Source organism: Panthera onca, chromosome D1, assembly GCF_046562875.1.
Source record: "Panthera onca isolate mPanOnc1 chromosome D1, mPanOnc1 haplotype 2, whole genome shotgun sequence".
NCBI lineage: Eukaryota > Metazoa > Chordata > Mammalia > Carnivora > Felidae > Panthera > Panthera onca.
Window position 1 is genome coordinate 76,705,911 of NC_138348.1, and position 71,027 is coordinate 76,776,937.

General features: G+C 48.4%; 1 protein-coding gene and 1 long non-coding RNA gene across 2 annotated transcripts; one reads left to right on the forward strand and one right to left on the reverse strand.

Annotated features, from left to right (window-relative positions):
* Positions 1–9,286: 9,286 nt before the first annotated feature.
* Positions 9,287–36,556, forward strand: ENDOD1 (endonuclease domain containing 1). The gene is made up of 2 exons (XM_060605309.3): positions 9,287–10,037; positions 32,266–36,556. Exons 1-2 carry the CDS (start codon positions 9,738–9,740, stop codon positions 33,466–33,468), a joined length of 1,503 nt encoding a protein of 500 aa, XP_060461292.3. The 5' UTR covers positions 9,287–9,737; the 3' UTR covers positions 33,469–36,556.
* On the reverse strand, positions 26,731–32,472 carry LOC132661133 (uncharacterized). The gene is made up of 3 exons (XR_009602075.2): positions 32,383–32,472; positions 31,569–31,719; positions 26,731–27,048 (listed from the first exon to the last, which is right to left on the reverse strand). It is a non-coding gene; the product is annotated as an uncharacterized LOC132661133 (long non-coding RNA).
* Positions 36,557–71,027: the final 34,471 nt, after the last annotated feature.

Consider the following 71,027-nt stretch of genomic DNA (forward strand, 5'->3'; position numbering starts at 1 on the left):
TTCTGCTTCTCTTTATTGTGGATCACGGTGTCCTGGCTGTGTTGGCTCCCACTGTCTCTTTCACTCAGGTCACTGTGCACACGGGGCTTCGCTTTCCAGCTGTGGGAGTTTGTATTTCTTTGAAGTGGGGTCCTTCTCTTTCCATCCATTCCTGTCCACTGCTCATGTCACTCAGAGGCTGCTTGGTTGGAGAGAACCTGGCCAGAGACTTCCTGACCTTTCCTGTGAGACCTTTGACCCCTGGTGGAAAATTCACATTCCCACCGGGCTCAGGCGAGTTATCTAAGTGAGTATTACCGTCAAGATGTTGGTTTATGCCCCACAGTAAGACCAAGGACTCGCCCTGGGGCCAGCCTGCTGTCTCGTTTTGTGGGAATGAGGGTCACAAGGCTGTCGTTTTCTGCATTTTCCAGAGAAGTTGGCAACTTACAATTTTAGGAAGAAAACCTCCAGATTTTGAAATGTTGGCAGCTAATTGAAAAACTTAAAAACCCTATCAAACACTTCTGGAGACCAAACTAAACATTTCTGGAAGCCAGAGTTGGCCCATTGTTCTCTGAGACATGCCCCCTGTTGTAAACAGCCAGTTTGGGTTGCCAAGATGCCACAGTCATGGAGACCAACTTACATGATCTCATTCTACCTTTGGAGCCAGTAAAAAAGGGAAGATACTCGGAGTCCTCTAAGTCATGTGACCAAAGGTTTATAGTCCAGGCGGCTTGTTAGTTCAGTAGACCCCCTACAAGCCTTCCGTAAGCAGGCTAAGTGTGGCTATTTCTGACTCACACCCTCACATGTCCTCCTATGGTTGCAGGGCACCTCCCTGCCTGACCTGGGGCCAGATGGCATAGGAGTTGTGCCAAGACAAAGGCCTCAAATGTCCAGGGACTATAATAGCAGAACTTGCTGGAAGAGCAGGGGGCACACACGGTGTTGGGCAAGGTGAAGGGGACAGGCCTGTGGGAGACCCAGGAACTGAGTCCATAGTCTAAATGTCATTGGAAATGTAGTAGAGCTCTTGGAGGGAGGAGGCAGGGGCATAAAGCATCAAGAGGGGGCATCTTCACGGGGAGACAAGCATTATACTGTCTGGTAAAAATGACGTCATCTAATCACCACTGGTGGCCAAAATCAGGAACTAGCTAACAAGTCAAGGGAGAAAGTTCAATGAATACGGCCAATGTCATGGTTTCTTCTGAGCCTTTCCATTTTCTTCAGTAAAGCCTTTTTAGACAAATCAGAGGGTGGTTTCATACCATGAACCTCTTGGGTTTTAGCGTGAATATGCAATGACTTAATTGCCTTCGTGGCATGTAAAATAGTTGTGCATCTTACAATCAGTGGTATCTTAGGGGCACCTGGGTGGCTCAGCAGGTTAAGTGTCCGACTTTAGCTCAGGTCATGACCAGGGTTCACGAGTTCCAGGCCTGCATTGGGCTCTCAGCTCTCAGGGCAGAGCCCACTTTAAGTCCTCTGCACCTCCTGCCCCTCTCTCACTCTCAAGCACGTGCACTCTCTCTCTCTTTCTTGAAAACAAATGAACATTTAGAAAAAAATCAACGGTGTCTTAGAGGTGATGAAATTCATCCACCGAACCTCTTGGCACCTTGATCTTGGACTTCCGAGCCTGCAGAACTGTGAAAAGTAAATGTTCGGTGTTTCTACCACCTTTTGGTGGTATTTTGTTATAGTGCCCGGACAGATTACTGCAAATACTAAATAGTATTAATAGGGGTTAGGCAACACAACCAACCCAAGCAGTTTATCCGTATCTATAGAAAGCGGATTTAGGTCTTCTGTCTCCATCAAAGCCTCCCCATCATGTTTGTATTATAAGGAAGAATGACTAAGTGCCTGGTGTTCTATGAACAACTAATGGAAAGGAAATCCTCTTGAGAGTTTTTCTAAAATGCATACTTACTAAATTTAGTGGTTTCTAAACTTCAACTCAATTTAATATTATTTGCTTTAAAAAAAGGTGCGCCTCTGGGGCGCCTGGGTGGCTCAGTCGGTTAAGCGTCCGACTTCAGCTCAGGTCACGATCTCGAGGTCCGTGAGTTCGAGCCCCGTGTCGGGCTCTGGGCTGATGGCTCAGAGCCTGGAACCTGCTTCCGATTCTGTGTCTCCCTCTCTCTCCGCCCCTCCCCCATTCATGCTCTGTCTCTCTCTGTCTCAAAAATAAATAAAAAGGTGTGTTCCTATTTTTTCTCTGGTAAGATTTTTTCTCTAAAATTTAAAATAGACAAGCATAGAATGAAAAAATGTTACTTATCCTGTCATGCAGAGATAATTACTGAACTCTCCTCAGTCTTTTATGGTTTGCATATGTTCACACAGTGTGGTCATGCCAGGTGTACGATTGTTTATTCTAGGTTTCTAATTTTTCTTGCTCTAATAAACATGTTAATAGCCCTGCAGTTTCTTTTTTTCCTGCAAAGTTTTTTTTTTTTTTTTTTTTTTTTTTTTTTTTTTAACGCTAGTGTCGTTAACCTACAATTAGTTTCAGGTAGACAATCTAGTGATTTAACACTTCTATACAACACCCGATGCTCATCAGAAGTGCCCTCCTTAATCCCCATCACTTATTTCACCCATCGCCCGCCCACCTCCCCTTCGGTAACCATCACTGTGTTCTCTATAGTTAAGTCTGTTTCTTGCTTGTCCCGCTCTCTCTTTTTTCCTTCCTGTCTTCATTTGTTTTGTTTCTTAAAGTACACATATGAGTGAAATCATATAGTATTTGTCTTTCTCTGACTGATGTATTTCACTTAGCATAATTAATACTCTCTAGCTCCATCCATGTCACTGCAAACGGCAAGATTTCACTCTTTTTTGTAGTGACTTTTTTGTATTGACTGAATAATATTCCATTGTAAGTATCTATCTATCTACTTATCTACCTATCACATCTTCTTTATCTGCTCAGTTGATAGGCTGCTTCCGTAACTTGGCTCTTGTAAATAATGCTGCAATAAACATAGGGGTGCATGTATCCCTTCAAATTAGGGTTTTTGTATTTTTTCAGGTAAATACCCAGTAGTGTGATTACTGGATTATACGTTGGTTTTATTTTTAATTTTTTTCTTTTAATTTTTTGAGGAAACTTCATACTGTTTTCCACGGGGGTTGCACCAGTTTGCATTCCCATCAACAGTGCATACACAAGTGTTCCTTTTTCTTTGCATCTTTGCCAACGCTTGTTGTTTCTTGCGTTTTGATTTTAGCCATTCTGACAGGTAGGAAGTAACATCTCTTTGTGGTTTTGATTTGCATTTCCCTGACAATGAATGATGTTGAGCATCTTTTCATGTATCTATTGGCCATCTGGATGTCTTCTTTGGAGAAATGTCTTTTCATGTCTTCTGCCCATTTAAAAAGCTTTGTTTTTAATGTTTATTTTTGAGAGAGAGACAGACAGACAGACAGACAGACTCTGAGTGGGGGAAAGGCAGAGAGAGAGGGAGACACAGAATCTGAAGCAGGCTCCAGGCTCTGAGCTGTCAGCACACAGAGCCCGAGGTGGGGCTTGAACCCACAAATCGTGAGATCATGACCTGAGCCGACGTCAGATGCTTAACCGACTGAGCCACCCAGGTGCCCCTTTTGCCCAATTTTTAATTGGATTATTTGGTTTCTTTTGGTGTTGAGTTGTAGAAGTTCTTTATATATTTTGGATACTAACCCTTTATTGGTTATGTCATTGTCATTCAGTAGGTTTATTAGTATTTTCTTTTACTATGCAGAAGCTTTTTATTTTGACGTAGTCCCAATAGTTGATTTTTGCTTTTGTTTCTCAGGGGACATGTCTAGAAAGATGGCATTATGGCCAGTGTCAGAGAAGTTACTGCCTGTGCTCCCTTCTAGAATTTTTATAGTTTCCTGTCTCACATGTAGGTCCTCAATCCATTTTAAGTTTATTTTTGTGTATGGTGAAAGAAAGTGGTGCAGTTTCAGTCTTTCCTTTTTTTTTTTTTTTTAAATTTTTAATGTTTTTTATTTATTTTTGAGACAGAGAGAGACAGAGCATGAACGGGGGAGGGGCAGAGAGAGAGGGAGACACAGAATCGGAAGCAGGCTCCAGGCTCTGAGCCGTCAGCCCAGAGCCCGACGCGGGGCTCGAACTCACAGACCGCGAGATCGTGACCTGAGCCGAAGTCGGACGCTTAACTGACTGAGCCACCCAGGGGCCCCAGTTTCAGTCTTTTCTATGTTGCTGTACAGTTTTCCCAACAGCATTTGTGGAAGAGATTTTTTCCAATTGCCTATTCTGCCTCCTTGTTTGAAGATTAGTCAACCATGTAATTGTGGCCTTATCTGAGCTTTTTCTCTGTTCCATTGATCTATGTGTCTATTTTTGTGCCAGTATCATACCTGTTTGATTACCGGAGCTTTGTAATATAACTTCACATCTGGAATCGTGTTATCTCTAGGTTTGTTTTTCAGTCTCAAGATTGCTTTGGCTCTTCAGTGCCTTCTGTGGGTTCCATACAAATTTGAGGATTGTTTGTTCTAATTCTGTGAAAATTGCCATTGGTATTTTGCTAGGAATTGCATCAAATCTGTGATTGCTTTGGGGAGTATGGATATTTGAACAATATTGGTTCTTCCAATCCATGAGCATGGAATGTTTTTTTTCCGTTTCTTTGTGTCATCTTCAATTTCTTCCATCAATGTTTTATAGTTTTCAGAATATAGGTCTTTCACCTCCTTCGTTAATTTTATTTCTAGATACTCTATTCTTTTTGATGCAGCTGTAAATGGGATTATTTTCTTAATTTCTCTTCGTGCTGCTTCATTATTAGCGAGTAGAAACACAATACATTTTTTACATTGATTTTGTATCCTGTGACCTTATTGAATTCATTTATCAATTCTAGTAGTCTTTGGGTGGAGTCTTTAGGGTTTGCTATATAAAGTATCACGTCATCTGCAAATAGTCTGAGTTTTGCTTCTTCCTTGCCCATTTGGATGCCTTTTATTTCTTCTTCTTGACTGATTCCTGTTGGAAAGTTTTATTTTTTACTTCCTTAATACAAAGGCAATATACATTTGTTCTAGATAAGTCGAAATATATAAATTATTCAAACTGAAGAAAATTTAAAATATCAAAGTTTAATACAGAATGTTCCGCATTCTCACATTGACAATGGAATCGATATTAAAAGGGAACATGTAATCGGCAAGAAACAACAAGCCAGAGAAGCTGCTTCTGGTCCCCTCTCTAAATATCCAACACCCACTTCTGTCTGCATGCCTGTCTGGGCCCTTTGGGGCCCAGAAGTTGAGCTAAATTACAGCTGGTACAAAGAGGTCTGGGAGTCACTCATGAGATGAGCCTCCAAGGTTCACTAAAGCATTACCAGAAATGTGATGATACTTTAAAAATTTTATTTATTGAATCTTCCCTTGGGGAGAGTGCTGTAGATGATTGGAAGACAATACTTTGATTAGCTACTTGGGGAGGGGTGTAAAGTCTCCAAAGGGCCCTCTTGAGTAGCCAGATGGTCACTATCCTTCTAAAAGTGGTAGGTTAGCTGCACAGTTTTGGTTTGCTCCCTGGCGGATGGAGGTTTGGGGCAAGAGCAAGATTGCTGAGCCCCACTGTCAGAGATCCTACTTCTCTGCTGTGTCTCAGAGCACCCAGACTTTCTGATAAGTAATCAGATAAAGAATATTGATCCAGAGGGTCACCATATTATTAGCCCATCCAAGGTACCTGTCTCAGCAGCTCTCAGTTATATATTTTTCTGAGATCTTGCTGAGATACAGGGATGGATACCAGATGTCTCCTCCAACCTCAAGCCAGGTGTTGAGAGCGGCTTCTTTCTGTCTTGGCAAACGGGTCAGTCATGTCATTAGCTGCCATTGTCAACATAGAAACATAGACAGTTGTTTAAAACTGAGCGATACTGATTGGCTCTGATGAAGTTAGAGGAGTTATATTTATATTTTATGTCTGTATAGTCTATTAAATACCTATGTAGTACTTTTTATGTGCCAAGGATATTTCCAAGCTTTTTTTTTTTTTTGTATCCTGAATTTCACCACATCTAAGACAATGCTGATTATAAGATGCACCATTATTTTACATACCACTGAGACAATTAAACTATCCCACACTATGAATTGTAAAATGCATCTCAACTCTGGAGATGTTAAATGTGAAAAGTGTGTGTCTTAGACTCAATGAAACACGGCGTATTAATGCATTTAGCATTTAACACTAGGAGGTAGGGGCTATCATTATCCTCATTTATACACGAGAAAATTGAGGCACAGAGAGGTTCAACAATTTGCCCAAGATCTCAAAGCCAGTAAGAGGAGGATCCAGCATTTGAACTCAGACAGTCTAACTCCAGAGTGCAAGCTCATAACCATGACACTCTTCTCCCTATAGCTAGGGAGAGCCAAAAAAAGTTTCAGAAAAATTTATCTTCATTTTTATTTCTTTATTTTTTATGGAGGTTTATCAGAAAAATTATTTGAAATATTTCTCCACATGAGGGATTCCAAGTTATTCCTGCCTGAAGTAATCCTCTAACATCCGGACAAATATCCAGAGGCAGCTGAACGATCCAGAAGCGCCCAGCGGCTCCGTGGGCCAGGTGCATTTTTTTAGTGCAGGCTAACGGGCAGGGCGTGTGTATGTGCACACACGGATGCTGCTTCTATGAGAACAGAAGCTGTCTAGTTATTACTTTTAGACATCATCCAAAGTTCAGCTTTGCTAGAAACAAGACAGCTCTGCCCCAAGTTTAGGTGAACATGACTCAGCCTCCCGTTGGCATGCGTGTCCACAGCCCGGTTGACTCAGATGCCTTCTGCCACTCACCGGAGTAGCGAGCCAGGCATGCTTTCTTAGAGTTAGTCATTATTAGGAAAATAAACCGGGCATTCTAACCCTCATGATTTGTCAATTTTGTACAAGCCCTAGATGATCCACAGACAGGAGTGCCAAAAAGTTGGCTAGAAATGAATTATTCTGGTGTGCGAGCCATTGTTTCAACGTGCCTCTTCATCGAGTATGGTTTTCCACTGTACTCATCGTCTTTCCAGAGCTTCTCCTCCCGATTAGCCTTCTCTGCCCTTAGAGCATGTAATGCTTCCTTTAAAGAACACGTCTCCCACTGTATTATAATTACTTGTCTGTCTTCCCTGCCTATTTTAAGTTCTGTGGTGCAAAGGTCTGCGTCAGTCTTGCATTGGGATGAAGTCCATGTTACAGAAAGTTCCCAGCATTGCCTTCCCTGGTCTGAGGCAGAGCAGGTGTCTGGGATCCATTACCTTCTGTTTTCCATCCTGACTACCCGTGTAGCACTTCAAGGTGGTAGATGTTTTAAAAACATTTGAAAATGAATGAATGAACTAGAGCAATGAGAATCCAAATAAAGTTTCATGAAAGAAGGGTTTTTTTTCCTTTCATTCATTCGTTCACTGATTGTATTAAATCATCACCCTATAACAGACACTAGGTGTGTTTTTCTCTCTAATATTTTATTTTACTTTTGAGAGAGAGTACGTGCATGTGTACACACACAAGCAGGAGAGGGGCAGAGAGAGAGGGAGACAGAGGATCCAAAGCAGGCCCTGTGCTGCCGGCAGAGAGCCCAACAACGCCAGGCTTGAACTCGCCAACCATGAAGTCATGACCTGAGCCAAAGTCAGACACTTAACTGAGCCACCCAGGGGCCCCGCACTATGTGTGTTTCTAAGCCGCGGGGGGGGGGGGGGGGGGGGGGGGGAGATAGCAATTACATACAGGGGAAATACTGGGCTTACCAGGCACAATCAGATGGGGCCCTTAACCTCATGTAGGGCAGCAGCAGGGTGAGTGGGGAGAGCAAGCTTGTTCATATTTGTTTATATTTGTGGAATATTTAGCCAGATCACAGTGGATGGGGTGGGGAGCGTTGGTAAATGAAAGGGGTGAAGGAACTGGAATGCGTGAGGTGTGAGTGGTGAGAATTCCAGGCCAACACTAGTTTATGATGCAAAGGCTCAGGGACAAAAGGCTCCTCACTGTCATTCGAGGAACTGCCAAGAACACCGCATAGCGCTTAGGGGTCACTGCGAGACTAGAGCTGAGGGAGCACAGGGGCCAGATCTCAGTGATCATCGGGTCCAGCAGGGAAAGGAGTCAGGCTGCATCCTCAGGCAAGTGGAGAGCAACTAAACAGCTGTCTGAGTTGAGTGACATCATCAGATTTATTTTAGGAAGTCACTCCAGATGGAGAATGGATCAGAGGGGATGAAGGGATCAAAGTTGGGTGTGCAACTAGGCTAACTTGGTCTAAGGTGGTGATGTGGGGGTGAATTGTCATCAGAGCACGGAGATGGGGGCAGGGGTGTGGAGAAGTGCCTAGTCTGGTTCCTATTTTCAAACTGGGAAAAAAACAACCAGATGGCAGAAGTGTAGGTAGCATGCCATTTTATTCCACATCAGCCATCAATTTTCCTCTTCAAGTTTTTGCTGAAGGCTATCAACTGAAGCCCCACTGATGTGGGAATGGGTGCAGAAGTCTAAGAGGATCTGATGTGAAGTCTCCTACCCTGGGAGAAGAGAGTCAGTGGAAAGAAGGACCAGAGGCGATCCAAACGGGGAGACAGCAGTGACCAGCGGATGCACCGTGCGTCACACGTAGAGCTGCCCCTGACAATGGCCATGCCCTGGAATGAGCAGTCAGCAAAAACCTCAGTTAGATCAAGCCACTTCCACCCTGTAGTATGTTCCCGAATCTTGGGGTCAGGATATGTGTCATTTACAAAAGTAAGCACAATATTATAATTTTATCTTTGGAGGGCAAGCAAGCAAATTGGGAGCAGCCAGTTTCTCAAAGTTCCATATTCCGTTTTTAATTATTCCTTTACTAACACGCTTCTTTGATTAATGAGCAGGCTCCCTGCCGCAGGGACCCCGTTCTTGCTTACCCTTGGGCCCAACCTAGGTTGGCGTGTACGCACTCAGTGCGACGAAACAAGCAATGAATCAAAGAAACCCATCAACCAACGATGTCGGTTGGTGTCCTTTCTAGGCTTTGGTTTTGTTTCTAAGCCTTGCATCAAGTAAACCACAGCAGGGCTGCACTGTCTGCCTAGGTTAGGAACTTGCTATAACAGGATTTCTCAGTTTGAGTCTCGGGGCTTCTGATCCGCTAAAATGACATCAAAGTTTTACAGGTGCGCGCGCGGTTGGGCCTTCCGCTTTGCCTTGGATTTCAGAGGGGAGTCTGCCCGTTCGCCCCCAAGGAGCCACAGTTCCGCGCGCATCCCACGCCGCGTCTCTGCATCGCCGGAGGCTCCCGGAGCGCGCCGGCTCAGGAGGCTTCTCGGCGCCCCGCCCAGGGGACCTTCCCTACCCAGCCCCCTCGAATCGGGCCGACCCGACGCTGCTCTCCCACCCGTGGGGCGCGTCCCCGCGGCCCGCAGAGGCGAGGCGAGGCGAGGCGGTGCGGCGGCAGGCCGGGGGGCGAGCCGGGGACGCCGCCGCACCCCCGGAGCCCCAGCCCCCGAGCCTCCGCGGCCATCTTCGGCGCGGGCGGGCGGGCGGGCGCGTGGGAGGGAGGGAGGCGCGGCCTCGGGACTCGGGCCCGCCCCCGCCGCCCCGCCGCCCAGCCCGGCCCCGCCGAGCGCTCACCCCGCCGCGCCCGGGTCCCGACTTCCCCTCCGGCCCAGCCCGCAGAGCCCGCGCGCCCCCCGGCCGGCCGCCGCTCGGCCCCGCCGCGCTCGCAGAGGCCGCCATGCGGCCCGCGCGCTGGCTCGCGCTGGCCAGCCTCCTCGCCCTGGCCGCGCTGCTGGAAGGCCGGCTGGTGGGCGAGGAGGAAGCCGGCTTCGGCGAATGTGACCGCTTCTTCTACGCCGGGACCCCGCCAGCGGGGCTGGCGGCCGAGGCCCACGTGAAGATCTGTCAGCGCTCCGCGGGCGCGGAGCGCTTCGCCACCCTGTACAGCAGCCGGGACCGCATCCCCGTGTACTCGGCGTTCCGCGCGGCGCGCCCCGCGGCTGGTGGCGCGGAGCCCCGCTGGCTGGTGGAGCCGCAGGTGAGCGAGCTGTGCCCGAGCCCGGGCGCGGGGCTGGCCCCCGAGGGCGCTTTGCAGCCGCGGCGAGGGCGAGCGCGCGGGCGGGGGCGCGGGCGGGGGCGCGGGCGGGGATGGGCGGCCCCGCGTCTTCGCGGCTAGGTCAGGAACCCCGGGTTTCCGAGCCTCCTCGCCGCACCCCACCCCCACCCCTAAGCCACAGCAAGAGCCTGGCGATCCGCGAGCCTCCGGAGAAGCCGCGCCGCCGCCCTCGTCCACCCCGAGGCCCCCAGTGGGAAGTGGTTCTCCCGTACAGTTCGGGGTAGACATCTGCAGTGTCTCATTCATTTCCTGACCAGTGAGGAGCGTGAGACTGACCATTTCGGATCAGCCGAAAGCCTCGGCTGGGAGCTCCCAGGCCTTGGCGCAGGTCGTTGCCACAGTTCTTTGGGCCTGGGTAGGTGGGTGGGCATTTTCATGCCCATTTTGCAGAAGAGGAGATCAAGGCCCAGGGAGTGAAGAGACTTGTGGAAGTCTGCCCAGCCGGGAAGATGGGGCAGGTGTTCACTGCCCTTTCTACTATGGAAAAGCTTCTCTTTTGCAGAGGCCACCTGGGCCTAAAAACCCCTTGTGCACACGACATCGAGTACATTCGGTCTGAAGTTGCGTTGCGTTAGGACCATAAAGGCACATATTTGTAGAAATGCAATGGGAGAGTTACAAATCGTAGGGAAACTGTCCAACTATTGGGAAGGGCAGACAAGTTTTACCTGACTCTTCCTAGCTACGTTATCAGACCACGTGGAAATCATGTCCTGAGTGTTCTGTACTGTCGGGTGAGGGTGACCAAACACTGTAAAAGGTTCCCAGAGGCCCTGCTGAACTGCCTTAATGCATCCTGCCCCACGTCTGCCTAGCCATCCCCCTCCCTGCACACCCAGCCAGGCTCCCCTTTGGTCAGTTCTCACCGTCCTCCCACCTTGTCTCCTGCACCTGCCCCAGCTACCAAGACCACCCCCCCCCCCCCAAGCTGGGAGCAGAGCTACCCACTCAACCCACTCATTCCTGATAGTCACAGCTGGCCAAAACCACATGGGCGAACAGATTGGCTTTCAGGTGCTTCATTCAGAGCCCTGGGTTGTAATCCCTGCAATGTCATTCAGATATTTCTAGCTCTGAGAGCTTGGCCGGGTCTCACGCACTCTTGCACCTCAGTCTTCTTACGTTCCTCTCCATGTCCATTCCATAGCCTATGATGTCAGGACCTATGAGATCAGGCATTGGAAAAAACCTTTCTAAGTTGTACACACCTAAGATATATATTGATCTAAACTTAGTTTGCCCTCAGCTGCACCCCCTCGAGCCCTCTGCATATACCCCAGATGATTATGCGTCACGATTGTGCTCCTGTCAAGAAACAGATGATCTAGTCCTTTCTCCTTAAGGGTCTCGTGGACAGCTTAAGGAGACCATATACATGGCGAGGAGAACACAGGGAGGCACGCTAAACAAAGTTCAGTTCAATTCAGAGCACATTTAGTCATCAGTCACCTGCTGGGTGCCAGGCTCTTAGGGCACCAGGAGAACAGAGGATACCCCTTGAGCTCTAAGGTTTCCTAGTGTGCAGGTGAAGAATCAGCTGATGAGAGCTGGGCTGCGTGGGTTCGAGAATCAGCTCCTCTCAGCTAGCTGTAAACTTGGCCAGGTTATTTTAGAGCTAATGACGGGGTGGTGTTGAGGATTAAATGAGTTACTATATAAAGTTCCCTAAGAGATGCCTGGCATATAAGTACCAGCTGTTTTTAGGACATAAGCGAAACCGATAAAGGTAAACAAAATCCTACTAGATTTCACCTGTTTCCAGGGTGAAAGGGGAAAGCCTTAGGGTCAGGGTGACATTGGTGCTGTGCCTGGAAGGATGAGGCAGAGTTCAGAAGAGAGACAGGAGGAGGAACATCAAGAGTGAGAGTGGCGGCTTCAGGGGTTAGTGCGTGGGGAGGGGTTGGGATTACTAAACTAGTACAAGTACGCAGGTGCCAGTCTGCTCAAGTGTTCAGAATAAAGGGGAATAATGGAAGGGAGAGGTCGGGTGTGAGGGAGTGATTAAGGAAGGTGTAGTGAGACAGAGCCATTTATGCAGTTACAGAAGGAGTCACAAAGGAGCAGGTTTTGTGGGCAGAACTGAGTCATCCAGGCGGTGGAGCCCCCGGGGCAGGAAATGAGGAAGGGGATGGGAGAGGAGGGGGGAAATTGTTCCAAATGGCATCTCGAAGCGTTGAGATGAACAGTGGTTTGGAAACAGTACAGGAGGCCGGAGGTCCCAGCGGGGGAGCTCAGAACAGTGGCAGTGGCTGATGTTTTCCTCTGCAAGATGGGCTTGGGTCCCCTTCCCACCCGGCCTCGGTGAAGTGGGCCAGGAGCCAGAGGGTATGAGGAAGCAGGGAAGGAAGGAGGGAGGGAGGAGGAGCTGCAGGTGGACTCGGGGCACACTGCGGCAGACCTGACTGCTGCCTGCTCCCGGAGGCCTGCCTCCCCGCCCGGGTCCTGGCTGCAGAACCATGCTCAGGGCTCGCTGTGGGCCTCTGGCTGCTTCAGAGCACTTGGTAATGCTGAGTTGCCCTGTGCCCACATCACCTTTTTATGAGGTCAGCTTTACCAAGAGCAGACTGGCAAGGGAGAGGCAGGAGGCCAAAGGAGCTCAGTGCTTGCCTTGGGTAATGAGTCAGTTAGGGCGGCCCTGGCCCCGCGGCTCCCAAAGCCCAATTCAGCACCTTTCATAGCTGTCCTGCAGTTTCCCATGGGAAAAACAAGCTCCTAACTTGAAGATCATAGAAACTTGGGCACTCTTGTGCTTAAAACCTTCAAGGTGTTGGCTGCCCTACACCTACAGGACAAAGTTCATTCTGCAGGATGCAGTTTTACAAGGCCGTCCGTGCCCTGGCTCCTGTCTCCTGTCTCCGGCTCCAGCCTTGTTCTCACTCCTCCCCACCCTCACATTCTATGTTCTAGTATTATCCGGCCGCCTGGCCTGCCTCTCATAAAACTGTACTGTCTGTACTTCTGCTTCTGTACTGTTTGTCACTTCTGCTCATTCCTTTTTTTTTAATTTTTAAATTTATTCATTTTTTTAATTGTTAAATTTATTCATTTTTGAGAGAGAGAGCGTACGTGAACATGAGCAGGGGAGGGGCAGAGAGAGAGAGAGAGAGAGAGAGAGAATCCCACGCAGGGTCTGCCCTGAGCCTGACATGAGGCTCCAACTCATGAACCATGAGATCATGACCTGAGCTGAAATCGAGAGTCAGACGCTTAAGGGGAGCCTGGGTGGTTCAGTTGGTTAAGCGCCGACTACAGCTCAGTTTGTGCGTTCGAGCCCCGCGATGGGCTCTGTGCTGACAGTTCAGAGCCTGGAGCCTGCTTCGGATTCTGTGTCTCCCTCCCTCTCTGCCCCGACCCCACTCACACTCTGTCTCTCTCTCAAAAATAAATAAACATTAAAAAAAAAAAAAAAAAGAGAGACGCTTAAATGACTGAGGCACCCAGGGACCCCATGCTCCTTTCCTGTGCCCAGAATCCTTTCTGTACTACCCCCATCTTGCCCCTCACTTCTTCCTCTCCTCCGTCCTTTAAGACTTCTCGGTGTCATCTCTTCCAGAAAGAATTGTCCACCTGATTGTGGTCCATTGCTCGGGGCTCCAATAATTTCTGTCTTTTTTGTACTTCCCACATTGTTTTAGAATTGCCTACTTATGTGTCTGTCTCAGTAGCCCTTGAGAAGTGAATGCTGCACCCTTATTCATCTTGCTTATGTTCCTAAGTGCCTGGGACACGGACAGTCTTAATAAGTGTTGAATAAAATAATTCACTGTTAGGCTCAATCAGGCAGCAGTCAGGGAGACGCTCTGCTTGAGCTTCTTGGGGGGACATGTACGGCTTCAGAGGCTTGCCCCATAGCTGGCCAGCAGCCGCTAATACAAACATGTCCATAAGGAGAGCTGGAACCCTCTTCTAAGTCCACCCCGTTAGTTCTTGCTCTGGCCTTTGGAACGCAAATGATTTGGATCTCTTGTCTAGACAACAGCTCCTTGGTGTCGGATATAGGATCCCCATATCCGCCCACACTGGAAGAATTTAAATGGGATCTTCTGAGGCACAGAAGGAGAACTTTCAAAGGAAGCCGAGAAAACAGAGAGTTGTTGTAGGTTTTATGTGGAATGTGGTTTAAATTGAGAATGGGGGAAAAGGCAAAAAAGAGATGAGAAAATCCCATTAGCGTGATGATGATGGTTTGGAAGGCTTCCAGTCAAGACCCCAGAGACTTGAGAACTGGTTTCTGGTATGGTACCAGGAGCCTCACACCTTTTAGTCCCTCGATTCCTTGCCATTTAATGGAAGAAATTTTGGATAAGGTATCGGTGATGCCTTTCAAGCACATTGTCAATTCATGCTGGAGACCGACATTTAAGATCCTACCAGTTTTTAAACATGAATACTGAATGGATCTGGCTTTATATTCAGCTTACACTTTTTTAATCGTACAAAAATATTCTGATGTCATTGTCTTCGTTGGAGAAATGAAGGGAGGTTAATTGATGTGCCCAATGTCACACAGTTTGGATTTGAACTCATGACCCTTTGCTCTTAGTTCAATGCTCTTTCGGTATGTCGTGGAGATTCTTTGACCTCACAGTGAATCCACTGCGTTAATGGTCATGGGGCTTTCCTCCTCCTCTTTTATATGGGGATCTTCATTTCTACTCTATTTCTCTTTCCCAATGGTCGTAGGACCAGTGGGAGCACATATTTGGCCACATAAATGTTGCTTAGATGTCGGTGGCTCTGGAGTGAAGGGTATGTTCTGGTGAACTACACAAGCGTTTTCCTAAAGGGTCCGATAAGGTCATATTTCAAATCTTAGTAAATGTGAACAGTCATCACAACTTAGAATCTTGATTCAGTACTGGATCTTTCATTTCTAACAGCAAACAGGACAATTCCGATACCTACTTTCTAGTTAAGAGACTTGAATTCAGACCCCTGCTCTGCCACTTATAAGCGATGGGACCTTAAATTCTTCCAGTCCTGTTTTTCTGATCTGTACGTTAAAGGCAATGATAGTGTTTTTCATAGAGTGGTTGTGACAAATGCACAAGGTAACACACACAGACATGTAGCACGGTACCCAGAGTACGGTAAGGTCTTAGTAAATATTAGTATGTATACTTTATTAAGTTCTTACTCTAATGGGTGTTATTAATTGAAAAACTTCATTTGTGTAAGCCCTGTGCCCAACCTGAGGCTTGAACTCACAACCCTGAGATCGAATCACATGCTCTGCCAACTGAGCCCGCCCCCTTTTTTTATTACTGTTTTTGAGAGAGGGAGAGTGCAAGCAGGGGAGGGGCAAAAGGAGGGGGGAGAGAGAGAGAGAGAGAGAGAGAGAGAAAGAGAGAGGAAGGAAGGGTGGAAGGATGGCTATCCCAAGCAGGCTCCGTGCCCAGTGCGGAGCCCGTCGTGGGGCTCAATCTCACGACTGTGAGATCATGACCTGAGCTGAAATTAAGTGTCAGATGCTTCACTGACAGCCACCCAGGTGCTCCTATTATGTTTTTAAGATTATTTTCTTAAGTAAGCTCTACACCCAGTGTGGGGCTTGAACCCACGCCTCTGAGATCCTCCCTGTCCTGAGTAACCAAGAGGTGTGTTGTCACAAAACAAACAGTGAGCAATCGCATTGCAATCTATTGTGCTGAGCCCGGGTGAGAAGTCTGGGAAGCGCCTACTCAGAGGGATGCTTCCCAAGTCAGTCACTCGCGATGTCTTCCTTACCGGGGCGCAGATAGCAAAAGCCAGAGTCACACAAGCTACCTTGCCTTGCATTTTTTTCCTTTTCTGGGTTTTTGTTCATCTTTGAATTCAGTGTTCCCGTCTGATTTGTGGTCATCCTCAGGGGCAAGTTAAGGTACTTGCCCTACATTGGCGGAACATTTCAGGGATATTTTGTCCTCAAACAGCCCAGTGGACACCGTTCGTCAAGTGTTCACACTTAAATCTGAATAGGTCAGAAAGGAGCTATCATTTATTGATCCCTTACCGTGTACAAGCCGCTAGATGCAGAGCCTGGATTAGAGTTTATGGCTGTCGGATTCCCAAGCTCTTACTACCCTTTCCACTCTATTGTACCGTCTCCCAAATCCAGTGTTTGTATTTTCTCTCCAGATTCCAAATGGACTGACTGGGGCTGTTCCTTTACTGAATTCATCTAGGTCTCCGGATGCTTTGTGGCTTTGCTCCTAATGGACCATTCTGAAAATCCCTGTGTCAGCCTGTCAGTAGCTCAATTATTAGCTCCTGGTGATTCAATGGATCGTTCCTTGACTAAGGATTGTATTCCTTGGGTTTCAAATATCTCTTCCTTTTAACTGTCAGTGAAACTTTTAAAGTACAAGTGAGAATATGAGAAAAGAAATCCTCCCATTTGCCAGTGGTTTTGCTTCCGGTGATCTGGCCGTGCTCTTGGAATCACTGTTAGTTCAAGAACGTTTTCCCCTTCAAGGTGTAGATCGTGTCTCCTGGGTGGCCACGTACCCTTTTGATTCTGTAGAACATGACATCTGATGGCAGCAATGATCTGCTGCCTGCTGATATATCTGGCCACTGAAAGGAAGGAAAAGTAAAAAAGAAACGACTCATGGGGCGAACCAAAAATAGAAGCGCCATTAGTATTCCAGCCATGCTTCTATTGACCCAGTGCCGGACAGAAGTGTGGCTCAATCAAAAGAGGTCAGGCTGAGGACATTCTATACCTTCAGTCAAAAGGAAAAATATGGTACATTTCATTTTGGAGAGTAAACAGATGGCGGACATAGTAGTTGAAAATATAAGTTAAATTACATGTTCCAGTTGACTTGTACCTTAATTTTAGGGATGATCGGTCTTGAGTTTTGATTGATTTTCAGTTGGCAGGAACACCTAATGCTTTAACAAAGCCCTGGGCCCTTTGTCATTTAATTCACTAAATCGACAAATATTTATTCGAGCATCTGCTATGTGTGAGGCACTGTTCTAGGCCCTGGGAATAGAGCAGTGAATCAAACAGACAAAAATACCGTCTCTCATGGAGCTTAATATCTACTGGAGAGCACAGGTGATTATAAAATAAATAAATAAAAGACAGGGCATGTTAAATAGTGAAAGGGCGAAGAAAAATAAAGCAAGGCGGGAGGATTTGACCTATCCGGGAAAAGGTGAAGTTTTTAAAGGGCTTTCAGGGGAGACATCGCTGTGGAGGTGACTTTGTATACACACCTGAAGGAAGTGACAAAGCCAGTCATGCGGGTATCTGGGGAAAGAATGTTCCAGGCAGAGAACAGTAAGTACAAAGGCCCTGAGGCAAGAGTGTTCCTCACGTGTGAGAAAGAGGCCAATGTGTCGAGAGAAGGAGAAATGAGGAGAGTAGCAGGAGATGAGGTCAGAGAGGTGGTGTGGGGGATGGCAGATCACTTCGGGCCTTCTGGGCTATTTGTACGAAACCTGCCTTTGGTTTCTTAGTGAGATGGGATGAGATGGGATACCATGGTGCCCACTTTGAGCGGAGGATTTTGGACGTGCTCTGACTTACATTTGCATAGGGTCATTTTGGCTGCTGCATTGAGAACAGACCGTAAGGGTTCAAAGGCAGAGCAGAGAGACTAGCTAGGTGGTTTCAATAATCTGGCAAGAGATGGTGGTGGCTTGGACCACCGGGGCTGGCATTCTTTCTAGCTCAGAGTATATTTTAAAGGAAGAGCCAAGAGCAAGAGAAAGGGAGGAGTCACAGATAACCCCCAGGACTTTGGCCAGAACAACTGGAAGAATGGAGGTGCCTGTGAATAAGGTGAGGATACTAAGGGAGGAGCTGGTGTGTTAGATGTCCTAAGGGTGAGATGCCTTTGGGTGTTGAGCAGAGCTTCAGGTGGGGGCCTCTAACTCTGAGTACTTTATCACACAGGGCACTTTTCTAGGTGTGTTTTCACATGTAATCTCACTTAATCTGAGGATCCAAAGCAGGTGCTGCGCTAACAGCACAGAGCCCGATGCGGGGCTCAAACTCACGAATCTCGAGCTCACGACCTGAGCTTAACTGAGCTTAACGCTTAACTGACTGAGCCACCCAGGTGCCCCCCCCCCCCAATCAGAATTTTATACAACAGAGCATGTTCCCAGCCCCACTGCCACGTGCCAATGAACATCAGTGCCCGCAGCCTCCAGGAGCACCCTTGTGCCTGCAGCCACGGCAGGTCCCAGGATCTGTAAGTGCCTCATTGGGCTGAGGGCGCTGTTGCCTCCTTTTGCAGTCTTGCTCCGTTCTAATCCATCCTGGGCATTCCTATGGCCGTTATGCAAGCAGACATTCTCTATAAGGTGATTCCTCAGTGGATCACCTAAAAACTCCTTCAAGCCACAAGGATCGTCCCGAGTCTGGGTGAGCGTGGCCAGGATAAGGGCGGGGTCTTGGGTCTTGTCGGGGCGTGGAGCTGTTGGCTGCTGGAGGTGGGCTGGGTGCCACGCATGAGCCTGACAGCCCGGCTCCTGACCAGGTGCCAGTTGCCTGAGGGAAAAGGTGCAAGCAAACTACACCCTCCAGAGCCCCACCTCTGGAACAGAGAGAGAGAACCCGCTCATCCATCCGTCGGTCCTAGCGAGTGCGAGAATCCCTCCGGTGCACCCAACCTGGCTCCGCAGAGAAGGAAAGCCAGGCTGAGCCCAGCACGTTCTGAAACTGCATAGCCCAGTAATGTATTACACCCTGCTTTGGGACCAGAAGAGGGACTTTGCTCCAACTCAGCACACCCCACCTCTTTAAAAGTACAGAAATTCCTTTTTTGCCTTCAGGACTGTTGGTAAACTGGAGTCCTTCCCCTGTGCAAGTTCTCACCTTTGCCCTTACGTCCTAGGTAACCTGGTTTTAACGCAGCTTGGCCAACGAGCCTTCCCGCTGTGTCAGGGCGATGGCAGCATTGGTTTCCGGAAGTCCCCTTGTCATAACAGTCGTAACTGAGGGAAGAAGCCAACCCATATCACATCAGCTTTTTGAGTGGATCGGCCAGGATGCATGATAGAACTGGGCCATGTAAGGAAATGGCCACTGTTGACGTTTCTGAAAGACTGGGCATCCACTGTAGTCTCCAGATGCACGGAAGCCGGGGAAGGGAAAGCCGGGTTTGTGAACCATAGTACGCCTTTCCTTGTTCTGGAGCATCTCCACTGTATCTGGAGCCGTGGCACCCATGACGACAGAGGCCTCCTTCATGGCCAAGCGCACCGTTTGGTGTTGTTGGTGACCTTGCTCTTGCACCTCAGCCCGACAGACCTCGCTCCTGTGACCCCTGCCTTCTGCACTTTGGAGGCCCAAGTCTGCTCACCTTCCTCTAGGGCTCTGCAAAGCAGCTTCCCCATTGGTTAACCCTTTCTACCCACATCTCTGAATTTACTGCCCTCAGAAGCCAGAGAAATACTCTCAGATCATTAATCCCATCGTGCCTCCAACAGCCTCAGCGGAAACTCTCCAAGGCCCCCCGTTTCTCCTCAGATAAAGATAAGGCCTTATCGTGGTCTCCGGAGTCCTGCACGCGTGGCTCCCGTTCCCCGCCCGGCCTTATCTGGTGTCACACACATTGCCAGGCCTTTGCTTCTAGCCACTTTGGCTTACTTCTGTGGGGTGTGGTGCTGCTGTTTTTTCACGCCCATCATAGGGCCTCCGTACCCGCTGTTTTGTTTTTGTTTTTGTTTTTCGTCTTCTGGGATATTCCCAAACAGATCAGCTGCCCAGAATACTCTCTAGCAGTACCAAACATACCTTTCTTTGCTAGCGTGTTACAGTTGCACAGTTATTTGTGGAACTAACTGAGCGCCACCCAGCTAGACTCTAAGGTCTGTGAGGGCAGGGTACAGGGATATTGTTGCTGTCAAATCCTCGCCCTCTAACGCAGGGACCGGCAAACCGTTGCTATAAATGGCCAAATAGTAAATACTTCAGACTTTGTTTGCCGTGTAGTCTCTGATGCACCGATTCAGCTGGGCTGTTAGAGCACAGAGACAGGCACAGACAATACATACATGAACGAGCACGGCTGTGTTCCAAGGGAACTTTATTTATGAAAACTGGTGGTAGGCTGGATTTGGCTCACAGGCTGTAGTTTGCCAGCCCCATGGTCTAGCCCAATGCCAGCACTTGGGCAGTAATTAAGGAGTGTCGCTGAATGCTGAGCGCTTTGCGAATATGGATTGAACAGCAACAGTGAAATTCGAACGCTGGGCGGGTCGTCCTATTCCTATTATAGCCCGGCAGCCCGAGATACATCTCAGCTGTGTGTGGTGATGGCCCCTGTTTGTCATGTTAAGGGTTTTTAGGATTATAAACATAACATATGCTTATGGTAAAAATATTTTTCGAACATTCTAGAAGTATATAAGGAAAAGGGTCTCATTTCACGCAGATAACGAACTAATCTTTACAATTTGCGTGTGTGTGTGCTAACATTCCAGAGATTTCTGTTACACATAGAGACGCATGGAGGCACTCCTACTCTTTATTCTAGTCAACAAGGTTCAGGGCCCTTTTGGACTCTAGCACGCCCCTCAAACAACCATCATACCCATGGAGTGGGAGAGTGGAGGGGCTCTGGATGAGTGAATTTGCACATACACAAAAATAATTTATTGCATTTAGAAATAGAAGGCCTGGGGCCTCCACATGCAAAGTCTATTTCTTTCAAGTCGGTATCCAGGTAACTCACGGACAGCCTGAAATAATCTTACCTTCTTCTCCCTTCCTGTGCTCCTGAGCAGCGGTGATCCTTCTCCTCTTAGAGGAGACTTGCTGGCCTGCCCAAAGTCACAAGGCAAGGAGGTGACAGAGCTGACAGCTCTCCTCATGTCTAACCTGGTGTTCTGTCACTCAGCCGTGCTGCCGTGTCGTCTCACATCGAGAGGAACTCGAAGAAGAGCGATGTTCATAAAACCCAGGAGGAAAGGTCCAACACATGGAAATGATCTTGCCCGAGAGCAGATTTACTAGCCTCAAATCATATTTATTACACAGCGTTGAGAAGTACATGCTGTCTCTTTTGTGCTTTAAACACAAGGATAAGATTTAATAGTTTGAGGAGGGTTTAGGTTGGATGCAAATAAGCCATTTCCTGACAGCGAGAGTTATGACACCGTGGGGAAGGGTCCGAGGGCTGTGAAGTCCCTAGCGATCTTTAAAATGAAGGGTGGATTTTGCCAGTTGGCTTTGGAGAAACGCTATTTTTTATAGCTGTAATCTCTTTTTTTTTTCCTAAAATTTATTTTTTGGGGGGCGGGGGTGAAGGGCAGAGAGAGAGGGAGACAGAGGATCTGAAGCAGGTTCTGTGGTGACAGCAGAGAGTTCAATGTGGGGCTCGAACTCATGAACCTCAAGCCCATAACCTGGGCTGAAGATGGACGCCCAACTGAGCCCCTCTTATAGCCGTAATCTTGCGTGGAGACAGGCTTTGAGCCTTTCCCGGTTTTCTGAGGAGGGTGACTCTGAAATTGGTTGACAGTGGTGATATCTCAGCCTCAGTTCCATGCCTGAGTAGCTCACTGACCAGGCCCATTACTGTTGCTTTTGCTGCTCTCAGTATTAGGTACCATTCTGCTCCCCTGTTCTTGCCACAGGCCAGTGCTTGAGTTTTTCCTCTCTTCTTGTACGTAATAAATGTGGTCACAGCCAGTCAGACAGAGACAAGAGTTTATCACACATTTGTTCTCTGGCAGCGAGTTGGGGTTTAAGAGGTAGGCATGGAATTACAGGGGTTTTTGGTGATTGAAACAAGCCCACGCCGTTTCTTATCTGCTCATTCACTTACTCATTCCTGATCAGCGGGTCTAGAATTTTAGCACTGCAGAGTATGAGTAGTCAGGTACCCAGCTCCTGATTGACTCTTTGATTAGTGTTGTCATTCTCTTCCACGCCAAAACCATTTATTCAATTACCAGTACTAAGCCACGATCTAGGAATCTAAGACGTGGTCATGGAACAAGCCCCAGCCCCTTTCCGCAGATAACTTGTTACTTAAGGTAGGAAGGCAGATCGTGACCCCAGCTTAATTCTCTCCCAGTAGACTGTTAGCCCTGAAAGGGCAAAGACTGAGCGAGCATACAGAGTGGTTCAGAAAATGGGTCTTAGCGGGAGACAAAATTGGGCTGTGTCCCAGCTCTGTCATTTATCAGCTGTGTGACCTTGGAAATGTTACCGAATCTCAGGGAGTTCAAGTTCAGTCCCTGTCTGTGGCACAGGGCTAATTGTCCCAATTCCATGGGGGAGTGACGAAGATTCGGTGTGACAGTGTGTACAAAGGCCACTCTGCATTGTGTCCAAGCCCTCACTACATATACATTAAGCATGTTGAATGAACAAGTCACCTTTGCTTCCCAGACCATGCCTGCCTTGGAGACAACCGGGATGAGGCTGACCATACTCCTAGGTTTGACCCAGTATTATTTCTGAAATGGCTTCCTGGCCTGTGATGGGAAAGTGAGAGGTCAGACTCCTAAGGTGGCCAAATGGGAGAGGAAGATAGGTCGGGCCAAGCAGCAGATGCAATAAAACCAACAAAACTGGGGCTTTGTCAGTGTTGTACCCACCTTCGGTAAAAAGAAGGGTCCAAAGGTCAACTCTAAAGTCCTTTGTAATCCTGGATTTCTCTAATAAAATACGAGCTGGCCAAAAACAAAAACCAAAAATCCATACTCCTGCTCCAATGCTGCCTTTCTTATGACTGGTCTCAGCCTTTTCTGTGGCTCCTATGCTGTCCTCCATGTTACTTAGCCCATTGATGCATTCTTTCTTGAAGAATTTAGTAGAAGTTCCTTCTCTCTGGTCTGTGGGGTGCCCCCTCTGGTCTGTTCCGAGACTTCTGGAACCAGGACAGCCTTGTCTCTTTCCTTTGTTCCTGAGATTTAATCCAGGTGTCTGGGAAGTTCCATGTCTGTAAGGTTCTTGCCCCAATTCCCACAGGGGGCTTGCTGGGTTCTCCTGATGCTTCGGGCTAGTTGGTACATGAATCATAAACTTACCCAAGCTTATTCAGGTGAAGGGTAGGGCTGTTGTAACAGATGACTGGTAGATTCACAGACATAGCAACGGAGGTACACACAGGCCTCAAAGGAACCAGAGCTCAGAAACTTCTAGAAACCAAATGGTCCCACAGACTTTAGGGTCTTTATCCTACTCTTTTAACTAGTTTTCCTGCTTTCCCATGGGTCAGCCTGACTACCAACTCTAAACTGCATGTAGCAGCCTTCATACTCTAATTGTTGTCTGTCTCTGAGTTTCTTGGATTATGTTGGATTAAAAACCTAAGAGAGCCATCTGATTGGTTGCTGGCCAGATTGGCCATCCCTTGGTTGTGACTGGCAAGGGGGTGGGGAGGGGGAGGTCATGTGGTCAGAAATGCTGTTTTTAGAGATAGTATCTGAAATACTCAGTTAATTTAGAAACAGAAGTTGACTGTGGCATGTTGACGAGGGCTGATATACCTGGTGGTTGCGGGAGCCTGGTTTGGGCGGCCATATTAGATTACTCGAGGGACCTTCACTACTCAACAGAACTGGTTCTGTGTACCAACTGTGTGTGTAATTCATGCCACAGAGGCCCTGAGGTGGAATTGATCCTCCCAGGACTGGGTGAGCTGTGATCTTGGGAAAGCACTCACAGAGGCTGTCTCAACCCAGGGTCCTGGCAGGAAACAGATGGAACTCTCAAAGTAGTTTAACCGACAGAATTGAATGAAGAAACGATTTACAGAGAACTAAGGGAGTCAGCAAGACAGGGTAAAGCGCCTGGGGCCTAGCCATTGCAGGGACCTGTTACCATCCCAAGCCCGTGGGGTCAGGCAAGAGCCTGGTGAGAGCCATGACTGCCCAGAAACTCAGCCAGAGCCACAGCTGCCGCAGCCAGGTGCAGGGGGAGCCAAGGAATAAATACTCTGGTCTCTCTCTTCCCACCCTTCCGTTGGCTGCTCCAGGCAGAAGCCAGAGGGCATGAGAGCTCAGATGATGTGAGCCAGCCTCCTGGGGCACAGAGCAGGGCAGAGAGGAGTAGAGAAAGGATCTGGGAGGCCAAAAGACACCCCCAGCATGGGGGCTGTGGGGCTGGGGCTGGGCCTGAACGCCCAGGAGGAGTTCAAGCAGCAGAGAGGAGTGGTGAGGCACCCCCACCACTGAAGTCATGGGTGCCCATACAGGGGGAAGCAGGGAAACACGTTACATCCATATAACTGGTGTTATTGGGAACGGATTGGCCTGTTTTGGCTGAATGAAGGGGAAGATTTGAGAGAAGAGATTGGAGGGGTTGGGGAGGCCTTCTGAATATACCTGTTTGCCATTTAACCAGGCAATATAGGATACTATTGAAGATGTTAGAATAGTGAGATCTGCTCAAAAGAGTATAAGTAGCAAAAAAGGACTTCTTATTCTGTGGATGGATAAGGTAGGAAATCCATGTTTACACAGTTTGATGATCAGAATATTCACTGCTCCAACAGGTGGAGGATTTAAATGGCCCTATAATACTTTATTCTCTCCCTTGGTATTGTCATCACAGCTCTTGCAATTTGTGAATAATACTCTCACAAATCGCAAGGATCATGTGGATCTTTTTTTATTTTAATTTTTTTTAATGTTTTATTTATTTTTGAGAACAAGAGAGACAGAGCACAAGCGGGGGGAGGGGCAGAGAGAGAGGGAGACACAGAAACCCAAGCAGGCTCCAGACTCTGAGCTGTCAGCACAGAGCCTGACATGGGGCTCGAACTCACAGACTGCGAGATCATGACCTGAGCGGAAGTGGGCCACTTAACTGACTGAGCCACCCAGGCGCCCCTTATGTGAATCTTTAAGCCCAGCTAGGCACTACCCAAGGGTGACTTAAACATTTGTTTTTTGGTGTGGGGTTCATGGACCCCCTGCATCAGCATCACCTGGGGTCGTGGTTAAAAATGCACTTCTGAACCCCACTCCAGCCCTGCTGAATATACCTCTGGTGTGAAACACAAGAATCTGCATTTTTAACAGGGACCAAGGTGCTTCTAACACAAACTAAATTCTGAAAACTACTGATTTAAGGAGACAGCACTCATTTCTTGTAGTGGCTATCTGGGCAGGAGTGAATGCCACCAGGGACCCATATGATGAATGAGAATCTGATAAAGATCTAGCCCAGCGGGTTCTCAATTTAGAATCATCTGGAGAACTTTAAAAACATCCTAGAAGCCCAGCCCTCTTGCTACTCCGGAATTCTCATTTAATTGGTCTGGGGCGAGGCCTGGACATATTTTATGTAAAACTTCCAGGTGATTCTGACAGGCAGCCAGACCCAAGAACCTCTAATCTTGTTTGAACTCGGAAGGTGGAAAAAGTTAGAAATGGAAGAAATGTCTCAACTTAACAGACTTTTTGGAATTCCGTACCCCACGGTCAAGTGCTAAGAATAATTGCTCTGGAAAAGAAAGCAGAGAACAGAGTGGAAAACAGGCTGCAGTGAGTAATGAGGAAGGAAACCAAAGAAGACCAGGGATGATGTAACCTGAGAAGGTACTGCAGTTCTGGAAAGGTCTTAAAGGACTCGGGCACTTCTGTAGACTCCCAGCAGGAGTTTGAAAGTTGGAGTTGGGCATGAGAAGGAGCAGCCAGAGGAGTCCCACGGGAGCTTGTCTGTCCCTGAGGCCACCCATGGGCCTCCCCTCAGGCATCCTTTGCTGGCCCAGCCGTGTATTGCCAGTTTAGGGTTGGTGCATTTTTTAATCCCCCCTTTTCTTTCCATTTTTTTAAATTTTCAAGAAAAGGTTGAAATGGAAGTGGGACATCCTTTGATTCTTTCTTTTCCATCATCTTCTGACTCGGGGGGAGAGAACCCTTCACGCAGCTTATCTTTCTACCTCCACACCCTGGACACGGGCTGAACACCTACTGTGTGCACAGCACCAGGAGAGCTGGAAGGCCTGCTCCTCCCCAGGCAGGAAGGTGTGTGAGCGGCCCTGGGGGCCCAGAGGAAGGGTGATTCACAGGGAGGAAGGCGGAGGGCACCCCAAGGCCTGCCTGAGTGCAAAAGGGCTGGTCAGGAAATGAAAAGCCCTGTGTTTCTCTTTCAAAAGAAAAAAAAAAAAAAGAAAAAAGAAAAAAATCCTAGTAGGTCTTCTAAAGCTGTTTCTGTTCCCAAGGGGATAGAGAATATTTTGGATGCCAAATAGGGAGGATTTTTTTTTTTTTTCTTCTTAAATGGGTGGGCCGGAACTGTTTATTCCCTTCCTGAGAGCTGAAAGGTCTTACGGTTTGTCCTTCCTCAAACGCCCCTCATTTGCTATGGAGGCTTCACCAGCCTCCTGCTACTTTTCTGAAAGGCAGCTCTTTCCTCGAGCTGCATATTTTCCATGGCAAGTACATTGTCTCAGACTTCACCCAAGGCCTCAGATCTAGTTCATTCTGATGTGCGTGACTGTGCAGAGGCCCTGTTTGCGCATCCAGCTCCAGGTCTGATAAGATCATCCGATGTCACCGCTGTCAGCTGCACTCATGTTCCTTGTAAGGAGGGGGCCCTCTTACCCACTTCGTGGTGGGCAGCGGGATGATAGCATCTTTTTAATGTCCCTGTGTGTGTGTATGTGTGTGTGTATCATAGTTCAGCGCAGAAGCAAAATCGGAATACCAGCTGTTCTGCTCATTCAATCACTTAGTCTTGTTGAAAATAAAACAGCTCCCAAAAGAACAGCCTGTTTGTCCCCACAGAGTAGGTAGGCGCTCACGGGGGGTCTCTCCTGATCACAGGATCTTATCTGAATCAGCCCAGCCGAGAGCTTATCTAGCCTCAGGCTAAGATTCTCCAGGGGGAGGAAACACCACCCCTTTCCGAATCATCACAAAGTTCCAGAACCGTTTTGATGATCCTTCTAGATGACCACCTTTTCCATGCGGCGGATCGTGGAGCAGAACCAGAGGACGAGCTGACCTCTCTGGAGCCTCTCTTTCTCATCTGCAAATTGCAAGAGATGATGTGCATCAGAAGATTGTTGCAGAGGTCAAATGAGGCCACTCTTGCAACAACTGTCAGTCACTCCCCGATGACAAAGGGCCGCTGTGCTGGCTGTAGGAGCACAGAGGTGATCGGGCACTGTCTCGGACCCTTCAGTATAGTGGGATGGACAGATGAAGAAACACAGTTTCAGTGCCTGCCAGCTGTCCCCCCAATTTGTCTCTGCTTGCCTAAATTGACCATCCACTTGTGTCCCGTCCCCCTCAGCCACACCTGGCTGCCACTCCCCAGCCTCCCCGGTCCACATCCCCTGAGCCCGTCTTGCTCGTCACCTGCGCTCGCACCCACTCAAGTCTCTCCATCAGCAGTGCCAGTGGCTGCCACCTGCCGCCCTCCGTCCCTGCCCACCTGGACTCTGAGGTGCTTCAATTCTGTTTGCAGTGCCAAGGCCGCCCCACTTCAGTCCCACCAGTTCTTTCTCTGCACCTGTCCCTGACCTGTGGGTCACGGCTGTGCACAAAAGCAGTACAAAAACTGTAACTCTGGCCTAAGCACAGCTGGTCTTTCCCCATCCTGGTTGGCTTCCATGGAGCCTTCCCTTCTTTCCAGCGTCTTTCCTGCCCTCTCTCATGAATTCCCTGGCACGGTGACCACCAGAGGCTGGCAGACCTTCCCTGCCCTCCTGACGCTCTGCCTCCATGTCCTCACTTACGGCAGAGAACTGACCCATACCAATTCCCCATGTCCCCTCCCCTTCCCGCCATGTTCTCAGGAGAGGTCCCTTTACCCCCGGCTGACTCTTCTCCATGTGCTCCCAGTACCATTCCCTTTGCTGTCCCATCCCCCTGTGGCATTGGTGTCCTCACCACCAGAATACTAATAAGCAACACCCACCAAGAACCTAAAATACGCAGAGTCTCCATTATGCTTTATGCAGATGAAGTACAAGAGATGGTCCTGGGGGCACCTGGGCTACTCAGTTGATTGAGCATCCGACTCAGGTCATGATATAATGGTTCGTGGGATGGAGCCCCGCATCAGGCTCTGTGCTGATGGCGTGGAGTCTGCTTGAGATTCTCTCTCTCCCTCTCCCTCGGTCCCTCCCCTAGTTTCTCTCTCCCTCTCTCTCAAAATAAATAAACTTGAAGAGAGATGATGCCAGTGTTCGTGCGCCTTACAGTCTGTAAAAATATATGAAACAAATGCCCAAGAGCCTGTTCTCCTGCATATGCAGACACCGCCCCCTCCCCAATCCCAGTATCTTCTTCTGTTGGATCCATTGTGTGTGCTCTTTAAAACTAATCTTGGTGACTAGTGATGAGCTTCTCCCACATTCCCATCCTCCTCACCTGGGCATTCCAGCCCTCTTGCAAAGCCTCCGTGCCGCTGTGCTTCTGGGACATTCCGGGACCCTGTGCACACTCTCAGGGCTGCAGCCACTCTCTTGCCCCATGGCACAGCCCCCTGACTGGTCTTGGAGGTCTTGACCGGGACCCTCACTGACTTCCTGTCTTCTGGCCCTGTGGGACCCTGTGTCTCGTCAAAACCCTTGTGCAGGCTTGCTGCTGGGAAGGGGGTTAAGGGAACTCCCCTGTACCTGCCAGGCCTCTGAACTGTTGCAGAGAAGGTGCTTGTGAACTTGGTATGATTGCAACCTTAGAGGAGTTGAGAAGAGAGAGCAAGAGGAAGGGGGAAGGATGGGGGCAGAGTATGGCTGCCGAGCCTCCATGTTTGTGTTCTCCTCTGCGGACCGTTGTCACTGTCGACAAATAGCTCTTCTTCCCCACTCAGTGACAGACTCCCCTGTGGCAAATCTGTACCAGGTGACTCATGTCCCTGATGTTTGCATGGACCTCGCAGGCCAGAAACCCTCAGGGACTGGGCTCTGCTCAGTGACACTGTGCCCCTGAGATAGATGCCTTTGAGCCCCCAAGTGCTCCCTTGCACAGAGACCTGAGCAGCCCCACCCTCCCAATGCCCCTTTCCCTCGGTGGTGTGTGGGGGCCGGAAGACCATCTTTGCTTATCTCTGTGACCTGCTCCTCAGCAAAGGGCCTGCTCGTCCCCTGCCTTTACCTGAAGCTTCTCAAACAAGTGGTCTGCAGTCCGCTCTTGCTCTGTCCAGTCACCTCCCCCACCTGTCTTCCTTTCCCAGTCCTCTGTGGACATCGCCCTTTGAAGTCTCACTAAGGATTCTGGAATCATCGAAGGCCTTGATTTTCGTCCCCATCCTTCCATTTCCCCTCTGGCAGGTGCCACACTGTTGATCTTCTGTAGCCAAAGCTTTCTCCTTCCTTGACTCTTGATGTGACACTAGATGACTGATTCTCCTGCGGATCCATCTGTGTTTCCCAGTTGTCTCTTGTCCTCTGCCTGTCCTCTAGCATGGCCGCCCTGTGGCTCTCCTGTTCCCTTCCTTACCCAGAGGCATGGACTGCTGCTGGCGCGGAGCTGGGGTTTTGGAGTCTGAGAAGCTGAGTGTAAGCCTTGGCCCTGCCACTTACATATTGGATGACCTTTACCTGCTGCTTAACTTTTCGTGTTCCTGTGAGTAAAACGAAGATGATAACACCTAGCTGGGAGGGTTATGTGAGGAGTCAACGCAGCAGCTCAGTGCTTTCCAAAGTGTAGTCATTGGCAAACCTGCTTTACAATTTTGGCCACATCCGAGGTAATGGGGATCCTATCAGGATTAAAAAAGATGCTTCGTACTGGGCCCCTGGGTGGCTCAGTGGGTTGAGCGTCCCACTTCGGCTCAGGTCATGATCTCACAGTTCGTGAGTTCGAGTCCCACGTCAGGCTCTGTGCTGACAGCTCGGAGCCTGGAGCCTGCTTTGCATTCTCTCTCTCTCTCTCTCTCTCTCTCTCTCCATTCTTTCCCTGCTCACACACTGTCTCTCTCTCAAAAATAAATAAGGATTTTTAAAAAAATTTAAAAGATGCTTTGTATGGAGCTTTCCATGGTGCCTGGTATGCAGTGAGCATTCACTAGGTGGTAGTGATAATTATCCTGTGATGAGTTATCTGTATATCAGACCATTTATAATCTGCTTCCTGCCACCGTTTCCAATCATCCTTTCATTTTTCCTTAGTCAGAATCTGATTTTCGCCGGCTGCTGGTCTCTGCCCCGACGCCTTGGTGTAGAAGTCTTGTTAAGCCTTGCTGACCTTTCTGTTTCTCTGAATTTATCCAAGTCTTGCACATCCTCCTAATACCACCTCAGCTTCTGCCTTCTTCAGGAAGAAGTCATCGTTGACTGCATTCATTGTGCCCTTCTTTCCTTTCAAATTGGTTTGCTCTTTTTCTTCATAGCATGTATTCGGCATTTAACATAAACCGCACTGCACTGTTTTTCTCTTGGTTTCCTATTTCACTTTGCACCTATGTCTTGTTTTCCTAAGTAGATGGTGAATTTCTTAATGTGAAGGTCTGTTTCGAGGCAAATAAGGCAGTGATCAAGGACACCAGCCATGAGGCTGGACTTTCTGCATTCACATGGTAATGCCACCACTCACGGTATGGCCTTGAGTAAGCTTCTTAATTTTGATGTGCCTCAGTTTCTTCATCTGTCAAAAGGTGATCATGGTACCTAGTTTTTTTGTAAGTTTAAATGAGTGAATACTTAGCATAGCCACTCACTGATGTAATACATGTAAAGTTCTTTGAATTGTGCCATGTAGGGCTCATTAAGTGTTGATGGCCGTGGTGGTGGTTTTTGTTACCAGTCCTAATGCTTCCTTCTATAGTACTGGTCCCACATAATATACGCTTAATAAATATTACTGAATGGATGAATATTTCCCCTCCGGTGCTCCTCTGCAATTTTCTATCAGTCTATTTTTCTTACATGCATGTAAGGAGAAAATTGAAACTCTCCTGTCATTTAATTCCAACACACACACACACACACACACACACACACACACACACACACACACAAATCCCATGGGTTTTAAGAGCTTTTACTGTCTGGCATAAAGGCCAACTCATTGAGAGAAACAATTGTTTTTTTCCTTTCACTAAATTTGAAAAAGGAATTTATTATAAGATTATTTATGGGGCAGGATGCTGGTGGAGGGGGAGAGTTCATTTTTCTAAAACCTCTTAACATGTGATCAGGAAAAAAATTTTCCACTAAACACAGGAACTATATCAAATGACGTGGGTGGCCCAGGGGGACCAGGTCAGCTGGGAGGTGGATTACAGAGAGAGCTTTGTACCTGCTCCTCCATCCACAGGTTCCACTGGGAAACCAAAGAGTAAGATGAAGTGGTGCATGCAAAAGGACAAGTGTCACCCAGAAATGTAATCTGAAATCACCTCTTACATCATAGGCGTATTTTTGTCTTCAGCGAGCAGTGTTGTCAGAAATTTACAATCATGGCAATAACCAGATCATTAAACTATGTCTGCAGAGAGTGTGGAAAAATACATCTGCCCTTTGCATGACAGCGCGTCAAAGAATATATTAGACTTTCTCAATCAAATACTCTTACTATTTCTAGTACGGTTTTCCATACCTGAGTTAGGTATTTTAATTCCATACACACTGACATTCCTTCAGAAAGTGGAGCCTCCCAAGACATACTTGATTGTTCTGCAGAGTTAAGCAAGCATAGAGTTGCTGGGAAGCCGTTTTGCTGCCTTTACTCGATAGAGTTTCAGATGATGCTGTAACAGATGACATTAAAACACTCGTCACCTTGGGATCAGAAGAGTTTTGTCATAGGTTAAAACAATGGTTTTAAGACAAGACATAGGAATCATAATGGGGATTTCTGTCAGTGGAGGTCAGCTAGCAGACTATCATAAGACCCTGGGATTTAATGTTTTATAAACGGTATGGTAAAGTGATTTCATAATGTAATACCCAATGTGTGTGTGGGGGGGGGGGGGGGGGTGGCGCGCGAGCGCAAGCGCAGGCATGTGCGGGTGCGTGGGTGTGTGTGTGAGAAGGTGTTATCACAGAGCAGTTCTACCTAGGTGGAGTATATGCAGGACAGAAAACAGGAAACAGTCTAGTTAGAAGCCACTTTCAAACACCAGTGTCATGGGATATTAGGATGAAGTGTGTGCGCACCAGAGGACCAAGCGCTCCCGAACCCCAGCGCGAGGAGGGTTCGTGCCGTAGGGACTCCAGAGCCTTGGCGGAAGGGTTCGAGCGCACCGTCGCCGCTGTGAACAGCACGCGTCTCAGTCCTTGGTCTCTTCTTTCAGATTGACGATCCCGCCAGCAACCTGGAGGAGGGGACTGATGAGACTGATGCCATCGCCTCCGTGAACAACCTGGGGAGCAAGCAGGCCCTGAGTGCAGATTACGTGGATTCTGATTACCAAAGAGGACAGCTGTTCCCGTTCTCCCTTGGCAGTGATTTCCACGTGGCCACGTTTGCTCTCACAAATGCAGCTCCGATGACCCCGTCCTTCCGGGAGCGGTGGTACATGAATCTCAACAGCCTAATGGACCGCGCCCTGGGCCCTCAGTGTGGCGGTGGGGAAGACCTGTATATCCTCACGGGCGCTGTGCCCTCAGACCGCAGAGTTCATGGCAAAGTGACCGTCCCTGCGTTTGTTTGGCTGGCAGCCTGTTGTGCCGTCCCTGGCAGCGGCTGGGCCATGGGCTTTGTCAAGCACACCCGGGACGGTGACGTCATAGAGGACGTGATGGTGAAAGAATTGGAGAAACTGCTTCCGTTTAACCCTCAGCTGTTCCGGGACAACTGCGGCGAAACCGAGCAAGACACGGAGAGAATGAAAAAAATCCTGGAAGTGGTTAACCAGGTCCAGGACGAAGAGCGAGCGGTGCGATCGGAAGAGGGCGCTAGTGCCCGCTCTAGCGCAAAGAGCGAGAGATCTGCTCTGCTGCCCCCAGAGGCCTCTGAGGAGAGGAGTAGCTTTTGGGGCAAGTTGATGGGCCTGCTCGTGACCCCCGTCATCAAGCTTTTCCAGTTACTTTATTATCTTGCAGTGGGGATCCTGAAGAACATTATGTACCTCCTGTGGTTTGTTACCAAGCAAGTGATTAATGGCATAGAAAGTTGCCTTTACCGCCTGGGTTCGGCCACCATCTCCTACTTCTTGGCCATTGGGGAAGAGCTGGCCAGCATTCCCTGGAAGGTACTCAAAGTCATGGTCAAAATCATCAGGGCCGTTCTGCGGATCCTTTGTTGCCTGCTCAAGGCCGTTTGCCGCGTTCTGGGCATTCCCGTCCGAGTCCTTGTGGATGTGGCCACTTTCCCTGTGCACACCATAGGCGCGGTTCCAATTGTGTGCAGGGACATTGCAGTGGGCCTCGGTGGCACTATCTCTTTGCTCTTTGACGCCGCTTTTGGTACTATGGGTGGCCTGTTTCAGGTTTTTTTTAGTATCTGCAAGAGGATTGGCTATAAGGTTACTTTTGACAATTCTGGGGAGTTCTAGAACTCAAAAAAAAAACAGTCATGTCCAGTTACGATGAATTTGATTTTTTTTTTTTTAAAGTAGAGAAAGCTGGAATATTTTGTCTTTGCAATGGGTTTCTGTTCACTGTCAATTACCACTCTATTTTGAGCGTTGGTAGGGGTATTTGCATGTTTTTGCAAAGGAAGATGGTATAATTTAGACTTGACCTAAGGGAAAGGTTGAGGCTGGGATTATGTGTAGGACATCTGTGTGGTGTGGGCAGACTTCCAAAGCATTAGAATCTTTATTCACTCTGCTATGGGTGGACCACTTGAGATTCTCTGGTGTTCATTTGTGATAACTAAGAATTACAGAGGAGGGAAGAATTAGAAGGCAACTTGAATCCAAAGAGTTTTGAAGCAAAGGAGAAAGGAATCTTGTTTCTGTTCTTTGAGACTTGAGGGCAAACCGCTAGAGATGATGTGGAGTGATTTCGTTTTCATTTGCTTCTCTTTCTCTCCAACTCGGCTGACCTCGGGAATGTGCAGACATGGTCCCCTGCTGAAATCACTTTTTTAGGGATAAAAAGAATTTGCTCTATCCCTTAGCTTTCCATGGCTTCCAAGGACCCGTAAGGTTGTGTTTGTTTTTTTTTTTTTTTCTTCCAAAGATGAATTTTGCTGCATTTTTCTTTTAGGTAACGATAAGCGTGTTATGTTAAATGTGGCATAACAGAGTTTGAATGTAAGGGCAAAATTTTTTCGCCCTTTGAACAGTGTAGTACAGTCCTCTCAGGTGTAAAGAAGAGAATGCAAGGGTCGGAGCCCTGCTCTGAGTAGGTGCCGCAGGTCTGAGAACATCCTTAGCCAAGCTTGGATTAACTTGGTGTAGATTAAATTTCTGGCTGACAAGAATGGGCCCAAAGACTGACATGTTAAGCTAATATGAAAATCTGCATTCCTTAATATTCTAGATCAGGCTTTGTTATATATCAGGCAAGTACCCCATTACCATAAAGCGCTCAGACCTCTGTCCTTAAATGATTGTTTTGGTTTAAGTGTATATAAAAGAGCCACAAAAGAAAAACTATTCTAGCTATAATTCCATATCCGTATATATCTAAGTTTATATACATATAAACTTGAATAAGAATCACTATGTCTTAGGAAATAATTTTTTAGTGTGTTTGAGGCTAGAAAAGTCTCCCATTAATGCAAGTTTGGTTTGAGAGCTAATCCCTATTTTTTTTTTTTTTTAATCAAGCACTTGTCATTTTAAATCATGCCCTGAAAGAGAAAGCAGTATCTTCCAAACTTTGCTCTGCCTTCCACAGCTGAGCTGGAATCATCTGGATTTTTCTGAACGTTCTAAAGAGTTGCCGTGAGGTAGAAAGAGGCCAAGTGTAAAATGCTGATCTTGGCAGTGCAGAGTACCATTCATCTGAAAGTTAGTTGCAAACACCTGGGATCCAGAAAGGCAACAAGGAGAGAATAATGGGCTAGCTATCTGCAGCTGGTCAGTAGACAAGAATTGTGAGTGTAGTGACTTACATTTTGCCGAAAAATAATTGAATTGCACCCAGTAGAAGCGTAGCTCTCCTGACCAGTTGGCGGTACAATGTTGGGGATTACGAACACCGGACTAGTCCATGATAGGGGGATATGCGCTAGATTTATCCAAGAATCTTGAGCAGTAGTTTACCAACATTTCTGTTCGTGAATGTGAACATCTGTAGTTGGGCTTCCCTTCATTTCAGCGGCGTGGAGGTGCACGCCTTGGTAGTAAGGGGTGAGGGTTTGCCTTGGTACTAAGGGGTCAAGAATCCTGCTGGCAGAAGGGAAGGGAATCTACGAAGTAGCAAGAGAGATGGTCTGGCCAAACCCCGAACTGATGAAGAAACCCAGGCACAGGGAGGGGCCAGGTTTGCCTTAGTTTCTTTGCTAGCTGATGAGAGACCAGGAGCCAAGGTCTTTTGTACCTGTCCTGCCACACCTGGGGTGTCAGATAATGTGTGCGTGTGTGTTACTACTCAGCTGCCTCCTTGGACCATTGGCAGGGCTTTCTCCGTCATCCATCAAACAGAGCCTAGGCCCTGGCTCATCAACGGGATTCAGCCTATGTGATGAAATGATTAGCCGTCCATGCACAGCCTCATGCTTACTGCCTCCCGCAGAATCTGTATTCCCTCACAGTATATATTTGCATACCGACAAGGCCCAAAGGGGGCATCTGTGGCAGCTTGAGCCTCTTGGCACCATGCAAGAAACAGGGCATCCAAACTGCTTCTTAAGAGCCATTTGGAAATGGCTTCTTTCTCATCTGTAGTTGTTTAGTGTCTTATTTATTTATTCTTGTGTGGCCTTTTGTGAAATCTGGGAATGAATAATAAAGCAAAATATATCCTTAAGGTTAGGTGGCCGAGACCCTCCACTCTGGACCGCGAGGGTTGGCTGTGCCTCTCGTTTACCGGAGCTGGCTCTAGCAGGTGGTTGGACTGCTGACCTTGCCAACCAAGCTACTTTGGGCTTTGAGATGAGAATTTGAGGTGTGAATCCGGATCGATGAACCCTGTCTCTGGCTTGAAGACTTTTCTGTGGCTCTGTTATGTTCTCAGGCCCACGAGAGGTCAGCCAACTCTTCCTCATTATGGAGCTAATTTTCTAGTCTGTGGATCAGCCACGCCTTTGGACACTCCTGTTTTCCATTGTGCCTTTTGAGTGTTGGCTTCTCACTCACCATCAGCACTTCCACCTCAATGCAGACTAGCGAGTTGGGAGAAGGAACTAGAATGAAGCACTCGCCATTCAGTCAGCCATTCATCTGTCAAACATGCATTTTTGAACATCGAGGTTGCAGAGTTGCAGAGATCAGCGATACACGGATCCCATCTTGGAGGAGTTCAGGAATCTAGTGGAGGAGAATACACGGTACAATGGATAACCTGTAACATATCATGGCTGGTGCTGCAGGGAACGTGCCCCCTGGAGCACAGGAAGAAAGCCCACAAAACCATGGAAATTAGGGAAGCCTTTCTGGAGGGTGTGACAAAAAGCCAATTGGACATTTTCAAGCTATGTACAATGCTGTGCACCTTGCAATGCTCAATAAAGTAATTACTGACAACTCATTAGCTGTTCTGCCGATTTGTGTCATTCTATCTATCTTATTAACCATAAAATAACTAAAGGAGGAGAATCGTAATGGTTGAGATGAGCTTTGGGGATTATCTGTGATTTTTATTTTTTCCTGTTTTCTTCTTTATCCACATCAACCCAAGCAGTTTCTGCTCTCATCTAGATTTGTTGAAATTTTTTTTTCAGTTCTACAAGAGGGTTAGATCAGTGAAAGAGGGCTTACAACTACTGTTCAGTGTTCTTTTCTCCAAAAAGCTGTCTGGCATACCAGGTATTTGCGATCTGTCCTTCAGAAATAAGCACCAAGGGCTTACGCCTTCACTGATTCTGGATCACATAGAAAATTACAAAAACACTTGTTTGTTCATTAGGAATCCCCACAGCATGAAAAATAACAAGCAGTCTCTGAGCAGAACCAGTATTCTCTGTGGCCTTAGGTGGGGCACCCCATCTGGGATGGAGGTGATTCTTGGCTGTCTTCCCATTTGGGCAGGATCTGATATGTGAGTCTGTGTCTCATTCAGCATTTCACCCAAGCTCACCACGTAATGTGTTTTCAAAATGTTACACCAGGAACAAAACAGTGTGGACTGCTTGACTCGCATGGGTTCTCAGAATTTCTCCTCATCTCTTTCTGTAGGTATTTCCCCCAGATTGTGGCTTGATTTCTAATAATTATGCTCCAAGCCAATTGTTGTTAAGCTTGAATTTCTTTTTTTTTTTTTTTTTTTTTGTTAAGCTTGAATTTCAACAAAGAAAGCCCTCATGACCACTTGTCTTTGTTGGCTGTGCTCAGTGTACAGGAGTCTACTGTGAGACACTCTTGGGAGGTAGTGGGTCAAGGTCACTCCTAGGGACAGCATGGCCTAACGGTGGCACCCAGGCTCTGGAGTCAAAATGACTTCAGCTTGAATCCTGGCTTCAACATTTAACAACTATGTGATATTGGACAAGTTACCGCCTAAATCCACGGCTTCCTCATCTGTGAGATGGGGCTAATTAGTAGTTCAAAACTCAGAGGGTTGTTAGGAGAACTCATTGAGTTAATGAAGATACAGCCTTCATTACATGGCTGCCATGTGGTAAGTGCTCAGGAAATGTTAATTCTTGTTGATACAGCTACTGTTGATAATATCCTTGCATCTTGGATGAAATTGCCTGGAAGTTGCCTTAGAGCCCAGGATAGTTCTAGATCAGAGCTGGAAAGGCTGGGGTTAAAGTGCAGTCTGGGAGTTGAGGCCACGAACAAAGGTGAAGGAATCCAAAGCCTCATCAGTGGTGTCAACGTGTCTGAGGAAATAGGTGAGGGTTGGACCTAAAGTTTAGACGAAGGAGGCTCTGAGGCGTGGAACTGGCATATTCCAGCACTGGAATAGAGTTTTCCCTCCAGGCCCCTTCCTTGCTGAGTCCGCAGGCTGATAACAGATTCAGCTCCCCAGGAACCCTGAAATTAGAAGAGCAGTAACTAGACAGAGTGTGTATATTTTAGCGACCGGGAGGAATGATGGCTCTTACTATAAATAGTCATTCTGCTTTATTCCTCAGCCTCTTGTGAGTTAAAAAGACGTCATGAATTAGTGCCCAAAGGCTAATCTTTTTTTTTTTTATGTTTATTTATTTTCGAGAGAGAGGGAGAGTGAGTGCGCACACACACACAAGCGGGGGAGGGGAAGAGGGGGGGGACAGAGGATCTCAAGTGGGCTCAGAGCTCAATGCTGGGCTCAAACTCACAAACCCTGAGATCATGATCTGACCAGATGCTCAACTGACTGAGCCACCCGGAGGCCCCACTAATTGATCTTTAATACCTATATCCAAAGAAGATGCTGACAATGTGTTTGGACTTGGGAGGCTTGAGTCTGATAGAAAACTGCATGCTCTCTCTGAAGATTGCATGCTAACTTTCAAAATAAGAGATTATTTTTATAAAGAAGAATCCATACTACGTAGATGAACTGAAAGATAATTTTGATGATTAATTGGGAAGTTACAAGAGGTCTACTTATTCTGTGTGTTCTGAGTTGGCCCACTTAATGGATCACTCTTGGTTCAAATGTTAAAAAAGTGTCACGTTGGGGGCACCTGGGTGGCTCAGTTGGTTAAGCGTCTGACTTCTGCTCAGGTCGCGATCTCACAGTTTGTGAGTTCGAGCCCCACATCGGGTTCTGTGCTGACAGCTCAGAGCCTGGAGCCTGCTTTGGATTCTGTGTCTCCCTCTCTCTCTGTCCTCCCCCACCCCCCACCTCGTGCTTTCTGTCTCTCAAAAATAAATAAAACATTAAAAAAAAAAAGAGTCATGTTGGCAGATGTTCAGAGCTTGTGGACTTGGCTCCTGAACTACCCTTTTCATTGGTGATTCCCATCCCTCCTCTTGACCACCTAACTGGACACCTTTGCATCCCTCCCTGCCTCCTGCTCCAAATGATGCATGTATTAAGTGCTTTCTAGGTTTCTGAGCTTTGACTCTTCAGGATCACTCTCGCTTCTTTTTATCTTGATATAGTTATACCTCCTGAAAGATGACTTTTCCAACCCAGAGCCCCTTCCCTATGGAGACCTGCTCAGACAGCCCCAGCCAGGACGAGTCCTGTTTTGTGACCACGTTAAAAACACCAGAAGGCTCCTGGGTCGTGGGGGGGGGGGGGGGGGGAGAAGTTTACAAGAGTACGAAGGGGACTTTGGCTCACGCATCCATCCAGAGTTAAACTTACATGACTTTAAAAGTACAGAAAAAGTGTAATTCATCTTAATGAAAAGAGCTTTGAGAATAAATACAGTAACTTGGTGGTGGGACAAGGTGATGCCTTGAAACAGCACTCATAAGGACTCTCATACATGTCTGTAAGCCCTTCCTAACTACATGCATAATTTTGTATATTATTTGCCCATCTGGAAAAGTTTACTGGCTTTGTTTTCATCTGAGAATGGTAGATTCACCTATTAGAACCCTAGAGTGTACAGAAGTACTTTCACCTACAGGAATTCATCCGATCTTCCCCAACACCATGTATTGGCAGGTACACCCACGGTTATCTAGACTTTGATGGTAGGAGTCTAGGGCTGCTGTCCTTTTAGGGAGTATTTGATTCTTCTTTGGGTAGGGAAAGGGCACACTCGCTAAGATGGACCAACACACCATAAAAAAACCGATTTATTTATTTATTTTACTTTATGGCTGTACAGAGAAGTCCCATGCAGTACTGTATTGAACAATGCTGCTTTTATCTGGAACAGCACTATCTAGAACCATCCCACAGACTCAGTGTTATAGGAAAGGCCACGTCCTAACAGGAGCTCTCAGGATCTCTAGCATCTTTAGAAGGCAGAAAGGAGCTGAGATCAAGTCTGTCATGAGTTGTGCGCTAACACGCTTCTCTAAAGAGCTATGGCGTTGGTCCTTTGGTGGTGTTTTGTTTTGTTTGTTTGTTTGTTAGCCTGCGCCCTGGATTCCACAGGCCTGGGTTCAAGTCTTTGTTCTCCTATGACATTTTTGGCAAAGTCCCCAAATAAAAGTATCAACCTCATAGGGTTTCTGTAAAGATCAAATGAGATAATAAGCTTTGTAAACTATAAAGTATCGTATAAATATGAAGATTTATAGGAGGCTCCAAAGTTGGTCCTATTTCGTCAAAAATTGGTGCATGGTTCATTTTTTATTTATTTGTTTTTTAAGATTTTTCAAATTTGTGCACGTATGTTATGTATGTATTTAGTGAGAGGGCACGTGAGTGAGCAAGGGGCAGAGAGAGAGGGAGAGAGAATCTCATGCAGGCTGCACACGGTCAGGGATCGAGCTCACCCAATGTGGGCCTTGAACTCAGGAACCATGAGGTCATGGCCTGAGCCAAAGTCGGGTACCTAACCAGCTGAGCCACCCAGGTAACCCTGGTTCATGGGTTTTTTTTTTTTTTTTTTTTTTTTTTTTTTTTTTAATGTGAGTAGATACAAATGAAAATTAAAGCAGTTCTCCAGAAAGTATAAATGGTTTAGCCAAAGACTGGGTTTGGCTCTGGATTTAAGGTCCTCAGAATTCTGCCTCTCATCTACCCTTAAGTCTATTTTCTCAAAACTCGATAAATCCCGTCTTCAATAGACTGGTCTGCACACTCCTCAGGCACATCCCTCATGTACAAGTCGGCCGAGTCCCTGGGATATTAGGTGTCGAAAAGAAGACACCGTATGAGTCATATAACAATAGAGCTGAGCAAGAAACACATCAGAATGAAAAGCCACGGGGGATCCTCTGAGAACCGACGGTAGCCGCCCAGACAAGCCTGCAAACTGAAGGCCAGCCCTGGCCTGCTGCGGAGTCCTCTGTTTCAAAGAACACCAGACAGCCAACTTCCGGGACTATGTGTCTCGAGGATCTCTTAAGTGTGTATTTCCCTAAGATGCTTGTTGACTGGGCCCATCCAGGTGTATCCTGTTCACTGTGTCTGGAAGTAAACGCTCAGGGAAATGGAAGTTCCAGAAGTGAGGAATGAGCAGGCTGGTCAAAGGGGAGGGTGCTCGTTGGGACACAGGAGACCTGAACTTACTTCCTTTGAGTTACTGTTCTTTTTCTGGATGTCCTCGTGGGTGCATTTGCAAAACGAGAAGGGCTGGATGGGAAGGACCCTCCGTAGGGCCTTGCCAAATTGCATGCAATACATCTCTGCTTTGCAACTGGTAATTTTCTATCACCGAATCACAGATGTTTCTGATCAAGTTTTATGAACTTCTCTCTTCTATTTGAGGGTCACCAAAAGTCAGGGAAATTCTCTGAGATATTACCGGGAGGGATGGTGAAACTGTCTCATTATTGTTGTCCGCATTTCTTCTTCCCAGACTCGCGAAATTAATTAGCGGGGTTACTCTTGGGTGGTAGCCAACCTGAGAGCATTTCAGAAACGTCACGAAGCTCCGGGATGGCAACGAACTCCCCAGCGGCCCGCAAACTTACCCCTTGGCTCTTTTCCCTTGGGCTGTCTCTGTCGCCTGTGAAAATACAAAGAGTCTGAGAACAGCTAGCACGCTGCGTCCCTGCTAGCGAGTTAGAATAAATGACCTCCTGCCATCCTTCCCCCCAGCTGGAGAAACGGCCACACACGGGAATTGTTTAGGTAGGCAAGGGGCGTGATGGAAGGCACTGTGCCGAGGACCAGGAGGTCCCGCCTTGGAGCAGCCTCTCATGGGGCCAGCGCCTTGCCCCGGTGAGCCCTTTCCTGTGAGGGCTGGGGACAAAGCGAGGCGCCCTCTAAGATCTTGGAAATAATGCCAGCAAATTGCTCTCGAGGTGTCAAATAGAAGATCAGCCCCTCGTAGATCAAAGTAGAAATATACACGTGGAAGAGGTAACCAGGCTGCAGGGCCCATGGCGCTCATAACCGGTGGTGTGCTGGCTGACGCTGAACAACCAGCTCTCTGGGGTGGCGGGGACAAACCTGATTTGTAACGTTGGCCCGTTTCTCTGGTATAAATCCTCACACCGTGGCTAATTTCAAGCTGCCGGTGTGACGTCACTGAAAGCAGAATGGAGAAGAGATGCGTCTAATCAGGGCTCCTGGTTCAAGTCACCGGGGCCACTCTACACACCACAACTTTCTAATCCAGTCGAGTGCACTAGAACAGATAGAGAAAAGGTGTTCCCAGCAGAGAGGGAGTTGATCAGCCATTGTATGGCAGAGAAAGAAAGGTCACTGTGACAGACACTGACGACAAGGGACGAAGGCTTGGCAACTTGAATTTTGAGTATTTCCAAACCCAGATCCATCACCTGCCCCGTAAAATGAATGCATCAGGTTGTTTTAGCTCAATGCCATTAAACCTCAACTTACCTAACGCCTCTTTTCAATCCCATTGCAACCATACAACCTTCTGGTCATGACCCGGCTTCCCAGGTTGACTTGCCTCTGTGACGAGAGGAGGGACGCAAGATAAACATCTAAGATACTCCCTCACGGACAGACCCACAGCTCAAGTTAAGCCTCATACATTAGGTGACTTAGAATTTATAAAGCCCTTTCACAGTCACCAGCAGACTACGTTTGACCACAGATATTTTGGGTTTTGACTTCTTTTAACAAACAGAAGCTCTGGTAAGTGTGCCAGCATTTTTACAAGGCCATCATCAGCTAGAACTGAATAGACGGTTTGTCGTGAGCCCCATCATTTCCTTGTCACCTCTCTGACCCGACCCACTTTGCTCAGTTAAGTTACTTGCTTAGCTCCCATAGCCACTTGGGTTTGCCAGTCCCTAACAGGACCTCATTTCAGTCATATCCATCCTGTGAGCACTGATTACCCCAATTGTATAGATTTTTAAGCTAAGATTCAGAGATTCAACTGACTTTCCTATCATTGCACAATTAGGTGAGACCCAGAACTTAGAGTTCAAGGCTGTTCAGGGTCACTATATAAGGTTGTACAGATTGTGCACTGCACAACTCCAGGAATGCATTTCACACCATAGTCTGTGTGAATGGAGCCCTCTAGAGTTACAGAGTCCACACTATATGTAGAAGCCATGAGACCATTTTCCCTTCCATTTCACCATAGTTCTAATACGGTCACACACTTAGTCATTTCCTTCAAATTTTTATTATAGAACAATTACTCAGATGAGGAAGTGAAACAGAGAATGATCAGGTTGAAACAGGCACCAGTAAGTCTGAACACAATAAGTCTTACGCAGATAGATATTGTCCAACTTACAGAAACAAGGTAGGTCTGCAATGAAGAATTGCTCTATAATGGCCATGATCATTTTATTTTACTTTACTTTTATTTTATTTTATTTTATTTTTTATTTTATTTTTTGAGACAGGGAGAGTGAGCAGGGGAGGGACAGAAGGGGAGAGAGAGAGACAGACAGAATATATTTTTTAACATTTTTATTTAATTTATTTTTTAAATTTACATCCAAGTTAGTTAGCATATAGTACAACAATGATTGCAGGAGTAGATTCCTTAAAGCCCCTTACCCATTAGGCCCGTCCCCTCTCCTACAACCCCTCCAGTAACCCTCTGTTTGTTCTCCATATTTAAGAGTCTCTTATGTTTTTGTCCCCCTCTTTGTTTTTATATTATTTTTGCTTCCCTTCCCTTATGTTCATCTGCTTTGTATCTTAAAGTCCTCATATGAGTGAAGTCGTATGATATTTGTCTTTCTCTGACTGACTAATTTTGCTTAGCATAATACCCTCAAGTTCCACAAGTTCCATCCATGTAGTTGCAAATGGCAAGATTCTATTCTTTTTGATTGCCCAGTAATACTCCATTGTGTGTGTGTGTGTGTATGTGTGTGTGTGTGTGTGTGTGTGTGTGTGTATATATATATATATATATATATATATATATATACACCACATCTTCTTTATTCATTCATCCATCAGTGGACATTTGGGCTCCTTCCATACTTTGGCTATTGTTGATAGTACTGCTATAAACATGGGGGTGCGTGTGCCTTTTTGAAACAGCACACCTGTATCCCTTGGATAAATACCTAGTAGTACAATTGCTGGGTCATAGAGTAGTTCTATTTTTAACTTTTTGAGGCACCTCCATACTGTTTTCCAGGGTGGCTGTACCACTTTGCATTCCCATTCCCACCAGCAGTGCAAAAGAGATCCTCGAGAAAGAGAGAATCTTAAGCAGGCATGATCCATGCTCAGCGAGAGCCCGATGTGGGGCTCAATCCCATGACCCTGAGTTCATGACCTGAACCAAAACCAAGAGTCAGACTCTTAACCAGCTGAGCCACCCAGGTGCCCCAAATGGCCACAATCATTTTAAGGGTGATTTTGTTGTCTTGAAATTTTCCTTGCTCTATACGTAACCCAGTACCTTTCTAGATTTCAGTTTCCACATGACTAAATGGAAGGTTTGCACTCAAGTTTTCAGTGAGACGGTAGTGCTTAATCCTAGGTAAATATTTAGAATCACCAGGGAGATTTTATTTACTTATTTATTTAATTGATTCTTAGGTCCCATCCCTAAAGATCTGAACTAAAATATCGCCAAAAGACATACACATAATGTCAAAGAAGGCGGGGGGTGGGGGAGACAAAGCACATGAAAAGATGCTCAACATCATCAGTCATTAGGGAAATGCAAAGTAAATGTACTGCACACCTACACCCATAGAATGGAGAGGGCGTGGAGCCACAGGAACTCTCATGTGCTGCTGGTGGAAATGTAAAAGGGAACAACCACTTTGGAAAGGTGTCTGGACGCTTCTTCAAGTGCTAGACATATACCTGCCACGTGATTCAGTCATTCCACTCCGTGCTGTTTATCTAGGAAAAAAGAAAGCATACATCCAGACAAAGACCTGCTCATGTGTGTCTGGAGTAGCTTTAGTTGCAATAGTCCCAAACTGGGAAGAACTCAAATGTCTGGTGACAGGTAAATTGATCAACAGGTGGTGGTATATCCCACAATGGAATACTACTCAGCGATAAAAAGGAATTGACACATAACCACGTGGTAAATCTCAAAATAACTTTGAGTTAATGAAGCCAGATAAAAGAAAAGGAATGCACTATATGATTCCATTTATATAAAATTCTAGAAAACATAAGTATAAATATAAATCTATAGCAACAGAAAGCAGATCGACTTCTGCCTTGTGGGGATGGGGGAGGTAGGGAAGAATTACAAAGGGTGTGAAGAAACTTTAGGAGGTGATGTTCATGTTCATTATCTTGATTCTAGTGATGGATCAGAATATATACTTAAGTCAAAACTCATCAAATTGTTTAAATATGTGCAGTTTATTGTATTCCAATTACACAGTTTATATAATACAACGTATTTCAGTACAGCTATTAAAAAAATCTGGTGCCTGGATCTCAGGCTCAAAGATTCTGATTGAATTGGTCTGGGCATCAGTATTTGTGTAAAGTTTCATCTAGGGGGACCTGGGTGGCTCAGTGGTTAAGTGTCAGACTTTGGCTCAGGTCATGACCTCGCAGTTTGTGGGTTAGAGCCCCATGTTGGGCTCTGTGCCGACAGCTCAGAACCTGGAGCCTGCTTCAGATTCTGTGTCTCCCTCTCTCTCTGCCCCTTCCTCTGCTTATACTGTCTCTCTCTATATATAAAAAATAGATAACATTAAAAATTTTTTTAATTTCATCTATGATTCTGTTGTACAGCCAGGGTTGATTCTACAATTTTAGATCATTTCAGCTGCCCTGGGCCCTGGGTATTTTGGGAGAGCCCTTCTCCATTTTGTGCACTAGAGCAGAAGGGATGGTCCCCCGAAAGCTGTTGTTCATGCAAAAGAGAACGCAAAGTGCTCAAATCTATTGCCTCAGTGCCCGGGGTCCAGCCTGGCTGCTTGGAAGCTGGAGCTACTCTGGCCTTTCACAGAACAGAAACACCCTTCCACCTCCAATATCTATCCATTTATTCCAGCCTGATGTCTTCCTGTGACATTTTTTTTTTTTTTTTCAAATCTGCTCTTGGTGAGCCTGTTGATACTTAGGGTAGATGTTAGAAAGGTTTGTATGTGTAGAAACAATGTGACTCGCCCCAGCCAGGTACCTCCTAGTAACACCTGCCGGTACAACCTGGGGCGTAAGAAGCTGGTACCAGATGCTTACGAGTCAGAGGTAAGGCAGCTGGACTGGGGGTCCAGAATGCCAAGAAGGGGAGGAGAAGTGCTCCCTATCCTGATGCTCCCCGCGAGGGCAGCAAAACTTGACCACTGGCCTAGACCAGGGAACATGGCAATCGGGAGCTGGAATTAGGGGAATGACCCTTTTTACCAAGGCCCTTTCTACTCATCCCTGAGATGCAGGGAGAAAGACAAAGTGAGTATATTGGGCTTTCGATACAAATTGCTTCAAGTCCCATTCTACTTTTTATTAGTTTGGGCAGGGCACCTAACCTGTCTTTTGCCTTCAGTTCCTTGCCTATAAAATAGAGATAACAAGATCTTTCTCATTCGCTTTGACAGGGTTATTGCGGAGATCAAATGAGAAACTGAGTGTGAGCAGGCCTCGTAAACATAAAGGCATTATTATTTACCAAGATCATCCCAGTGTTTTATAGAAGGGAGAAGCAAAAGTGTAGACTCAATTGGTAGAAAAATTGGATGAGCCTGAGGAATAACATCACTACACGGCCCCTGAAACTTGACTTGCTGTTTCCATGACTTGGGTGGCACCATAATCATAACAACAGTAACAGCTGGATTTTGTTGAGCACTTATGTTCTCAACACTCCACTAAAGGGCATCTATATTTTACAAAGGATTTTTACAAAAGAAGGCAGAAGGGCCAGTAGGGAGGTTAACAAGTTGTCCAAGATCACACGGCCAGCAAGTAGACTTGGGTCTTGATATGCAACATTCCAGCTCCAAAGCACATCATGATAAGCAGCAAAACTGTCTCGTGCAAAGGGATGTCTCAACTCAAAATTTCAATGAATGACTTAGGTGCTCTCTGTAGACCTTCTCTCTCAATCCCAAAGCAGGCAGGCAGGGCTCTGTGAAGAATCAGGAAATAGGAATCTTTGTGCTAGAATTTTCTGTGCTATCTGGAGATGAGAGTGGGCGTTTGTGATTGGGCTTTCCATACTTTTCCTTAGCTTCTGAAAATAAACCCACTGAGATAAGATTAGGTTGTCAGATAGGCTGCAACACGTGACATGATAGGCCTTTCGAGTTTCTAGTTACTGTTCATTTGTTGGACACTTCATGTCTACCCCGCTGTTTATTAGGCACAAGGGTTGACCAGAAATACGGTTGCAAACTTGTACCGTACAACTTACAGACTAAGGTTGGCGAGAAGGGGAGAAAACTGATAAATAAAACACCCAGACAGACAGCAAACATCCTTCATATATACGGATCTCACAGAAGTGCCTAAGAAGAATATTCTCACCGATTTTGTAGTTGTTCTATTAAGTCAGCGTTTACCTTTTTGAAGGGAATAAATTGAGTTTATAGAAGGGCCTATCAGGAACGCAATCTTTCCCACGTGATATATTCTATTTATATGTATTTTTTTAATGTTTATTTATTTTGAGAGAGAGTGCACCTGTGTCCCCAGGCATGTGTGCGTACAAGCGGGGGAGGGGCAGAGAGAGAGGGAGAGAAAGAATCCCAAGCAGGCTCCGTACTGTCGGCCCAGAGCCCACTTGGGGCTGGATCTCATGAACTGTGAGATCATGACCTGAGCTGAACCTGTTTCTATGTATCTTAACTGTCAAAAATGGTTTTAAATGGGCACAGGATTTCAAAATAAGTTTCCATCTTGAGAAGGGAAAATGCAAACTCATTACAGAAAAAAACAAACAAACAACTTAACTTTAAGAAGGGACTCAGGTTTACAAATACATTCAACCACTCGGATTAGAGGTGAGGTTGTAAAACAGGGGTCTATCTATTGTGTCCCCTTATGAGAAACCTCCATCATTGTGGACAGGTGCTTAAAGACTCCTGGCTTCCCTGAGTAATTCCAGGCTGCTTTGGGTCACTTGATTTCAAAGGACTGGGAAGAGTTATCTCCAGAAAAATGAAGATTGAGCAGCACTGATCATAAACATCGTGGGGACCCTGCAAATGTTAGAGCTGTGTTCCTTCGAAGAAGGAATCTGCCCAGGCAGCCTTGCACAGTCTCACAGCCCTGCCGGTTTGACGGCAAAATGGTCCAGAGGGAAACAGTCCCTTGTTCAGACTCATCTCTCAGCAAATCCAATTTTTATTTGAAGAGGACCAAGGACTTTGGCTCCAGTGGCAGCCCGAACTGCCTCTTGCTCCCTTCAGCCTTGAAGTCTGTTTAACCACGGCCCAGAACCGTCAGTGAGGGGTCCAGCGCCTCGGTCTGCAGAGATAAAATTGAGATGCGGTTGAGGAACCCATCTCAAGGAACTCATGGTCAAGTCGACCCTCTGATTGATCGGTTCTCCAAGGGCTCCTAGCTTGGTTACTGACATGGTCCCGGAACAACATAACCTGGAGAATTATGTATTTGTCACCGGCTGGTAAGCTGGTATTGTGGTGGGAGAGCAAGAATATGGATGAGGTATGCTTAGCCCATTGCGGGGCACAAAGAAAGTATTTCCTAACCTCTGTCATGCCAGCCCTGCTGTGAGCGATGCACCCTCCTTTCCAAATTCCACTGTCAGGCAGTTGAGGCAGGGTGTCAAGTTCAGGGGCAGATTTCTGATACTACCACAAGTGCTCCCAGGCAACAGCCCCCCTGAGCCACGCTCTTCCCTGGGAAAGCATTTCACGCTGCTCTACACAGGCCTCCATCTCCAAGCCGCTGCGTTGGGCAAAGAAGATAAGGAAGGGGATCTGATCGTTATTAACACACATCTCTCCTCAGTGCACTTACAATAGGGACCGAGTCTCAGAATTGCTCATTTCAAGCAATTAGATATTATATAGGCATTTCTCCAAATGCTAGCGTTGCATAAGGACATGACCTTTCTTTCTTCGTGAGACAGAGTAAAAGCAATTTTAGGGGGTTGGCTTAGACCGAATCAGTGAAAAGATCAAAGAAGAAATGAACTGCTCAAGAATGAGAAATGAAGTCCCTTCCCCCTGAGGGAGAGAGAGCTGTGACCATAACGAAAATGCAATTGATCAGGAAAGAGACTCAGGATCGATTTTGTGTCCTTTTTTTTTTTTTTTTTTTTTTTTAATTACTGAAAAACGTAGCCGGAGCGCATCACTGAAAGCTATTTTTGTTTCTAACCTTCACACAAATACTCTTTCCCTGAATGAGTACCTGATCCACCACTTGGACGAGGCCCGAGTATCCAGGCAGGCTTTGCTGGCTGCAGGTAAACAGTGTGCTGGTGGCAGATCTTAATCCCACTCACTGCTTTGCTTGAAAAGTTGGAGGTGCCCCTCTTAGGAACTGAATAAAGAGTCTACGGAAGCCACGAAGCCCCCCGCCCCCCGGTGTGTGTGTGGGGGGGGCGGGTGTGTTAAGGGGCTGCATTTCTCTCAGACTCTCTAATGGCACCATCTGGCCCCGGCACCTGAAAAACTGGATGCACCCTCTGCTGTGGTTTCTTCTCCCTGCCCTTTAAAGCACAGAAGCCCCACAACGTGCTGCGGCCCTGGTAATGGCTCCACCTCTCTTGGCGGTCATGCATTTGAAGCGTCACTTGCCACTGGGGCCGCCGTGAACGTTCGCTTCAGTTGCAGGTGCTGCAGAAAGCACCTGCAGCTTGCCAGCGTCAGTTGCAGGAGGAGGATGGAGGCTGTGGACGTGTGCTCTCTTCACCCCCGAGCAGGAAAGGAGGAAGAGGAAGGTGATGGAGATCTGCCTGTGGGGTGTGGCCCAGTTGGAGGCCTGTGGGACCAATGCCGAATGGAAGAATGAAGGTCTGTCTTGCCACAGGCATTGCCGTTATGACTCCACAGATCCCTCTGTCTTCAGGAGAGGTGTCATGAATTCCCACGTCCTTCTTATCCTAGGAAGGCTCAGCAGAACATCTCAGACTCGCCTCCCCAAAGGAGGGTCCGTCATGACTCCCTAGACACATCTCAATCCAGGAGGGGCTATCATGATTCCCTAGTTTTGGCTCTGAAAGGTCCATCACTTCCTGCCCAGAACCCAAAGCAATGAGATATCAGAAAGGGCCTCCAGCTAGTCTTTTCCACGTGGGAAGGGCCGAGGACCTCGCATTAGTTACTCCCAAAGAACAGCAAATGTAATTACGTGGGGGGAGGTGGGGAAAGCAAGCGAAAACCCTATTATGGAAATAAGAAGCAGCGTGACTTTAAAAGACCTTCCCGGCTCTGTAGCCCAGCCAGGGCTGAACGGGGTCAAAGTGGAGATGAAGAAGTTGATGAAAATCGGTGCTCTGGGCTATAAAATATCAAGCAGAGAAATTAAGCGGTGGGCTGGGGCTGCCTTCTCTTCTAGACTGATTACCCAGAGATTGCCAAGGGCACCATGCCCTCTGCCACTGACTCATTTCTGCTCGGGAACAGAGGACTGAACTCCCAGGGAGGCGCTGGAAGTACCTTCTGACGGCCACCGAGTCCCCACGAGACCATTGGTTATCAAACAGAGAGGCTCACCAGGCAAGTAGCGGACAGACTGGAACCAGTGCCACCCCACTGGCACTCTGAGAGGGAGAAGACACCACTGGGCCGCCTGGAGTGAGGGCCCCACTCCTACTGAGAAACAATTTTCCTCCTGTCCATCGCCGCCCTGGATTTTTTGCCCCCACCCTCTGAGCCACCTGGACCGCTCAGCCTCTGCGGCTCTCCGGGTCCAATCCTGCCACCAGAGATTCAACACCACCTTCTGGGGCTTCTCCCAGCTCCTGGAGCTCACCCTTCATCTGCTGGTGTTCACACCCAGCCCAGAAGTCCACCCACCAAGCACTGCAATTCACTCCCAGGTCCCTAGGTCTACCTGCTTCTGGGCTTTATCCCGCAGCTTCCGGGGCCCTCAGTATGCATCCCCCTGCCCCAGGAGCACACGGTGATTCCCAGCTTCCTGATGAGGAAGGCCCCACGGGTCACCAAAGTTCCATTCCTGCCCTCTTCCGCAGGAAAAGCTGGCCCCCTTTCCCACTGGGTTTCCTTTTTTCTTCGGATTTCCTCCATTTTCCTCCGTAGGAAAGTTCTGGTGATTTTGTGAAGGGGACTGCGCTCTCTCCAAAGATGATGAAACAGATTCTGCCCCCACCCCATGGTATGAATACATCATAGCAGCAAAAACTAGGATAAATTGCCAAATAAAAGAGCCCTGTGTTCTGTTGTACATAAACTACCATTACGGCTCTGCAGAGAAACAGTAGTACAAGCAAGGGATGACATTTTCAAATGAAGAGGAAGAGATTGAGGAGAGGGATCTGACTGAAGAGTAAGGGACAGTGAAACTGCTCCGTTCCCAACATCCGGGAGGGGGAACGAAGCTCTCAGCAGGTGATGCAGGGGAGGAGGAAGGCTGGCTTCGGAGGGCTCTGTGCTCTGTGCTCTCTGGCTTCGGAGGGCTCTGGTGGGTTACGTTCTCTGTGTCTCAAGGAAGACAAAGGCTTTCTCAGCTGTGGCACAGAACTCACATTTATCGTTTAAAATAAAAATTCTAGCCCTATATTTGTGGGAAGCTTGTGGGGCGTGAAACGTTTTTATAGGTAATTTTAGGAAGCCATAAAACATGGCTGTGTGTGGGTTACAGTGACGGCTCATACACCGTAGCACGTTCTAACTACTCCGCTGTAATGAACTCTTCTGGGTTTTTTTGTTTGTTTTTTTTTTTTTAAACTGGTTTCCCCTGTCTATTAAAACTCCAGCCTATTAAAAACTTAGTGTCATTTGTGAAGCTTGAGAAAGCAGCCTATGCTGTTCTTTGAAATGAACATGAAATGTGAACTCCTTTGGTAGCACATATACTGAAACAGACATGAAGGAAGGGAATCTCTCGTATGTTTCCAGACCCACACATAACTGCTGCCTTGTCTAGTCGTTCTTGTTTCTTTTCTTCTTTTCGTTTTTCTTGTTTATCGTTTGTTTGGTTTTGGTTGTTCTAGGAGCTGAGGCCCCAGTGACAACAGATCCAGGGACTGTCCTCAAAGAGCCCACGGGCTGGTGTTCCAGGGCCAGGCAGAGCCCGCCTTCCTCGATAAGGGTGAGCATGGGCCCAGGTGGGTAAGTGGACGTGTCAGTAGGCGACTTCAGGATACAGAGAAAGACAGCGAAAAGCCTGAGAACTGCCACTCAAAATACAAGTTGGTACACAAAAAATACATCAGCAGGAGCCCGAGCACAGGGAAGGGAAGGTGTATAATCAGAGCTGGCCAGCAATGAAATGGCCACTCGGTGCTGGGGAAATGCAGATACCGCACGGGGCCACCACGGACCAGTCCGTGGGCTTGCCCCTGGTGCTGGCCTTGGTCTCAGTCACCTTCATTATCCCACTTCCCATCCTCACCAGCGACCACAGAGCAGGGGTTAATAAGTAACAGTTGGATTAAACAAGCATTCACGAAGGAATATCCTCGCTGGGTGGGAAGTTGAACTAGAAGAATTCCAAGATTCCTTTCTACTCCGCGATTTTATAATTCTATAGAGAGCCTGAATTGTGACAGATGAGTGGATCAGGCCATGCCTGCTTGGGGCTGGGTTCATTTGTCCCCATGTTCTATCTCCCCATATAAATCAGCTTACCCGTTTTTTCCAAGTGTAGTAATCAGTTACCAATCAATTTGTACGCATTATCTCATCGCATTTCGCAACAGGCCTAGGAGGTAGTGTTTGGGTTTCTGTTGCTGCAGAACAAAGCAGCCCATTACTTCATGGCTTAAAACAACAGTTTATTATTACCTGCCATAGTCCGCGGTTTGACTGGGCTCAGTGGGGCCGTTCTTTGGGGGGCCTCTCGGGGTTGCAGTTATATGTTGGCTGGGGCGCAGGCATCTGAAGGCCCAATGGGGCCTGACATCCAAGGTGGCTCACTCCGTCGGCTGGCAGGTGATGCTGGCTGTCAGCTGGGGCTATTAAGGAGATACCTTTGCCATAACCTCTCCAAGTGTTTGGGCTTCTGACCGCATGCCGGCTGGGCTCCAACAGGGATGCTACAAGAAACCCAGATGAAGTGACTTGGTCTCCTGTAATCTAGCCTCAGAGGTCCCAGAATCTTGTTTCCGCAACATTCTATGGTCAAGTAAGTCACTGAGGTCAGACTGGATGCAAGGGGATGGGAATTAGGCTCCATCTGTTGATGGAGGAATGTCAAGGTCATTTTAGAAGAGCAGCTGGGATGAGAAATACTACCGGAGGCATTCAAGGAAAATACCATCTGTCATAAGTATGTACTATTAATGTCCCATTCTACAGATGAGGACATTTTGCAATGATTCACTAGGTCATAAGGTTAGCTTGCTCATTTAAGGGCAACCAAATCCACACTCCCTCTGATTTCTTAACCACTATTGCTTCATTTAAGACAGAGTTCTAAAACTTTAATAATGAAAGACTTATCCCTTTTGGGGTGCTTGGGTGGCTCAGTGAGTTAAGCATCCGACTTCGGCTCAGGTCATGATCTCAAGGTTCATGGGTTCGAGCCCAGCATCGGGCTCTGTGATGACAGCTTAGAGCCTGGACCCTGCTTCAGATTCTGTGTCTCCCTCTCTCTATGCCCCTCCCCAGCTCATACTCTGTCTCTCTGTCTCTCTCAAAAATAAATAAAAACATTTAAAAAAAATTTTTAAAGACTTATCCCTTTCAAGGATGCAGTATTATTTTCAAGAATATAAAAACGTAAATTCTAGCAAAATGTATAAACTTGAAAGGCAAGTTCCAGTAGGATCGGGGATGTCATGTTTGACCAGTATTACTAAAGAAAGAAGTCCCATTTGTTTCCCATCCAAATACTAACCAGGCCCGGCCCTGCTTAGCTTCCGAGATCAGGCACATTCGGGGTGGTATGGCCGTAGACAGAAGTCATGTTTGTTAAGCTGCTTCAGTGACACAGGTACTTACACACTGCATATAAACTCATTTAATCTTTCCCATCATCTGTTTCCCCCAGATGGAAAAAGAAGTTTCCAGAGGTTAAAGAGCTTGCCCAAAGTCACATAGCCACTGAGTGATAGAGGCAGGATGGAAACACAGGTGTGTCTCAGGCCACTTTCCATGCAGCTCCATGTTGGAGGTCGGGCCCCCAGGAATTCTGATTCCTGAGATGAGACCAGCATGATGGAAGGTAACTGATGAGCGCTCAGGGAGCACCCCTGAAAGAGGACACAGTGTCCAGCAGAGGAAGAGGTGGGCTGTGGCCGTCATACCAAAGGCCTCAGCAGGCCCTTGGAGGGCTTTGAAGCTGGAAGAGCTCTCCAGAGTTGTCCCGAATAGAGGGCAAGGAGTGGGGGCTTTATTACCACCCCCTCCCCCACAGCAGGGATCACAGTAAATGGTTGCCCGATAAACAACTGCATCAAGCGATCAATCCAGATTGAACTGTATAAGGAAGCGGCACCACAGAGGGGCGGACCGGCTGACGGGTAAGGGGCTGAGCCCCGGACCAGGACAGTCTTTCCTGTTGGACACAAGAACATTCAGGCCCTGACTTCCGGATAATCCTCAAAAGGGGCAGCCAGATCGCTAAGCCCAAACGAAGCACTAAGATGAACACTGCAAGTCCTTTCAACGAAGCTGCCCAAGGAGCCCTCAGCACAGGCTGGTACATTTTTAATGTTGCTGAGTTCAGGCATGGCCCCAAATGGAATCAGCTTACAGTATTGAATTTATTTATTGTAGGGTTCCACGTTGTGACCACACACCCAGTGAAAAGTTCCTAAAAGTAAATAATTCAGAGGCTGTTTACTCCTAGAGGCTGCTGCTGGTGGTGGGAGCTCGTTAGGTGACAAGATAGTAAGAGCCACTCACAATGGCGGTCATTTCAAACGGTAGCGGCCAGACAGGGTGGAATGGTATAAAGGAAGCACACATTTCCCAGATGCACCCTTCGTCTCTGCGGCTGATCCAGCGTCACTTTCCATCTCTTTGGAGAAGGGGAAGAAGGAGAAGGAGGGAAAATTAGAAGTCAACAGGGAAGAGGAAAATATGAGGCGGCTGAAGGGAGATAGGGCTGACTTATTGAATATGTTATCTCTCTTGACCCTTCTTGCGACCCTCTGAATTCATTACTCTGATTGCCAGCTTTCAGATGAGGACATTGAGATTCAAAAGGACTAATTGAGATCCAGTCGGTGCGGGAGAAACAGGGGAGAGAAGGAAAAGGGGGTGACGGGAGGAGGGAAGGGGGGGTAGACTAGACTTGGGCCCATTTAGCAAAAAGGGGAGACAATTTTTAAGATGTTGCCAAAACACCGTCATGCTGCCAGAAAACCACGCTTCCTCCCCCTAGCACTCAAACTGAGAATCCAAGAAGGAAATACGGCCCTGAACCCTCCAGTCTTCATTCCAGCTTCTTTTCCTCCTTTCTAAATATCTCCAGCTCCTGCTTGAGGTGCCCAAAGACCTCTGAAGGACTGTCTTTCCAGAGACTGATGACAGAAATCATCTTCGGCTTCATTTTGAATAGAATTTTCAACAATGAAATTAACACTCAACTGAGCATTTGCCGCACACGAGACACTTTCAAATAGGTTATTTCATTTACTCTTCACAAAAACCCTGCCAAGATAAAGGATTGTGGTTTCTATTTTTTGTGGAAGATGAATCTGAAGCTCAGAGAGGCCGATCCAAGATGGCACGGCCAGTGTCAGAACCAGGATTCTAAGCCAGGTTAGAGCCTGTGTGTTTTTCACTTGTTCCTCCTGCCTCAAGGTTACTGGGGGGTCCTTGAACCCCACATGGATGACCCTGGTCTTGCTTTTGGTTGATCCAAACATTCAGCATCGGTCAAGGATCACAAGTGTGCCAGGGATCAGTTACCCAGTCCTGGGCATTTTATTTTTATTTATTTAATTCAACCTTTTTGCGTGTGACTCTTGGTACCCATATAGTATACAGGCCTCTCTCAAATAAGCAAAACTTCCCAACTGTACTGAGTCATCTGGCAAGATGAAGTGAGCCACAGCCAATGCAAACAGAGGAGGAGCACAGGCAGGGAAAGGGTGGGGGTGGGAGGAGAATTCGGTCACATATGGAGCTGTGACTTCAAGCACCTCATTTTCGCCTCCCGCAAAATAACCAACACCCCCATGTGAATATTCTCCCCAAGGAGTCACTCAGTCTGTACTTTCGGTCTGTGGTCCCTTAGTGACCCCACAGCCAGCACCTACTGCCCTCTGCCTTTGGCAATCATCCTGGGTCTGGGACTGGCTCTAACTTGTGTGGACGCCTGTGGATGCTGCCAACGGGTCACCAAGGTGGGGCAGGGGTGTGACCACCCCTGAGGCTCTGCCCTTCTGCAGAGCGGATGGGAGAGACCAGGTCCTCCCAGGTCTTGGCAGGGTGCTGAGACACTGGCAGGAGCTTTGTGGGGGGCTGACAAGCCAGAGCCGGAAGGGAGAGGACCATTCTGGGGGCACAGCCAGCAGAAGGCACCACCTCTCAGATCTAAATGAGAAGGCAGAGGGGGTGGTCTATGAGGGGGGACCTCCAAAGCAGTGACACTGTGACCCTAAGTGCTACTAAGCAACCAAGGAAGCGGGACAGGTAAAAGGGAGATGGGTGAAGGAGGGAGTGAGGGTGTTATTTGCTGGGGCACATGGAAGGCCTGGACGCAAGTACACACCAGCCACAGTTCTGGAGATGGAAAGGGGACAACGTCGAAATGGCATTCGTTCTCAGCCCTGGGTGGCAGAAAGGAAAAAAAATGCACATGTATAAATTCGTATGTGTACATATTCATGTGTGTGTGCGTGTGTGTACGTAATTTCTCTGAAACAGTGCTGGGTTTGAGACCCTCTGCCATTCACCAACTGTGGGACCTCGCACAAGGTGCACGACCCGAAAGAACTAATTCCTGGGGTCAAGGCTGTCAGGGAGGAGACAAGGGCGCCCACACTCAAAGGGCAGGAAATGTTCTCTTCCCTTGCACTCCCCCGGAGCGATGAGGAAGGCTGCTTTGTTTTCTTCGCAGGCAGGGGACCTGGAAGAACGGTGGTGAGGCTCCTGGCCGGCTTTGGAGTCCTCGAAGGGGAGGGAGCCCCGGGCGTGGCGGGACAGCCTCGGCCCCGGGAAGGCGGGCGACAAAGGGGCTTTGTTCCTGGGAGGGCAGGCCGGGGCGGGCGCCGACTTCGCCGCTGGCCTGGGAATGGGCGGGTTTGCTCCGCCCGAGGGGAAGTTCTCCATCCCCGGCCCACAGTGGCCAATCTCCAACAATAGTTTGGTTGAAAATCAGGAATGCAGGAAAATGCCAGCGACTGTTTATTTTCCCCTGGGGTAGTTGGGGGAGAAAGCCACTCCTTCTCTTGGGCTGGACCGAGTCTGTCCACCCCCTCCCCCCCCCACCGCTGCGTGTGGCTGCACCAAGTTCCGAAGTCGTCGGGGAGGCGGCCAGGTGACAGCACTGTCCCTTCCTCCGGGCGACCGCGCGCCTTTCCGAGGCCGCTCGGCCTGTTTCCTCCTGGGCAAAAGGACAGGCCGATGCTTAGGACACAAGGCCCAAACCGGGATGAAACCCCCTTCCCTATCCCAATCCAGTACCGGGAGACTGAGCGGAGACTCAGTTCTGAAAGCTGGCCGTCCTGCAGCCGTCACTGGGCAACTGAGACGCAGGGAAAGCCGGCGCCGCCTCTGACAGCCCCTGGGCCCTCGAGGGCAGCGGTGGGGCGGACTCTCGGGGAGGAGGGCGGCGGGGCGCCGGTCTCTGCTCGGGGCTGTCGGCCGCCTGGGAGGGGGGGGGGGGGTCCGGAGGCGCCGCGGCGAGAACCGTTCTCCACCAGGGTCGCCGTGGGCCCCGCGGCCTCCAGGTGGCGCGCCCTGCGACTGCAGCCGGCCCAGTCCGACGGCGGCGGCACAAGGTGGGGTGGGGTCCTGTCGGCGCAGGGCCCTGCGTGTCCGAGGGTGGCGGCCCCACCAATCTCCCGACACCCACCCGCTCCCTGCATCCCTGGTGACGGCCGCCGCCGCGGGGAAGGTGGGCCCAAGGGAAAGGGCTGAGACGAGTCGGACAGCCAGGGGGCTCGCTGGCGGGACCTCCGTCCTTCCTTCCGGCGCGGGGTCTTCCCCGGCCTCCGGCTGCGAAGGAAGGAGGCCTTAGACTCCCAGGAAAGGGCACTCTCATCCACCCAATTCCGCACTGTCGCCTGGGCCTCCCTGTAGCCGCCGAGGGCCCCGCTGGGGCTCGAGCCCATCCCGCGAAGGGCGGAGCACGCGGGAGGCCAGCGCTCGGCTCCGGGGTCTGGGCCCCGGCCCGCCCCAGGGTGACCCTACCCGGCCAGCGTTGGCGGCTCCGGCAGAGCTGGGCGCCCCCGACCGCCAACGGCCTCACCTGGTGATCCGACTGGTAAGGACCGGGAGGCGCTGACCCAGCTGAGGGTCACTTGTGACCTTACACCGAGAAGGGGCTGCGGGGGGTCCACACCTGTGAATCCGCCTATGCAGTGTCTCTCCCTGGAGGCGAGCTCCAAGGGAGGCCCGAACAAGCGAAGTTGCTGGAAGACCGTGAACTCAGAGCAGGGGAGTTAGGTGAATCAAAGGTACACTTGCATCAGGCTCGGACAGTCTGTTAACCCACCTCAGTGGGGCCCGTAGGGCCCGCCCTTCCCTAACCCGTGTGCCCTTTTTTGTGTGTGTGTGACGCGCCGCATCTGAGATGTGCTAACAAGTGCATCGGGTTTCAGCTGAGTCCGGCAGGTATTTGCTCCCATTATCCCTGCGCTCTTCCTCTGTGCGCTGATTTCATAGGTTTGCCAGCAGGGGGCAGTCTTATCCCAAGTTCCCTCCCTAACCGGTGAGGCGGGACTAGGTGACTTCCTTCACAGCCATCGCGGTCACCTTGCAGGAAGGCTTCCGGGGAGGGTCTCCTGCGCCTCTTGTCTCTTGCAGAGCCAGTGCGAGTCCGGTTGATTGTACTTGTATTCGTCCTCTTGAGAGCTGTTTGCATTTTAAGGAGCCACAAAGTCTCCACACGAAAGAAAGCGGGCCAAGGAGGGCAGGGTGTATGGAATCCCTCAGATTCCAAGTCAGGTCGAATGGGAAAGCGCCTACTCTGTGCACACCGTCTGGGCGGAAGAAGCCCTGGCTGGGGAGCTGTTACATCCAGCTGAAGTTCCCCCTCCCTCCCTGTGAATTTCCTCTTACCAAAGTGCATCTTCTTTCTAGCACTTACCACTCTACGATTCAGTGCTTGAATAGTCACTTTAACCATTCAACACATATTTATAGAGTGCCCACTCTGTGCCAGTTAATGGTTCCTTGCTGAGCTTGTAGTCAGACAATAGACAATACATATAATAGCGAAATCCTTTCTGTTGGAAGGGGGCCGATTATACAGGGCTTGGCAGTTTATGACTTTGGCCTTCACGTGAAAGAAATGGGGAGCCACTCCTGGGGTTTTGAGCAGCAGGTGGACATTTGCTTTTCACAAGGTTCCCCTTGGTTGCTGTGTTGAGAATAGACGGTGGGAGACAATTAAGCAAAATGGAGGCCACAGTAATGAGCCAGGTGAGAAGGGTGTTCTCTCAGGCCAGTGGGGGGGGGGGGGGGGGGGCGGTGCTGAAGGTGGAGAGAAGTGGTCACATGGTGGGTGTGCATTTCAAACTAGAGTAAAAAAGATTCTTGGGGCTCCTGGGGGGCTCAGCCAGTTGAACGTCCAACTCTTGATTTCAGCTCCCTTTATGATCCCAGGGTCGTGGGATCGAGCCCCATGACAGGCTCCGCACTGAGTGTGGAGCCTGCTTGGGATTCTCTCTTGAGCTTCCTCTGCCCCTCTCCCCCGCTCACTTTCTCTCTCTCTCGAAAATAAAGTTTTTGGTTTTTTTTTTAAGTCTTAAAAAAAAAAAAAAAGATTCTTGTCCGATTGTGGACATAGAGCCACCACCGACCGAGACTGGAAGACTGTGGAGAAAGGCACAGAAAAGCTTAAGTTTGGGACATTTCAAGGTTGAGGTGTCTACTAGAAGAACTATTGGAGAGGTTGTCTGGAGAGGGCCGGGCTGGAGATAGAAATGTGGGGCTGTCAGGGTACATAGAGGTGGCACTGAAAGGCATGAGTTTGGAAAGATCCAGAAAGAGTGAGTAGGATGTAGGAGTGTAAGCACTGCGCCCGGGGCTGCCAATAGGCACGCCGCGGCTGTTCCCTTTGCTCGGTTGTAGTTCCCGTGATCCTCTCTTCTTCACGGCTCCATCGGTACCTGCTCACAGAACATCTGATTCTTACATGTAAGATCCACCTAAACGTGCTTCCTACTTTATAAGATTGCTGTCAGGAAGAGTTAGATGAGGTCATGAAAGTGAAAATGCCTTACAAAATAGTAGGCACTTAGTAGACAGTTTTTAAATGTCAGCTTGATTATCTCATTCTTACTTACAACTCAGGTTTTATGAACTTCACGGTCTGTGTTACTTGGTGGTATCTTCGCACTTCCTAATACGTGCAGGGAAAACACTGTTATTCTCAGTTTTATAGATGAGGGAAGTAGGCTTGGTGAGGTAAAAGAACTTCCTGAAGGCGGACACATAATAGTAACACCAGTGGCTAATTATGCGTCGGGCACTGTTTAACTCTTTTGCGTATATCTTGCAACGGTGCTCTGAGGTGGGTATTATTCCCCTTGTTTGCAAATGAGGAACCTGAAGCATAGAAAGGGTGGTTAACTCAGCCAAGGTTACATGCTGAGTGGGTGGCAGAGCCTGGGTCATGAAGCACACACCTCCTGACCCTGAAGTGAATGTTCTTTTCCCAACCTTGCGGCTCCCTTTCCTCCACATCCTAGCCTCCTGCCAGGGCTGAGCCTCACCACAGGCAAAGTGAGTGGCTACCTCCTGGCTTTGAAGTTAGCAAAATTCTCTCTCCTTACACTTCTCTCCTACCAGGCCCACTGCGGAATCTGAACGTTCAGTCGCTTCTTGGGAACTTTCGAGAGCAAGAGAGGTCAAAGCATTTTGGTTCAGGGCTCCCTCCCTCTGGAATGTCCTTTCCCGGGCTCTCTTCATGGGGAGCATTTCCTGTGTGTTTCTCCAAATTCCGGTGAACCCCTATGTGTTTTTCCAAACCCAACGCATATGTCTCTTCCACTGTGAGGTCTTGCCTGCTTGCTGCCGACAGAATTAGTCACGACTTAGTTCACGTGACGCTTTGTTCATACCTCTGTTGCAGCAAGTGTCACAACGAACGGACAGTTTCCTGTGGATTTGACTGATGCCACTGTAAGATGATGATTTCCTCTAGGGAAGACCTATTTTTTGTGCGTCTTTGTATTGACGTGGTGTTTACTTCATGAACACAGAAGTGAATGAATGACCCATCAACAATCACTATCACAAAGCAGTTTTACGCATATTAAATACTGTTTTAGAGATAAGGAAACAGGCCCAAAGCAGTGACCGGCCCAAAGTCCCTCAGCTAATTAAATGTTGGAGGGTGAGCTCCAGAGGGATGATGATGTTACGTTGTGCCTCACAAAGTCTCCGACAGCGAGGGAAGCCCAAAGACTTCACGCTGCTGTTAACCTGCTTTTTCCACTGCCGTCCAAGGTCACTGAACTCTCCCCCAAATGATCCTGCAGGTGGCAACAGAGGCCAAGGAAAGGTGCGGTATCCTGAAAGGGGCCCCTGTTTAGGGGTGTGTGTGTGAGGCAGGCAGAGCCCCCCTCCTGCCCCCCCAGGGCAAGGTGACCTGAGGAAATCCAGGCAGGGGAGAGCATCTGATGCCCCGATCCTTTGTAACCCAGAGAGAAACTGTTTAGACTCATGAAATTGACATGAAGAAAAAAAACAATTAAAAGGACATCAAAAGGCGAAATGGAACTTTATCTCTGGATGGAAAAGCTGCATGACCTGTCCCGAGTGACAGAGGTGGAAAGTGGCAGAGAAGAGGGTTGGACTCCGAACCCACCGGCGTTTGTCATCTCCAGAGCAAGCTTCTGCCTGATGGCTGAGCACAGAGAAGCCAGGTGTGGGTACAGGCACATTAGATGGGCCCCGCAAGGTGTTTGGTCATGGACGGAGGGCCAGAATTTATAGCCTGTGGGGCTCTGTCCCTAACTCTGCCCTCAGAAACATTTTTACCCAGGCTCACTAAAAAAGTGGAGGAAACCTCATCAAGTTTGCCGAGGGAAAGAACCTCTGAGCACGTGCAAGTGCCCACGTGGGAGAGCAGGGAATTGCACAAGTCCAAGGGGCACGGGCCAGGGGGAAATGGGACAAGGTGACATTTCACTCTTGCGTTCAAAATAACCAGGCACAGGGGCGCCTGGGTGGCTCAGTCGGTTGAGCGTCCGACTGACTTCGGCTCAGGTCATGATCTCTCGGTCTGTGAGTTTGAGCCCCGCGTCGGTCTCTGTGCTGACAGCTTGGAGCCTGCTTTGGATTCTGTGTCTCCCTCTCTCTCTGCCCCTCCCCCACTCATGCTCTGTCTCTCTCTCTCTCTCTCTGTCAAAAATAAATAAAAAATTAAAAAGAAAAAATAATCGGGCACAGACAGCGTGGAAGACACATGGCTTTAGCAGCCGTGGATGTGGAGAAGAACAGGGCTGGGGCCTTGTGATAACAGTTCATGTCTGTGCAGCGCCTGTAAGGCATTTCCACCACCTCTTTACTCCTCGTGACACATTTTGAGGTGCTAATGGGGAAACTGAGGCGGGGAGAATCCTGCCTAATTAAGTGGCAGAGTGACAGTGTGAATTGTCCTTCTCTAACTCTTAGGTAACTTCTCTGTCTTTGCTCCGCATCTCTGACCAGGCTGTGGGTTCTTTTTTTTTTTTTTTTCATAAGTTTATTTTAAGAGAGAGAGAGTGTGCGCATGCACGCAAGTGGGGGAGGGGCAGAGAGAGGGAGAGACTCCCAAGCAGGATCTACACCATCCGACCCCACAAACTGAGATCGTGACCTGAGCCAAAACCAAGAGTCGGACCCTGAACCCACTGAGCCACCCAGGTGCCCCTGGATGTTCTGCCTGTTCCTTCTTCAGAACCTCTGTCCCCTCCTGTCCAGCCACCTGCCCAGTAAGGGGGATTATCGATCTCTTTTGGGGGATCCTGTACAACCTCCACATTTGATCTCATCCTCTTTTCCTCCCAATAATCTGATATACACCACATGAGTACAGTTGCCAGATTCAGCCAAAACCAAAACCACAATGCTCAGTTAAGTTTGAATTTTAGAAAAGCAGTGAAAACTTTTTATTGTATGGGACATACTCGCATTAAAAATATTTTTGTTGTTTCCCTGAAATTCAAATTGTTTTTTAAATTTTTTTAGTGTTTATTTATTTCTGAGACAGAGAGAAACAGAGCATGAGTGGGGGAGGGACAGAGAGAGAAGGAAACACAGAATCAGAAGCAGGCTCCAGGCTCTGTGCTGTCAGCATAGAGCCCGACGCGGGGCTCAAACTCACAAACTGTGAGATCATGACCTGAGCCAGAGTCAGTCGTTCAACTGACTGAGCCACCCAGGCACCCCCTGAAATTCAAATTTAACTGGGCATCTGTATTTGATCTGCCAACCCTACGTGCGAGTGATAGTTCTGAAACACCATTTCCATCCTTCTGAAAACATCCCCTTTTCCCGTTGCCCATCGGGTTAGGATCCACAAACTCAAGTTCCTACAGGACCTGGGGGAGGGTAACAGAAACGTATGAATCCGGTGGTCAGCAGGAGGAATGGGGCCTGGAGCGAAATTGAAAATTGGAGAGCAACTTTTCCCCCACCCCAGACATTCAAATTCAGATTTTGCAAATCTATAAGAAATCCCTAGTAAAGCAAAAAGCAAACACACACACACACACACACAGCTGTCAGAGTCTGGCACCCCAATCTCGAAGCCAGGATAATCCAAACCAGTTGGCCTGGCGGTGGGGGCCCCTGACTGAACGTTCTGTGCCCCTCTCCCATCACCCTTCCAGCACCAGCTAGAGCTCACTCATCATGGCCCACCTCACCCCTGGCCGTGTCTCCCGTGCCGATCCTGCTGGCCACTCAGGCCCACCCAGGTCTTTCCCTTTCCATGGTCAAAGTGCACCTCTCTGCCCCAGGACATCTCTAGTGGTCACCTCGCTTCCTCTCCAACAGCCCAAAGAGAAGACAGGAAGTGACTTGGAGAGGCCCTGCCACGTGCCACGTCCTTTATACACCGATCTTCGCTTATTTCAGGCCCCGAACTCCGTGGTGAGGTGATGAATCACTCGGAGGGTGGCGCCCTGTGGCTGACACCTTCGGATTCCACACTAAGTTTTAGTTCCAGGACGTGCTCAGTATATACTTGCCAATGGGGCCAAGAGTGTGCAAGCTCATGAACTCAGTCATCGCAGACTGGAAGCCAAACCCTACACCAGTGTTTCCCCCGCCCCCACATTTCCTTACCACCTCCCATGTCCTCTCCCAGTTCTGGTTGTAAACATTTTTCAAATCTGGGGCTTCAACACATGTTTAAGCTTTGGCTGAAAAATCCATTTTTTTACAGAGCTGACAAGGACCTGAATTTGAAAGATGTCTGTTCTTTATCTGGCCTCGATCCCGCTGGGTAGTTTTGCGTTATTAGAAAAATTAGCCGTAGCACCTTCAAAGGCCTCCTCTTGTGCGCGTTGAACTGAGCCAGACTGGGGAGTTTTGAAAGACAGGCCATTTAATCTTGGCAAAGCCACACTTTTTGTTTCTAAGTGTGTGTGTTGGGGGCGGGGGGTCGGGGGGGCGCAAGAACGTGGAACACTCAGGGCAAAGGACCAGTTGGCCCCAGACCTGATCCAGGTCTGATGGGAAAGGAAAGAATCCTGGAGATGTGCAATTTAGACCATAAACTGTGAGGCAAGAAAAGGGACAATCACCAGCCGGGCAGCCTTTCAGTCTTGCTAACTCCAAGGATTTTGCCCAAATCCTCTGTCTCTCAGGACTGCTTATCTTCGTGCTACATTCTGGCTGAGAGACGAGCACGGGGCTGTGCAGCCTTCGCAGTGCTCCCCTTGTGGCTCTCCAGCGGCCTCCAGGAGCTGCCCCGCCAGAGAGCGACCTTTCTGGAAGCCCCATTGCCATTTGAATTCTGCTATTACTCTTTTCTTTAAAAACAGAATCCCTTGGGGCACCTGGGTGGCTCAGTCGGTTAGGCGGCCGACTTCAGCTCAGGTCATGATCTTGCGGTCCGTGAGTTCTAGCCCCGTGTCGGGCTCTGTGCTGACAGCTCAGAGCCTGGAGCCTGCTTCATATTCTGTGTCTCCCGCTCTCTGACCCTCCCCTGTTCATGCTCTGTCTCTCCCTGTCTCAAAAATAAATAAACGTTAAAAAAAATTTTTTTTTAAAAAAATGAAAACAGAATCCCTCTCTTTCAATGGGAAAAGGTGTCACTACAAATGCTATGTCTCTGTTTATAATTAGGCTCCAGACTTCTCTCCATGGGGAAAAATAAAAGCTGTTTTAAAAAGCATTGGATGAACTAGAAGTTCTTTATTAGACATCAACTTCAAAGAGACTGTACTTGGCCCCTTGCACAGGAATCAGAGTGGAATTTCCCAATCAGAAATCAGGGACAGAAAGAAAAGGAGACCAGGACACGTGGGTGAGTTTTCTTGGATTAGTGGTTTTTCCTTTAATAATCTGTTTATTGTCTTGGGGGAAGGAGGTTGCATGAGCTTGTGTGCCAGGTACTGTGCTGAGATCCTGGGGTGGTGGTGGGGGGGGGCCAGGAATGATGGAACACAGTCCCCCGGCTCTCCCTGCCTGACACGGAAGAGAAGGGCCCAGGCACCCTGCACCAAGAGAAGCAGCATAGTGTGGTGACCACGGTCCTAGCTCTGCAGTTTGTGCCCTGGCCCTGCTGCTTCTGGGCTGTGTGGCACTGGGCAAGTTACTTAGCATCTCCGTGCCTCACGTTTTGTATCTAAAGCAGAGTCAATTATAAAACCTGCATTATAGGGTCCCTGCGGTTATTTGATGGGTTTAGAAAGCTAAGGGACTTCAGCGCATTGCTCAGCGCTTGTGTTTATCAGTCTTAGGTGTGGAGGAAGTGTGTGGGAGCGCTGAGGAAGGTGCAGCTGACTGCGGCCTGCCTGCAGCTCCCGGAGGCTTCAAAGAAAAGGGGACGTTTGGTTTGCACCTGAAAAGCGAGTAGGAGTTGGGGAGACAGAGGTGGTGGGAGGGAGCCCAGTTGGAGCCTGTGGTCAGAGGCAGGAGAGAAGGTGGGGGCTGTAAGAAGGAGCGAGGCCAGTGTGGCTGCAGTCAAGGCCCTGTATTGGGCTTAAGGAGGGGGGAAGGGCACAAGGAAGAATGTGGAGAGGCGGGACCAGGCAAAAAGGCCTGGACTTCTGGGAAATAGGTCATTCTTTCACTCGTTCATTCATGTAAACCGCTTTGACCGTATCAGGTGTACTGTAAGTGTGCAGTCAACATTAGCATCATAATTACTCCTATTATCATCAAGTCCTTTACAGGCATTATCTCGCTGAATTCTCAAAACATCCCTGGGAAGGAAGTTCTATTATCCGCATTCTAGAAGACTGAGAAGGAAGATGAAGTTGTGGAATCTGCCCAAGGTCACAGAACCAGTTGGGGCGGAGCCGGTAGGTGGCAGAGCTGGGCTTTGAATCTGGGTCTGAGTCCCGGGAGGGCGCCTGGGTGGCTCAGTCAGGTCAGCATCCAACTTGGGCTCAGGTCGAACTTGGAGAGTTCAAGCCCCGCATTGGGCTTGCTGCTGTCAGGCGGGGCGGCTTCCGATCCTCTGTCCCTTCTCTCTCTGCCCCTCCCCCGCTCTCTCTCTCTCAAAAAGAAATAAACATTTAAATCTGGATCTGAGGCCAGAGCCTAAGGACTCCCTTCACAGTGACTTGGTGCTTTCTCACAGTGTTTAAGGCTGCCGCCTTACAAGGGTGCTTCTCATTTGCCTTGGTTAAATGGGATTGTGTATGAATAATACCACACCGTTTACTTTGCAAAGAATTAAATTAAAGAAATCCAATAAAGCAGTCCGACAGGGACCTTAGGTGGAGAAATGCACCTTTAGTCTGGGGTGTATTTCAGGCAGCCTGGGCAGGAAAAGTCTTGGGCTGTATCTCCAAGGCTATCAGAATCCCTGGTGCCCTCACCACAAAAATCACCATGGCAACCCCAGTTAGCATTTCTTTGCAGACTGCTTGGCAGGGCTGAGTGGTACCTGACACCCTCTCTGTCACTTTACTTTGAACAAGGGCTTGGCTCCCTCACGGGTCAGTGCAGGCCAGGTTGTACATGTCCCTAGGCTGTGGACAAGAGCCCAAACATCTTCCAACTGGACCAGGTCCTGTGGTACCTTCTCTCCACCTATTGATGGCCGGCCAGACATTCGTCCTGGGCCAATCCCACCAGTCCTGTCCCCTTCTTTTGGGAGACACTCACTGGTCAAAAATAGTCAGCGGGTCCCCATGGGTCCTCAGCACCTCCTGGCAGTTGCTGGGGAGGGAAGAATGGGCTCCAGTGGGGAGGCAGACAATGGGCGCCAGGAGCACCCCTCCTCCCCAAACACGTCCCTGTTCCCTGTGCACTGGTGTCTTCAATCCAGGAGTTAAAGAAATCAACGTGGATCCTGGGGCGTATTTACCTGGGACCAGCGGCCCCCCATTAGCATCCCAGTGGAGAGGAGCTGATCTGCGGAACGTCCCCTCCTCCAACAACCCTTCCCTGCGCCACAATTCACCCTTATTCCCCCTGTCTTTCCCTTTACAACACTTACTGCGATTTGTAGTTCTATTGTTTTGTGGATTGCAAAGTCCCCGGGAGCATATGTATTTATCTCCTGTTGTGTGGCTCCCACTGAGAACAGGTGGGGCACGAGGCGTTTCTGCCTGCGTCTCTGGGAGTCCCTTTGCTACCTCCTAACCTGGCACAGTGCCTTCTCCTCGTCCTGGCCTCCAGGCTGGTTTTCAGGTCACCTTCAACCCTCACTCTTCATCCTAAGCCATCGCACCTAGGAGCAGAGCTTCAGCTCACCTACGTGACATTTTTGTGTGTCTTAAAGGCACCCCAGACCCCCAGGGACCAAGGCAAAAGACACATGGTCTCTTCCCTATGACTTGGCCCCCTCCCGTGTTCTCTAAGTGGCTCCAGCAGGTGGCGACTTGGGCCAGGCAAGAACCCGGGGGTCGTCCTGACATCTTCTTACTGTTTACGCCTGTCCCCCCATCTGTGTGCTTGCGGCTACTCCTCACGTGTCCTGGAATCCATCTACTCTCACCCTCTGTGCAGCGCCCACCCCAGTGGGTGCCACCTGCACCTCTTACTGCTCTGCCTGCCTCCTTAAACCAGCCTTCACACTTCTATTCTGGGCCCCTCCATTCTCTGTGCCCCCTCCAGAATGTTCTTGAAATGCAAATCCCATCATGTCCCTATCCTTCCTTCCTCCCTCCTCCACACACAGTTTTAAACTCTGCTGTAGCTTTTGTTGCTCTTATAATAAAAGCCAACAGCGCAGGCCACAGTGGATGCAATCGGAAGACGTACTCTGGGGGTGGTCTCTTGCGGACCCTCTCCCCAGTCTGGCCTATGTTTGTGTTTGGGGGTGGGGTGGGGCGGGCAACCTTACTCTGGCAGATCCTCTTCCTCTTTTATTTTTTTAATGCTTATTTTTTTATTTTTGAGAGAGCACGAGCAGGGGAGGGGAAGGGGGGGACAGAGCATCCGAGGCAGGCTCAGTGCAGACATTTTAATGTTTATTTTTTATTTTTGAGAGAGCAGGAGCAGGGGAGGGGAGGGGGGGAGGAGACAGAAGATCTGAGGCAAGCTCAGTGCTGACAGCAGTGACCCAACACAGGGCTTGAACTCAAGAACCACAAGATCGTGACCTGAGCCCGAGTCAGATGCTCAACCGACTGAGCCATCCAGGCGCCCCAAGGGTGCTCTTCCTAAACAGTGTCCCTTCAAATGCTGCAGCCTGGTTACCCCTCCTGGCCTCTGTAAGGGGAGCGGACATCCTTGCCATGGCAGGTGCTGGGCGGGTAGTTGTGTCTGCCCCTTGCCCTCTCTCCCGGGCTGGCCTGCCCACCAGGGAAGCCCAGGCCACAGTTTCGCTGTGTGCTTCCTTAGAGTGGAGTTGAATAGCAATCTGTAAGTTTCCCTAAACTCCCCAAGACATGTATAAATTCCTCAGAGTGGTCTCTGTGAAGGGAGCTGGGACTCGAGCCCAGTTCTTTCTAAAGAAAGAACTCTTCTCTCTCGGCTCTTTCATAGCCAGTAGCGGGGCTGGAGGAAGGGTCGCCGAGAGGATTAGGGTCACCTCTGTTGCCAGTCCCGAATACATGGGGCATCATTCCACTTTGGCATACGGGGGCACTTTACCTTCTCCTGAATCCTTTTGGGGGCCACAGGCAGAATTGGTAGAAAGAGTTACAGAATCCTGTATTACGTAGCAGGGTTCAGTGGAAGGAGTTGGTTAGAATCTACTATTCTGAGATGAGAAGGGGCATATTCCTTTCGGAAAAGTCAGGCCAGTACAGCTCTGAGCAGCTAGAGGCCCCATGAGAGCCCAGGAAGTAGACAGGCTGTACCAGCTATCTTGCCTCCATCACCACCATGCCTGGTGCCCGCAGTCAGGGTGGAGGGGCTTCTGAAGCCCACAACCTCCCCCTCCCCTACTCACCTCCTAGCCTCCCAGTCAGCTCCTGGACCCCATCTGGTTTCCCAGTCCAATACTGAACACAGAGAGAGTATAGGCAGTCAAGGTGCATTTAAGGGCATGTAACTCTGTGGATAATGTGGTCTAAGGAGACTTGCTCCCAAAAGCTACATGGCTCTCAAAAGCAGGACTTCGAGGGATGGTGCTGAATGCATAAAAATTTGTGTGCAGAGCTCATAGAAAGGGAAACCGTCTGAGCCCTTACCTTCCAGTCTAATCCAGTAAATCTGAGTGTTTCCAGGAATGTTTATTTTTAAGGAACTTTCCTGTAGATTTTGATGCTCCGAGGGAAGGTTTGAGAACCACAATTTAGACTACAGTCTAGCATAGTCCATTTAATTTTTTTTTTAATTTCTACCCAAGTTAGTTAGCATATGGTACAACAATGATTTCAGGAGTAGATTCCTTAGTGGCCCTTACCCCTTTAGCCCATCCCCCCTCCCACACCCCCTCCAGTAACCCTCTGTTCTGCATATTTAAGAGTCTCTTATGTTTTGTTGCCCTCCCTGTTTTTATATTATTTTTGCTTCCCTTCCCTTATGTTCATCTGTTGTGTATCTTAAAGTCCTCGAATGAGTGAAGTCATATGATATTCGTCTTCCTCTGACTAATTTCGCTCCAGTTCCATCCACGTGCTTGCAAATGGCAAGATTTCATTCTTTTTGACTGCCGAGTGATACTCCATTGTGCATATATACCACATCTTCTTTATCCATTCATCCACCGAAAGCAGAGTCCGTTTAATTTTTAGATTCCCCCTGTGTCTTTTTTTCATGGGTGTATTTCATTCTTACCACAAAGTTACAGGGAGCAGAGTGATGACAGAAGACACAATGTAGCTCATGCACCATCCTGGTAAGTACACATATAGACACAGCAATGTAGATACATAGAAATACAGATATAAAAATGTAGAGAAATCTAGAATGACTTCAATGTGCACTGGTGCTCTGCTCAGAAGCGGGCAGGGGCGCTTGTCTTCTTTTCCTAGGGGTCCTGTGAGATGGGTGTGTGTTTCCCTGTTCACCTTCCCAGCACTTCTGAGATCCCACCGTGAGGACGCCGTCTTAGAAGCGGCTGGGAATTCTTTTTCATTTCTGCCTAATCTTTCTTCTCCGCATTCTGCCTGCAGGTCAGTGTGGTAAATCAGGGCTGCAATTTTTTCCACTGTTAGAAAGAAATCTCTTCAAGTGGGATGTGTTCTAATTCTGCCCGCTGGTTCTCAAAATGGGCCAGGCATTGGAATCACCAGGAGAGATTTCAAAACCAATTGACCTGGACGCAACTCAAACTAATTCCA

What these genes read in the sequence shown, in the direction of transcription:
- ENDOD1 (XM_060605309.3), top strand. Translation starts at nt 9,738, where the DNA reads ATGCGGCCCGCGCGCTGGCTCGCGCTGGCCAGCCTCCTCGCCCTGGCC. An exon ending in GCTGGCTGGTGGAGCCGCAG is followed by an intron (nt 10,038 to 32,265) that starts GTGAGCGAGCTG and finishes CTCTTCTTTCAG; the next exon opens with ATTGACGATCCCGCCAGCAA.